The 72,089-nt window shown below is 40.5% G+C and overlaps 1 protein-coding gene across 2 annotated transcripts; it reads right to left on the bottom strand.

Annotated features, from left to right (window-relative positions):
* Positions 1 to 17,177: 17,177 nt before the first annotated feature.
* Positions 17,178 to 48,777, bottom strand: LOC131239934 (protein CHLOROPLAST IMPORT APPARATUS 2-like). 2 transcript variants are annotated; one of them, XM_058237874.1, is made up of 3 exons: positions 48,065 to 48,777; positions 18,742 to 18,954; positions 17,178 to 17,457 (listed from the first exon to the last, which is right to left on the bottom strand). In XM_058237874.1, the coding sequence occupies exons 1-3, from the start codon at positions 48,731 to 48,733 to the stop codon at positions 17,425 to 17,427; spliced, it is 915 nt and encodes a 304-aa protein (XP_058093857.1). In that variant the 5' UTR covers positions 48,734 to 48,777; the 3' UTR covers positions 17,178 to 17,424. The 2 variants fall into 2 exon arrangements, with proteins under 2 accessions (XP_058093857.1, XP_058093858.1); XM_058237875.1 differs by lacking the exons at positions 17,178 to 17,457; positions 18,742 to 18,954 and adding an exon at positions 19,587 to 20,286.
* Between the last annotated feature and the right edge of the window lie 23,312 nt (positions 48,778 to 72,089).

The raw sequence follows: 72,089 nt of genomic DNA on the forward strand, positions 1-72,089 counted from the left end.
GACTTCCCTATCAAGCGATTCGCCATGTTGTTAAATGCAAACTCTGCTTGAGACAAGGCCAAATCTCACTGCTTCAGTTTTTCACCTAAAATACATCGAAGGAGGTTTCTTAACGTGTGATTCACAACTTCAATTTACCCATTAGTTTGTGAGTGATATGTGCTGTTGAACTAAAGTCATGTATCAAATTGATTCCACAAATTTTGCCAAAAGTGGCTAATGAATTTCATGTCACAGTCATAAGTAATGGTCTTGGGAACCTCGTGTAGCCGCACGACCACTTTAAAGAATAGATTTGTTATGTGTGTCATGGTCATAAGTAATGGTCTTGGGAACCTCGTGTAGCCGTACGACCTCTTTAAAGAATAGATTTACTATGTGTGTTGCATTGAGAGTCTTCTTACATGGGATAAAGTGCACCATCTAAGAGAAATAATCTACCACCACAAACACTGAATACATGCCACGTTGTGTTCATGAGAGACCAACCATGAAGTCCATAGATAAATCCTCCCAAGGGCCGTCAGGCACATGTAATGGGGTGTAGACGACTATATTCAAAGATTGCCCCTTGGAGGTCTGATAAACATGACAACGTTGTACTACTTTTCCCACATCACATACCCATTGTGGCCAGTAATACCGCTCCTCCATAAGAGCTCGCGTCTTGTCTCACCCAAGGTGTCTACCAAGGTCACCTCCATGTAGCTCTTGAATAATTTGCTCCCTCAGAGAACATTGAGGGGATGCACAATTAATTCCTTTTGAAGAGGAAAATATCTTGTATATGTAGGTCATTGGGTTAACCTTCTTGGTACTTTATCCAAGAATCTTTGAAGTCCTCATCCTCGGCATCAACTCCTTGAGACAGTTGAAACTGACCACGTCATTATTCATTGTAACAAGTAGTGATGAGCGACGTTTAAGTGCATCAGCCACCTTGTTCTACTACCTTGATGTGTGCTTCAGAATGAGCGTGAATTCCTACAAAAATGTAACTCAATTAACATGCACACGATTCACGTTAGTCTAACTATTAATAAATTTTAATGTTTGATGATAAGTGTATAGAACAAACTCTCTTTAAATCAAATAATGTCACTAATGTTGCAGCACCTAAACAACTGCGTATGGCTTAAGCACATATGTTGACCACTTCTTTTGGCCTTCGCTGAGCTTCTCGTTATAGAAGGCTACTAGCCTGCCTTTGATAATACTCCTCCAATTCTGACATACGAAGTGTCACATTCAACCTTAAAAAGCATGTCAAAATTAGAAAGAACCAAGACCGATGTTGTGGACAACCAATGCTTGATCTCATGAAAGCTCTTGTCAGTTTCATTGGTCCACTGAAACGGTCCCTTTTTCATGCAATCTATAATGGGTGCGACTATTGTGCTAAAATTCCATATGAATCGATGATGGAAGGTCTCCAACCTGTGGAAACTCCTCACTTCATGAATGCTTGTCAGGATCGACCATTCACAAATGGCTCACACACTTTCATCATCCACACGGATGCTTGTAGACATTACAACAAATCCTAGGAACAATAGGTTATCCTTTAAAAAACTACACTTCTTTAAGTTAAGGTATAACTTGTTAACTTCTAGGACATACAGCACCTACATGAGATGTTCACTATGCTCTGTCTTATCCTGGCTATATATCAGGATATCATCAAAATATACTACCACAAATCAGCCAGTAATGATTTTAGCACTTGATTCATCAAGTGCATAAAAATGCTTGGTGTGTTCGATAGATCGAAGGGCATGACTAGCCACTCATATAACCCTTCATTGGTCTTGAATGTTGTTTTTCACCCATCACTGGGTCAGATACAAATCTGATAGTACCCGCTCCTCAGATCTAGCTTACAGAACACCTTGGCCCCTTCTAGCATATCAAGCATGTCGTCCAACCGCCGTATTGGGAACTGATATTTAATGGTAATTTTATTAATTGCCTAACTATCGATACACATACACCAGCTCCTATCTTTTTTTGACGTTAACAATGCTGGCATGAGACATGGGCTCATGTTATCTCTCAAAAGACCCTTACAAATCAATTCCTCCACCTTCCCCTGAAGTATCTCTCACTCTTTCGGACTCATCTGATAGTGAGGACGGTTGGGCAAGCTAGCTCTAAGAACGAGGTCTATGTGATGTTAGATGTCCCTCATGGGGGGTAATCCATCTGGTAAATCTTTTAGCCAAACTTCTTTGAATTAATTTATTAATAGCCTTAAACTTGGAGGAATGTTTGAAGGCTCCGATTCCTCACTCTTCACCACTATGGCATATACCTCGTCAGTTTCCTTAGATTCCTCCATGAAATCCAGAATGGTCAGGAGGAGACTCTTGTCCACTTTAAAACTTCAGGGCAGTTCTCTGGTGCCGTAGAGGCAAAGATTATCTTTCAACCATACTTGATGAAGATGTAACAATTGTCTCGTCCCCGGTGGGTCGCATCACGGTTCAACTATCATGGTCAACTGAGTAACATATGGCATGCTTCCATGTTGACCATGTCACAAAGTGTTTGATCTTTATAAGTTTTACTAAATAAAAATGAGACAGTGCATTGTTTAGTTACCTTTGTCTCATTCACCTTTTTTATTGAGCCAATTGAGTATGGGGAATGATGTTTTGTCATTGGTAGTTATAACTTATCCACCATTACTTTTGAGATGATGTTTTCGCTAGTACCAGTGTCTATGATTACATCACAAACCCTTCCATTGACAGTGCTCCGTGTACGGAATATATTATGTCATTATGGAACCTTCCATAGGTGTACAGTAATCGCTTCACGACTAGAGATTCACCACAATCATCGCTCGTCTATTCTTCGTCATCTGCTCTTTCCTAAGTGGCTCGTTCATTTTTATCAAAATGAGGGTTTTCTTCTGCGACCTCACCTTCAGTGCTCCCTTCATTTATGTTCAAGGGGGTTGCAGGGTGTTGAGGACATGTGTTTGATAAGTGGCCTAGTTGGCCATAGCGATAACAATTGTTCAGCCTTGGCCAAACATAAGGATTTGAAATCCTACTCGAGCTCACTGTTGTGGGTGCTACACATTGAGGCTTAGATGAGCCGCTTCCCATATCACGGTTTTCGATTGCGGGGAGGTTGAAGATGTCCTCCTACTAGTTCTTTTCCTCGTGCCAACACTAGATCTTGCATGGGACCCGTCATGAGGGCTCGAGTTGAAGGATAAGGCCGAGTAAGAATTCTTGCAAGTTGCATTTCTGCCCTACCTGTCAATTGAACCACTTCATCCATGGTCCTGATTAGGTGCATTTGAGCTCGATCATGGATCGTCGATCGTAACCCACCTATAAATCATGCTACCTTATGTGATTCGGTTTTGAAAAAATCATTTCACATTGCCAATCGCTGAAATTCTTCGGTGTAGTCTATGACGGTTTGATTCCCCTTTCAGCAGTTTTGGTATTGTTGGAACAATACCTGCTCTTAATCTCTAAGAAGGAAGGAATTATGATCGAAGAATGTGTCTTATCCGTGGCTGTGATGAATGGGTGCCTTATTTAGTCGGGCACATGAGAGTTATAATTGCTCCCACCATGCAGAAGCACCAAATTTTAATTTAAATGCTAATAATTTCACCTTTTTATGCTCTGGCATGTCCATGTAATCAAGATATCGTTCTGCTTCGGCTAACAAATGGAGAAAATCTTTTATGCATAATAAATCATTAAAACTAGGAAGTTTGACCTTACCTCGATAGTCTCTTTCAACATGATCTAGACGATCGCCTCCACAAGGGCCCCGTCATTAGAGTTTGAATCATCTAGTGTAGCCCTACGATTCACCATTGATAGTGCTCTACGGATGTCGAGGTTGTGCCGTACAACAACTATATGCGGTTAAGCATCGCCTAGGGATTGGAGTAAAAGTAACACACCGCAAGACGGTCGAGGGTTTCCTGCAGCCCTTGCATGGTCAACTGACTCTCCCAATGGAAAGCTTTCATTCTTTCCAAAAGATAACGAATCCCTGGATCACCGTCCATAGGATTTTGTTTCATACATTCGTTGTTTGCCATCAGCCCAAGAGAAGTCCTCGCTCTGATACCAATTGATGTAGGGATGAACATGATGAGCTCGATCATCGTCTTCCTTAAGGATAACTACTTCAAATCCACAAAGCTTCTCTAGACTCCTCACAAAGACTTCTCGAATCCACGAGGAAAAAGCAAGAAAATAGCAATAATATTCTAGAAAATTTGTAAATTGATTGATGAATGAATAAATGAGTTTACACCCCTTTAAATAGGGATACGAAGCCATGGAAGAAGTTTTGGAATTAAACTACAACTAAAATTCCTAGAAATTGCGACTTACTACAAGTAAACTTACTATTTATAGATGGTTGTGATTCTTACTAGTGCGCATGGTTTTCGGCCAAAAATAATAAGTGTCCTATTTGGCCAAACCATGATGTTCCCCTAACTATTCTAAGCAACTTTCATGTTGGGCGCAACTCCTAAAGCCCAATAGATGAAGAGTTATACTCGAGCTAAAACTTTTTATAAATAGTAAAAACAAAATTAAAATAAGATTTCAACAGTCGATCTTATGGTATTTCACAAATTCCACGTGGGGAACCCGACGTAGCAGGGTTTGGGTGGCTAAAGTAGCCTGTCCTACCCAAAAATCATATATGATACATCTAATAGCTCATTCCAGTTTGCGAGATACGTCTGTTTTAAGTTCTAACAGTCCGGATCACCTCCGCTTCCAATCAGGCCTTTTCCAATCCATCTTAGCCATGAAACTATCCACGACCTGCTCTACATTTTGTTTGTGTGTGTGTGTGTGTATGTATGTATGTATTAGATGTTGCTTGTACTATCTTATTTGTGTTGTGTATGAACAATGATGGGTTCACTCTCTAGCCTGGTCAGCTAACATTGTGTAATGACAACCATAAAGAGATGATCGAGACAGGAAACAAAAATCATATGCTAGATAATGAGGCCCGCTTGGCGGATGAATCCCATGATCAATGGCTCTATTTAATGGAAGATGAACAGTGAGGCCCGTATCCTAGTCTGTACCGTTCCTTAGACTCCCGCAGTCCTTTTAGTCGAATTCCGGCGACCCGCGACGCGTAGATAGCATTTGTTCATGACCCTGAGTCACATCCTATTGATCTGAGTCGACTCGACCCGAGACTTGTACCATTACGACCATGCCATCACCGAGGTTCCAACGCCGCTCTTACGTACCGATGCGATACCTATGCTAGGAGTTGTGGGCCCGTGTTCATCTCGAGGAAAACGCCGCGCGTTGCGAATTTTGAGAAAATCTCTATCTAACATCAAATCAATCAAGTCAAGTACATCCCATCACTCACCCATCCCTCTCTCACCCAAAAGTCAACAACACCCATACCTATCTCATTCCTTTCTTACCAACAAGTCAACAAGCACCATACCCTCCATGTCATCTATCCTTACAACACCACTCCTCTCTCTCTCTCTCATTTCTCACTCCATTCTAAGCTACCAAAGACAGGAAACGTCCAAGGGAGAGGAGAAGCTAGGTGTGGCCCACTCCCTACCACCCAATCTTCCCATCCAACCATCAAAACTTCATCATCAACCCTTAAAGAGAGAGCTTAGGGCCCAAGGATTCCAAGGAGCTAAAGGAGTGATATAGATGGGTGATCTTAAAATTTCCTCCATTGATTTCTATTTATGGGCCCACTTATGGTGGAACCCACTTGATGTATGCTTTGTATTGAGTATAGAGAGGACCCATAGTGGCGGGGCCCCTCTCCTTCACATGTCTCTCTATTTCTCTCTCTCTCTCTCTCTCTCTCTCTCTCTCTCTCTCTCTCTCTCTTTCTCTCTCTCTTTCTCTCTTCCCCCTATTGATGGCCTGCCTTGATGCTAGTATTTAATCCATGTTGTCCAAACCAGTGGACGCCCCTGCTATCCATCCAGTGGACACCCTTGCTATCCACCCAGTGGGGATACCCCTGCTATTCAGTAGGCCCAAATGAAGGGAGAAACACAAATATTAGCTTGATCCCAAGCTTAGTGGGCCACATGCGTGGACCCGACTTGGATGTATGGTTTAATCCATGGTGTCCAGCAACAGGGCCCACTGTGTTGCCCGGTGTGAGCTTGCATGACCCTGCTTTGCAGGGAAAACATAAATATCAGTTTGATTCAAATATGGTGGGCCACACTCACGTGGACCCCACCTTGATGTATGTTATATCTACACCATCAATCCATTTTACCAGCACATTTTAGGCATTGAGCTGAATAATGAAGCCCAACTGAATCTCTGGCAGGCCGCATTGTAGAAACAGTGGTTTTGGTGATATAGATTATTAGGGCCCTCTGTGATGTTTCTATACACCAAAAGGTATTATATATCAGGCTCATTGGACCCGTCACGAACCAGAGAACCCAGCAGGCGGACTAGATCGTCCTGATGTGGGCCCCACCTATGACAATCCATCAAAAAATAAAATAATAATAATAATAATAATAATAATAATAAACATATATGCAGATGTTACTGCTGCCAGCGTCCAGAGGACGCTGCAACAAGCAGCGTCCTGCTACTTGGAACGTAGGCAGGGACCGTGGGCCCCACCATAGGCCCACCATGATGTAAGTCGGTCATCTACACCATGCATTTTATGGGTCTCCTTTAGAAATGAGTCACCCCCAAAAATCAGCGGTATACAGAACTCAGGTTGTCCACATTATAAAGCAATAGGGGATTGAACATCTACCATTGAAACCCTTTTTGGGTCACAGAAGTTTTGGATCAAAATGGAATTTGTTTTTCCTCTTAATTTGAGGTCTTTGTGACCTTATGAACAGATGGGATGGAAAATAAACATTATGGTGGGCCCCGTGTGGGACCCACCAAGCTGGCAGATTTGCTGGTGTCCTTACACAGCTATATAGCTATTGTATTGACGTTAACAAGTTCTGCACATCTAATCATGAGATATGTTTTCTATCCAAGTCATCCGTGGGACCCACCCACACGTGCTGCACGTGCGGGGTGGGGCCCACCTTATGCATGTGTTGTATCCATATCGTCTAGCCATTTGTAAAGATCGTTTCACGACATTAAGAAGAGAATGAGATAGATCTAAATTTCTAGTGGGACTCGCCACGTATAAGTAGAAATCCCAGCCTAATATGAGTTTTATCCACCATCCATCGAGGTATGGGACCCACCTGTGTTGTATGTCTTTCATCCACACCATCCAGCATCTGGACGGTGGGCTCCCACCTGATACACACGTGTGGCATCCTCACCGTCCAATGCAAGGACAGTGGGATCCACTGTGATGTATATGTATTATGTCTGCACTGTCCATCTGAGGACGTGGGACACCTTGGTGTATGGGTTTCATCCTCACCGTCCATAGGACGTGGGACCCCCTGTGTTATAGTGTTCATCCATGTCGTCCAATCCATTGCTAGACGTGGACCACGCCATAATGTAAGTGTTGTATCCCCACCGTCCACGTGGGACTATGAGATCCACCGCAATGTGTATTGTGTGTCTAGGCCATCCAGATAAGGCCTATTGTGCAGGGCTATTTTGATGTACGTGCATTGTTGTCCATCTAGTTTGGTTGGACCATGGGCTGCCTCATGAGGCCCATTTGGAGGTGAAGGCCCACCTGCTATATGTGTAGGGCCACCTTAATGTATATTCATGCTACCCATCTGTTTTGTTAGGCCATAGGTTGCCCCATCAGGCTCACTATAAATATAATAAGGCCCATCTAATGAGGCCCTATGTAATGTATTTATAGCCCATGTGTCGAGGCCCATTGTGATGTACATGCGGCCCATTGTGATATGTAAGGCCCATGTGATGCGGCCCATTGTGATGTATATGAGGCCCATGCGATGCGGCCAACTTGATGTATATGAGGCCCATGTAATGCGGTCCACTTGATGTAATGTGGCCCGCGTATGAGGCCCATTGTGATGTATTTGTGGCCTTGGATGAGACTTGATGTGATGAATGAGAGGCCCATATGATGAGGCGGATGCGATGTATACGTGGCCCATGTGTGAGGCCCGATGTGGGATGTATGAGGCCTATATGATAAGGCCCGATGTGATGTATATGTGGCCCTTGAGTGAGGCCCATGGTGATGTATATTAGGCCCTTGTGTGAGGTCATGGACCCGCTATACGTTAGGCTCTATGTGGGCCAATTCTTAAGACCAATGTTGGTTAAATGTCCACATTGTGACCTTCCCTTAGGCCTTGGTAGGCCCATTCTCATCATTCTCTAAGTGGGTTAACCCAAAGCATTGGGCCCCATTAATGTTGCATGGTCCATCATCGCCGTAGACGGATGGCTCCATACTACCAGATTTGACATATCTACGGCCGAGGGTCGATCTTAATATTATGGTTTAGATCGGTTGTTCATCTATGGACCCCGCCTGACATTTAGGCTGATTATCAATGTTGATTATCGATACCTATTATGATTATGTGACATCATAGCATCATGATACATGCTCATATACATCATCTACATGTTTGTTGTGAGATGTGATTGACCATTGCATATGCCATAAGGCAGGTTGTTTATGAGACTCCCTGATAGGCGACATCGTCCCACATGAGCGCACGGTACGTGCAGGATTGATGCATGACTGGATGGTATGACTCATGTGTCTCGCATTTTGTGACATGATCATTTAGTGTCCTAGTGACATCAAGGCTACGACCTCCACAGGCATATCATGGATGAGCAGATGAGACACTGAAAATGTTTGGTTTGAGTATATGGGCACTTTGGATGTCTGTGGGTGAAAGTCCCTAAACTCCCATAGCTAAGGGATGCTCCAACCTCTAGACCGAGTTGAAGACATGAGTGCCGAGTGCCAAATACCAGGAGGTTGCGCTTCCCACTATGTCGTGGTCAGTTGGAAGGGGGTGTGGCTTTATCCGCCTAAGTGAGGGGCCGTAAACTAGGTTGAGTTTGACCAGCTCGCAAATGAGTCCACTATTGACGAGCCGGGTAGGCATTGGTATACTGCTGGCAGGCGCATAGTGTGGTCTCTTTCACTCGCTGGGCTGTGTGGCTAGGGAGGCGGCAGTTAGTGTGGAGTTTACTAGACCCCGATGATCATCTTAGAGACGTATTGTACTGATATGTGGACTTATTGAGCAGGAGTTGCATACTTAGCATTTTACTCATTCATTCATTCATTCATTCATTCACTATCCACTCGAGCTGGTGATGTGCAACTAATTGTTATGTACCTTCACAATGGCCAGGATTTCGGTTGTGGCACGTGACCAACTTGAGATCAGGAGTCTACCACATTGAGTCTGGCTATCTAAATTTAGGTATGAGACTAGTTTGGATAGAAGTTCCTTGTGATGGACCCCATAGTCTGCAATACTACATACTATCATCCCGACTTCACACTTCAGCTTGGTCATTTCATTCACACAGTATATTGTATTACATCCGTGGCATATGGCATTTTGAGTTGCTATATTTTTGCTTTTATATGGCCTAGATGAGGCTGACGGTATTCGTGGACTCATCAAGACTTGCATATTGCATTGCATCCTCGATATCTAATATTTGGCTTACTATATCTCTGCATTGCATAGCTGATCTACATTACTTCCTCAGTATATGATATTGACTTATTATGTTTTTGCATCACATAGCCTGGATAAGGCTGATGGTATTTATGGACTTACCAACATGTTTCTGCATTGCTCTGATATTGCATACTTGACACTTACTTTGATCACACACTTACACCACCCTCTAAGCTTTCTATAAGCTTATGTATGATAGATGCGTGTAGGTGGCATTAGGTCGCAATAGCGTTGAGCTTAGAACATACAACTGCCTTCTGGAGCTTTAATTTTTTATATATGTATTTCTCTTTTAGCACTGTATTCGACTGTTTATATTAGTGGATATGTGATGATGATGTTGCATTTGTGATTTGGGTAAACTTGTGGTTATGCTTCTTACGAGATAAATGTATGTTGAAAAATCCTCCTTGTAGGATCCCAAGATCAAAATTTGGCGAATGCGCGCCGAGAGTCGAGAACGAGGTACTACAGAGGCTGTCGACATCGAATTCGATGATTAGAAATTTTGTGAGCCCGGTTTCCAAGTTTAGGGCGAGATAGAAGTTGGTATCAGAGCATAACTTGGGAATACCTAAGGATAACATCACATATCTACTGATAATTACCCTTCACTCTATGATTGTTAAGAACTTAGAATGATTAGATTCCTGAGTTCGATTAACTTAGAAACTTTCTGATATAGCTCCCTACCGTTGAGATTGTGAGGCTGTATAATATTCTAGTTTTGATCGTTTCTGACCGGGATCAAAGGATCAGTGGGGTCATCATAATATAGATGGGGCGTCTTGGGAGCAAGAGCCTAAGATTCGCAAGCATTATTTGATTGTATTTTATTTTCGATACGTATATAATGTTACGTTTCATCTTTCCTTATAAGTTATGTCTAGTTACGCAATAGTGTAAATTTCGAGAATGAAATTTTTATTAGGAGGGAAGAGCTGTGAGGCTCGTATCCTATTCCGTACCTTTCCTTAGACTCTCACGATCTTCTCGGTCGAATTTCGGTGACCCACGATGCATAAATAGCATTTGCGCATGACTCTAAGTCGCATCCTGTTGATCTAAGTTGACTCGACCTAAGACTGGTACCATTGCGACCGCGCCATCGTTGTGGTTCCAACGCCGTGTCTTGCCACTGATGCGATTCCTAGGCCAGGAGTTATAGGCCCGCGTTCATCTCGAGGAAAATGCCGCGCGTTGCAAATTCTGAGGGAATCTCTACCCAACATCAAATCAATCAAGTCAAGTACATTCCATCACAACCCATCATTCGCCCATCCCTCTCTCATCCAAAAGTCAACAACAACCATACCTATCCCATTCCTTTCTTACCAACAAGTCAACAAGCATCATACCCTCCATGTCATCTCTCCTTAGAACACCACTCCTCTCTCTCTCATTTCTCACTCCATTCCAAGCTACCAAAGAGAGGAAACGTCCAAGGGAGAGGAGAAGCTAGGTGTGGCCCACTCCCTACCACTCAATCTTCTCATCCAATCATCAAAACTTCATCATCAACCCTTAAAGAGAGAGTTTAGGGGCCAAGGATTCCAAGGAGCTAAAGAAGGAGTGATATAGGTGGGTGATCTTAAAATTTCCTCCATTGATTTTTATTTGTGGGCCCACTTATGGTGGGACCCACTTGATGTATGCTTTGTATTGAGTGTAGAGAGGGCCCATAGTGGCGGGGTCCCTCCCCTTCATACGTCTCTCTCTCTCTCTCTCTCTCTCTCTCTCTCTCTCTCTCTCTCTCTCTCTCTCTCTCTCTTCCCCCTATTGATGGCATGCCTTGATGCTAGTATTTAATCCACGCTTTCCAAACCAGCAGACCCCCTGCTATCCATCTGATGGACACCCTTGCTGTACACCCAGTGGGGATGCCCATGCGGTCCAGCAGGCTCAAATGAAGGAAGAAACACAAATATTAGCTTATCCCAAGCTTAGTGGGCCACATGCGTGGACCCCACTTGGATGTATACGTTTAATCCATGGCGTCCAGCAACAAGGCCCACTGTGTTGCACGGTGTGGGCCTACATGACGGATCGATCATACAGGCCTGCTTTACAAGGAAAACATAAATATCAATTTGATTCAAATATGGTGGGCCACACTCACGTGGATCCCACCTTGATGTATGTTATATCTACACCATCCATCCATTTTTCGAGCTCATTTTAGGCGTTGAGCCGAAGAATGAAGCCTAACCGAATCTCTGGCGGGCGACATTGCAGAAAACAACGGTTTTGGTGATATATACTATTAAGGCCTGCTGTGATATTTCTATACACCAAAAGGTATTGTATATCGGGCTCATTAGACCCGTCACGAATTGGAGAACCCAGCAGGTGGACTGGATCGTCTTGATATGGGCCCCACCTATGAAAATCCATCGAAAAAAATAATAAATAAATAAACATATATGCAGACACTGCTGCTACAAGCATCCAGGGGACGCTGTAGCAAGCAGCGTCCTCCTGCTTGGAATGTAGGCAGGGATCATGGGCCCCATCATAGGCCCCACCATGATGTAAGTCGGTCATCTACACCGTGTATTTGATGGGTCCCCTTTAGAAATGGGTCACCCCCAAAAATCAGCGATACACGGAACTCATGTGGTCCACATTACAAAGCAGCAGGGGATTGAACGTCTACCATTGAAACCCTTTTTAGGTTATAGAAGTTTTAGATCAAAATGGAATTTGTTTTTCCTCTTAATATGAGGTCTTTGTGACCTTATGAACAGATGGGATGGAAAATAAACATTATGGTGGGCCCCACGTGGGACCCACCATGTTGGCAAATTGGCTAGTGTCCTTACATAGCTATATAGATGTTGTATTGACGTTAGCAAGTTCTGCATGTCTAATCATGAGATATGTTTTATATCCAAGCCGTACGTGGCTGGATGTGGGACCCACCCACATGTGTTGTACGTGTGGGGTGGGGCCCACCTTACGCATGTGTTATATCCATATCGTCCAGCCATTTATAGAGATTGTTTTACGGCATTAAGAAGAGAATGAGATAGATCTAAATTTCTAGTGGGACCCGCCACATGTACATAGAAATCCCAGCCTGATATGAGTTTTATCCACCGTCCATCTGGGTGTGGGACCCACCTGTGATGTATGTCTTTCATCCACACCGTCCAGCATCTGGACGGTGGGCTCCCACCTGATACACACGTGTGGCATCCTCACCGTCCAGTGCAAGGACGGTGGGATCCACCATGCTGTATATTTATTATGTCTGCACTGTCCATCTGAGGAGGTGGGACACCCTAGTGTATGGGTTTCATCCTCACCGTCCATAGGACGTGGGACCCCTTGTGTTATAGTGTTTCATCCATGTCGTCCAGTCCATTGCTGGACGTGGACCACACCATAATGTAAGTGTTGTATCCGCACCGTCCACGTAGGACTATGAGATCCACCACGATGTGTATTGTGTGTCCAGGCCATCCAGATAAGGCCCATTGTGCAGGGCCACTTTGATGTATGTGCATTGCTGCCCATCTAGTTTGGTTCAACCATGGGCTGCCTCATGAGGCCCATTTGGAGGTGCAGGCCCAAATGCTATATGTGTAGGGCCACCTTGATCTATATTCATGCTACCCATCTGTTTTGTTAGGCCATAGGCTGCCCCATCAGGCCCATTATAAATATGATGAGGCCCATCTAATGGGCCCTATGTGATGTATTTATGGCCCATGTGCCGAGGCCCATTTTGATGTACATGAGGCCCATTGCGATGTGTAAGGCCCATGTGATAGGGCCCATTGTGATGTATATGAGGCCCATGCGATGTGGCCCACTTAATGTATATGAGGCCCATGCAATGCGGTCCACTTGATGTAATGCAGCCCACGTATGAGGCCCATTGTGATGTATTTACAGCCTTGGATGAGACCCGATGTGATGAATGAGAGGCCCATATGATGAGGCTGATGCGATGTATACATGGCCCATGTGTGAGGCCCGATGTGATATATATGAGGCCCATATGATGAGGCCTGATGTGACGTATATGTGGCCCTTGAGTGAGGCCCATGGTGATATTTATTAGGCCCTTGTGTGAGGCCATGGGCCCACTATACGTTAGGCTCTATGTGGGCCACTTCTAGGGAGCAATGTTGGTTAAATGTCTACATTGATAGGCAATGATGGTTAAATGTCCACATTGTGACCTTCTCTTAGGTTTTGTTTAGCCCATTCTCATCATTCTCTAAGTGGGTTAACCCAAAGCATTAGGCCTTATTGATGATGCATGGTCCATCATCGCCGCAGATGGATGGCTCCGCGCTACCAGATTTAGCATATCCACGGCCGAGGGTCGATCTTTATATTATGGTTTAAATCAGTTGTTCATCTATAGACCCCGCCTTGCATCTAGGCCTATTATCGTGCCGATTATCGATACTGATTATGAGTATGTGACAGCATAGCATCATGACAGATGTCATACGCATCATCTGCATGTTTGTTATGAGATATGAATTACCATTGCATATGCCATAGGGCACGTTGTTTGTGAGACTCCCTAATAGGCGGAGTTGTCCCACATGAGCGCACGGTACACGAAGGTTTGATGCATGACTGGATGGTATGGCTCATGCGTTTCGCATTTTATGACATGATCATTTGGTGCCCTAGCAACGTTAGGGCTGCGACCTTCACAGGCATATCGTGGATGACCAGATGGGACATCGAAAATGTTTAGTTTCAGCATAAGGGAACTTTGGATGTCCGTGAATGAAAGTCTCTAAACTCCCATGGCCAGGGGATGCTCCAACGTCTAGACCGAGTGGAAAACATGAGCACCGAGTGCCGAATATCAGGAAGCCGTTCTTCCCACTGTGTCATGGTCAGTTGGAAGGGGGTGTGGCCTTATCCGCCCGAGTGAGAGGGATATAAGCTAGACTGAGTTTGACCTGTTTGCAAATGGATCCACTATCGACGAGCCGGGTAGGCATTGGTATACTGTTGGTAGGCAGATAGTGTGGTCTTTTCCACTCGCTGGGCTATGCGGCTAGGGAGGAGGCAGTCAGTGTAGAGTGTACTAGACCCTCGTGATGATCCCAGAGATATACGTTACTGATATGTGGACTTATTGAGCAGGAGTTGCATACTCAGCATTTTTCTCATTCATTCACTATTCACTTGGGTTGGTGGTGGGCAAATAATTGTTGTGTACATTCGCAATGGCCAAGATTTCGGTTCGAGCGCGTGACTAACCTGAGATCAAGAGTCTACCATATTGAGTCTAGTTATTTAAATTTAGGTATGTGACTGGTTTGGATAGAAGTCTCTTGTGATGGACCCTATAGTTTACGATACCACGTGCTATCATCCCGACTTCACACTCCAGCTTGGTCATTTCATTCGTACCGCATATTACATTATATCCACGGCATATGACATTTTAAGTTGCTATGTTTCTACCTTTATATGGCCTAGATGAGACTGACGGTATTCGTGGACTCGTCAGGACTTATTACATTGCATCCTTAGTATCTAATATTTGGCTTATTATGTTTCTGCATTGCATAGCTAATCTACATTGCTTCTTCAGTATATGATATTGACTTATTATATTTTTGCATCACATAGCTTGGATAAGGCTGATGGTATTTATGGACTTACCAGCATGTTTTCGTATTGCTCTGATATTGCATAATTAACACTTACTTTGAGCACACACTTACACCACCCTCTAAGCTTTCTATAAGCTTATACACGATAGATGCGTGTAGGTGGCGTTAGGTCCCAGCAGCATTAAGCTTGGAACGTGTAGCTATCTTTTGGAGCTTTGATTTTCGATATATGTATTTCCCTTTCAACACTATATTCAACTGTTTATATTATTGGATATGTGATGATGATGTTGCCTTTGTGATTTGGATAAATTTATGGTTATGCTTCTTACGAGATAAATGTACATTGAAAAATCCTCCTTGTAGGATCCCAGGATTGAAATTTGGCATATAGGTGCCTGGAGCTGAGAACGGGGTACTACGGAGGTTGTCGGCATTGGATTTGGTGATCAGGAATTTTGTGAGCCCAGTTTCCGAGTTTGAGGTGTGATATGAACTAGTTGCACTGAACTGATGAATTATTTATATGAATTAATGTTTAGGAGATTTGATTTTGTCATTGTGACTATTAATAGTTAGTCTTGATTCAATACTTGTTTTATAACCATTTTTATGGATGATATGTCATTGTGACTATTAATAGTTAGTCTTGATTCAATACTTGTTTTATAACCATTTTTATGGATGATATTGAATAGTGTGGTCGAATAAAGTTCCAAGTGAGTGAACTCAGTTAATTTCAGACCTGATAATGTGATTTGAATGAGATAGTGGTAGTAATGATAAGTTCCATATTTTGTGGCATGTGTGGATGTATGAATGACAATTTTTTATGTGAACTTAAGATACATTTAAACTACGCTTCTTAGCAAACACATGATTGGATGATTTATGTACATGGTGTGTAAATCATGGACCCTAATTCGGGGATGAAGGTGCACACTGTCTCCAAATTGCAATGTCGGTCATATGAGACGGTGGTATGCCGCAAAGAAGTTACATGGTTATTTGAAGTCTATACCACTTATGACATGATACGCATCATTTACTGGTATCCTAATCCCCAGCTGCTTTACAGATATCTAAATGGCAATGGCTATCATTGGTTTTCATAGCTTCATCATCTGAACACTCAAAAGATGAATGACCTTTGATTTGGACTCTTATGCATCACTTGCAGTATGCTATTTTGCAGACTATTCTTCCTTGTTTTTATCTTTTTTAATTAGGAGTATTTCTCTAAGGAATATAATTAAAGAACCATGCCATGCCAAAGCTTAAAATCTATTTTGCTTCCCATAAATAAAAGCCTCTGAAGAGAGCATGTTTAGGTGCATATTGTTGAAATGGGGTTCATAACCAATTTCATACAAATCTTATCAATCAATAGACAATTGTAATTCATTAGCCACGCATTGGCAGACTTAGTGGATGGATGTCATGGGTTAGGATAGTGTGGTATATGGACGAAGTTCCATGGGCGGAACAGTGCAACAACAGTACTATGCAAGTGCTGGTAGTTGGAACACATTTTCCAATTCCAGCAACCATGTGAGCAATCTGTCACATGTGACAAATGAAGGTTGTTGTAAGAGCTAAGATGCAGTCACTGAGGCTGACACACTTGTGATGTAAGGAGCTTAGATAGTTGGCAGCATAGTAACTGGTTGTAACTACTTTTTATCATATTTATCTCTTTAAAATGACCCTCTTCCCTTGCCATTGGAGAGGAGCCATTGGATGAGTCTACTAACGTATGTAGCATTTCTTTAGTAAAAACAGTCAAGGTTTGTTTGGTGCCAATAAAATACAAAATTCCTGCGTGTGGTGTGATTGATGTTACTTTTATCTCCTTAACCGCTGCGAACCTTAGGCTACACTGCTTGGCTATCATTCTCAGATTTCCCACCTGACACTAACAATGGTTACACGAGGAAGCTAACAGATTTCATTCCCTATATTTCCATTTCCAATTATATGGCAAGCCCTTTCAATAAATAATTAACATTATTTCTCACAAGGGGAAGTTCTTTTTTTTTTTTTTTTTTTTAACCTCCTCCTCCTCCTCCCTCTTCTTCTTAAGTAAAATAAAAATAAATAAAAAAAAAAAAAAAAAAAAAAAACAAAAACAAGTGAAACCCTGCTATTATTATCATCACGAGAGTAATTCTATACTTCAGCTTTCCTCTTCACAAATCGACCCTGCCACAATGAACAGATATAATTTAATTAATTAAAAATCTTAACCAATACTAACACGCCCATATAATATCAGAACAGCCCAAGCACACACTTGGCTGTACAGACAATTGATCAAGACCGTTCATCTTGTTGTGATCGAGAGACAGACTCTGGCCTTCTGATCGGTGGTCTTTCCAAGGAGAACCAATTGGAACTATTTATTGGTCATGTGCCTTGTCTGGTTATAGAACTATGCGGCACACAGACACAGCACAGTCAGTACAAAAGGGGTACATTTTTTACGTGATTCAGGCAGTAGTTGATCTGATGAACCCTCCTTAGGATGGGAAACAACCCAAAGTCTACCTGATGGGACAATCCTACCCTACCACTGGTGGCCTGTAGGTAGTCAGCTCAGGGGAAAAGTAGACAGTCTCCACATCGGCAAAGAGGGTAAATAATCGATGGGCAGGATCTTTCAACGAGGTTTCTTTGGGGACCCACAAACAATGGTCTAGAACTCGAAACAATGGTCCCTACTTGGAAAGATTGCTTCCAAAGGCTCAACAAACGGATAGGATAGTTCCCACCGTCTTGGAATTTGTGGGAGCTCATCAAACTCAAATCTGGCACTCATGTACGACTGCTAATGGACTATCCAAAGTGTGCGATACAGTAGTATATATGTCTTAAATCAAATTGATCAAATAACCCTAACCATACATCCTAATATTGATGGCTGCCAAATGCATGATTACATACAACAGTTAGTGGTTCAAAATTTCCAGGGAAAATTTGAATTGCTATGCAAGCATAGCAACATCTACGCCATATCTGCTAGGATGGATGATTAGTCAAATGGTCTGATTCAACTGTCGTATGTTCTGAGACTCACCAAATGAATGGTCTGATTCAACAGTCGTATGGCCATGTGAAACGAAACCACACCCACAGACATCCACATGCATTTAATGGGCTTTGACCATGCACAATACACCATTTTAATGGTGGTTACGTCTACCAACAAAGTGCATGCCCAAGCAGGGAAATCCAAAATAGTAATAAGGGATGTCGTGGATATAGCATGACAAGCTGATCAGACAACCTAACATCTATTTCGGCCCATCCAATGAATGGATAGTTAGAAATTTACAAAAAAAAAAAAAAAAAAATGGTTTGGCCACTATCATTTCACAAAATGAAGGTGGCCAAAAATTTAGAAAGTCAGGCCCACCAAACATGGACGCCAGTATCTGTACAAATGAGTGACCAATATTTCTAATGGTGGCGAATTGGTGATCATACCTTCATACGGGGGCGCTTCTCTGCATTCAGCTTTCTAACTTGGTATCTAATCCGCTTAGAGAAGAGCCTGCTTTGCCTTTTCTCCTTATATCTTAAGACCTTAGCTTCTCTCCGGCCCATCTTCCCTTCCCCTCCATCCTCAATTATGTTGCTTCCACCTTCTGGCACATTCCACAGCCTCACATTGGCCATGCACCCCACATCGGTGTAACCCTGCACATGCCTCCTCAAAAATCAGTACTAACTAAAGTTCAGATCAGGAGTCAAACCACTGGAGCAAAAGTTCAGTATTATGAAACCGTATCACCACGTGGTTTAGAACGGATGGTGATAGAACATTGGTCCAATTACTCCTCGATAATAAAATGTCAATGCTAGTAGGACCCACTTATCATCACCTTCACCTTATCAACCACACTAGGTGACCGTTTGGGCATTGTCTTTAAACAGTTATTTCCAGTGGAGAAAAAAAAAATGTGCATGTCGTATATCATTGGTACACTCAGTTCAGTTGATCATGACTCGCCCTACTAAAAAACAGAGGAGAAAAAGTCCAACATCATGGTCTCGCATGGTGCCTCCTAGGTATTACGTGATGGTATCAAGGCAGCTTGTAAGCTGACATAACACATGGTTCATACTTCATATGGCTAATATAGTCCTGTAATGGACCCAAAAAAAAAAAAAAAAAAGAAAGAGAAAAAATCTCAAATTTTATGGTAAAATTATTTTTTTAAAAAATTGTGAAGATCCCAATTATACACACACACACACACTACATGTTTCGGATGTTGGCTTGGGCCCTAATCAAACACAAATGAAGCATGATTTTTGTGGGGAGTAGGGCCTGTTGCAAAAAATACAACAAATAGAGGATGAAAAAAAAAAATTATGCTTCACCCCTCATGATATTTCCCAAGATGGTTCCCTTTGCTTCGATTCATCACATTATATAGGTTTTGATACTCTAAATAGGTGTAGAACTGGTTTTAAAATAGCTTTTAAGCTTCCTTGATGATTCAAGTCATATCGGTCCTGTAATGCTGTAGATACAGGTGGCGTATTAGCCCCCCAGTGGATAAGAGCTGATACATCATACATTTTTTTCTTCATGAAGGATCTATTCACACCCATGTCACATAAAGCAGGCAATTGTTTCCTTTACATATCAGCCAATACCCGTTGCTAGACGTAGTGGGGTGATCGATTCCCTCAATGTCGTGGCTGCCTCGCTGACTCTAAGAGTTGTTCAGAATCCACCCAATCGTTTGCAGGTAAAAATGTATCTAACTTGTCAATCCAGGTAATCGTTTGCAGGTAACAATGCATCTAACTTGTCAATTAGTACATATGCTATTGGAAAAAAGTTTAAAATAAATTATTTGAATAACGAAAAATAAATTAGAAAATTATTTTGAATCAAGCTGAAACACGTATTTAATACGTTGTCCTTAAAATGTGATAAGCCCCCTCTCCTCTTATATTAGAGATCACTGGCGAGTTGCTGGCCAATTGCTTCCAAAATACGACAAACCTTATTTGGTCCTGCATGCAGCAATCACGAATAGATCACCTAAGGAACTCAACTAACCTAGTCACAATCTCTGGCAAACTCGGTGAATAATTTGACCAAGAACTCGGTGAGTTCGAGTACTCGATGTGTTACTAACTTATTAAAACAAAATGAGAGAGATCTTACGTTCTTATAGAGAATCGATTGGATTTTCTTTTGATGCTCTGGACCTGGAGAGGCCCGGTTTATATAGATGGAGCGAGTACCCATTGCACCTAAGGCCATCAAGGATCAAAACGTTGTAAAAATATTTCTGACCGTTGGGCTCATTACTCCACATGTTTCAGATCGTTTAATCATTAATCCAGACCTTTCAGACCATTGAATTAAAGATCTGATCGTTTGAATCATTGAATGGTTGGCCATTTTTGGACCGTTGGTATTAACCAACATCAGTTTCTAACTGTTCTCTGCAACGAATGGATCTGATTGTTTTACAGAAGCTATATAAGTTGGACCTCTTTCACACTTTGCACCACAATCGCACCATCTTACGAAGGAGCGACTATTTGCGACACGATGTATACGTGCGAAGTGTAAAGTGCACCACTAGCGCTTCTACAACCACTCAACCACACTACCCATGCCCTCGCCCACTCCCTCGTCATTGCCAACACTCATGCGTTCCAGTGCTCCACACTGCAATATGCAACCCCAAACACTCTCTCCCTCTTTTTTCAAGTAAGTTAAACTCGAGAAGGTTTATAAACCACAAAAAGATCCCATCTCTAACCGATATGGGACTAAGCAAAAATCTTCTTTTTTCGCACTTTTTTTCCAAAATGATTTGAAGGGAAAAATGAATTTTGATCTTTTTTTAAATTCAAAATTGCATTTATTATTTCATTTAACAAATATGAATTCTTAACAATCCCCCACTTGGTTAAATCAAATAAAAGAAAATTTTCGCCAGAAATTAGATATTAGGTCTTATGCATAAAGAAAAATATCTTTTGATTTGAATATTTTCTTAGTATAAGTATTTCAAAGTTCTATCGAAATTCCTAGCCACATCCTTGAACCAACTATTCCTTAATGGTAGAATCGGAGATACCACACACATAATTACATTTATATTATATAAGTTCCCTTATATTACTCGCTCAACACATTTAATGCCCATGTATTTATCTTATTTCATGAACGATCCCAAGTAAAACTCACTCATGAGAGGGGCACCACTTCTACGTTTACATAGGTAAAATCTTTTTAGTGTCCCCGTTACTATTAAAACATTTATCATTTAGATTGTATTTCATTAAGAATTCTAAGACTTGACCCTCTATCTATAACGGCCAACACTATTCATCCTGGATGAAATTATCTTATTATTTTTAATGTTAAAACTTTCTACTTATCAATGACTTGTTCTTACTTATTAATCCCAAACTTAGAGATTTTCTAATGTTGGGTTGGGTTTCCATCATTGGTGGAACTTTGAGTGAAGAGTTTTAATCCAATCTCTCTAGATGATGTCTTTATTACCTCTCTTGTTTGAAATTTAGTAAAAAGATCAGCCAAGTTATTGACTTCACATATGAGATCGTAATGATTCCCATCTCGAATCAACTACCTTACATGGTCATGTCTCAAGCTTATGTGTCTAAACTTTCCATTATATATGTCATTGTAAGCTATTGTTAGAGTGCCTTCATTATCACAATGAAGTGAAATAGCCGGTATATGCTTCGCACAGAATGAGATTTCTATTAAAAGAACCCTTAGCCATTCAACCTCTTTGTCTGTTAAAGACAAAGGTAGGAACTCATATTCCATCATCGAGTGTGGTATAAATGTCTATTTCTTGGATCCCTAAGAGACAGTTGCACCTCCTAGGGTGAAACCCACCATGTTATGGACTTATTGTCCCTTACACTCAATATCAAACTTGTGTCGGTATATCCTTCCAACACGGTCAAAAATTTTGAGTAGAATATCCCTAGTTCTTTGGTTGATTTGAGGTAACTAAGAACCCTACTAATTGTTTTCTAGTGTTCAACATTGAGATTACTAGTAAACCTGCTTAGTTTACTCACAACGTATGCTATATCTGGTCTTGTACACTACATAACATACATAAGACTGGCTATAGCACTAGCATACTCAAGCTTTGCAACTGTTCTTCCATCGTTTTCTTTTAATGTGACACTTGGATAAAATTGGGTATTTGCCTCTTTGATTTTTAAGTGGTTAAACTTCATTTAGTATATTCTCAATGTAATGAGATTGACATAGTGCATAACCTCCACGATTTTTCAACTTTGATGCCTATTATGGTATCCACTTACCCAATATCCTTCATTTTGAAACGAATGAGAAAAACATCTTCGTTTCGGTTACACATTTTATTGTATTACTAATAATTAGCATGTCATCAACATATAGACGTAATAATAATGCAACTACGTATCTTAAAGTAAATACATTTATCAACTACATTATGTATGAAACCATAAGATGACACCTTAGAATCGAAGTTTTTATGCCACTGTTTAGGCGCTTGCTTTAATCCATACAATGACTTTCTTCTTGCTTTTTGATAGAACAAACCCTTCTAGTTGCTCCATGAATACCTCCTCATTGAGGTTACCATTCAGGAATGTTGTCTTCACATCCATTTGGTAGATGTGAAGTTAATGATGGATGCTAATGAGTATAAAATTATAATTGATGTTATTCTATCCATAGGAAATGTGTGTTAAAGTAATCAATTCCTTCTTTTCGATAGAATTCTTTTGCTACTAGTCGAGTCTTGAAGGTCTGGATAGTACCATCAGTGTGGTATTTCCTCCTGAATACCCACTTGTACCCTATAGGTTTGGAAACTAGAGGTCGATCTACCAGTTACCATGTTTGGTTTGACACAATTGAGTCCATTTCATTATTAATGGACTCCTTCCAAAAAGTGGAGTCTCTCGAAGACATTGCCTCATTAAAGGTTTTAAAGTCTTCTTCTACAGTTAAAATTATAGGTATCTTTCTAATAACATTTTCTCTATCACACTCAACAAGATAAAATGAGATATGATGAGAGTCTATCTTATTAGGATCAGGGCTCTTTTCTACCCTAGCCCTCTGACTTCCATGAGGTTCATTAGGACTTTTAATCTCTTATTAAGTTTCCCTATAGGATCACTACCAGGAATTTGGATCTCAATATCCTTAGTCTCCATAAAGAGTATGTTCTCGAAGAACTCTAGATCTCTAGATTCTATGATCAAATTAGATTCTAAGTCTAAAAGTCTATTGTTTTGAACATAACCCATAAAGGTGCACTTAACAGCTCTACAGCCTATCTTGGTTCTTTTAGGATCAGGTGTTCTGCAATATGCATGACACTGCCACACTCTAAGATATCCCTGTAAGTGATATGTTGTATGTCTAGCACCCTGTATTGTCAAATTTTGTGGCGACAAACCACTTAGATATGATGGACTTCTTCAAGTGATGGAAAGTTCACTTTCAAGTCCTACATCAACTTCAAGTGCTTCGTCAAGCTCAAAGGTCAAGTTAAAGTTCATATTCAAGTTCAAGATCAAGTTCAAGTACACTTCATGGTCAAGAAAATGTTCAAGTTTCAAGTATACAAGATCAAGCTTCAAGTACTTCAAGAAGAAGAACTACCGGATCTACCAAAGCGATAAGTTCAATGTTCAACATTTGAGATATAAATGACCCTAGAAAGACCTTAGGATTAGGTCATTCATATTGCATATTTCAAATGGGTCATTGTACTTTCTATAGGCTTTGCTTCGACTAGTTCTAGTCGATGTTCAACTAGTCCAGGCACTGGCTCGACCAGTCTAGGATTTTTCTTGACCAGTCTAGGTTTAAATTCAAATTTTTGGATTTTTCTGGTGGGTCCTTGACCAGTCGAGGGTCAGTTTTATCCGGTCGTGCTAGAATTTTTGAAATTTAGTTGCTCTCAGGACCAGTTGACGCTAACCTTAGACTAGTCGAGGGAACCGTTTTTCAACCTATAAATAGAAGACTTTTCTCAGCTTTTTTTTTTTCAATCTTTCCAAGCCAATTCAAGCCACCACTCTGAGAGATAAGTCCCCGTGATTGTTAAGCTATTATACGGTAATTTAAGATTTTTTTTATAGCCTTTTGATTTCTAATTTCTTGATCTCTTGCTACTTCATTTTGATTTGATAAAAGGGAATTCTGTTCTACCCTTTTTAAGATCCAAGAAATTGAATCAAAGTAGCCCAAGGTTGATTTAATTTAAAAATCATTTAGACCTAGAACCCTTCCATTTGAGTGATTGAACATTGGACATCTTCATCATTAAGAAGCGGTTCCTCCAGGCTACATTCAAAGAGAATCTACAGATAAGTATTTTCAATTACAGCTTTTGGTTTTTGAGATTTCTAGAAAATCTCTATTGTGGTTTTGACTGAGATAGCCAAAAAATCTCAAGGTGGGGTTTTTAATTGTGGTAGCCCATTGAAAATGCAATTGTAAAGGTTTTAAGGTGAACCTTGGAAAACCTTTTTTCATAGTGAAAGCCAATATCACGTGAGTTGTGATTATTGGGAGTGGAGTAGGTATAGCTGTTTTAGAACAGTTGGTGTACACACCGAACCACTATAATTCTTAAAGTTTGGATGGTGATGATGTATGTGGTTTGTATGTAGTGAATGCTTATATTTAATTAATGTATTTGTGGTGAATGTTGTAATAGCTAGATTTGTTTCTATTACTCATTGCATTGGTTTGAGTTTTTGATCCTTACTGTGTTCAAGAAATCAAGTTGTCCTACCATAAACCTTGGTTTTTAGTGTAAGGTTATCCTTTGAACAACGTTTGTATCAACCTCTCAATACTATTGCATTTGAGGTTGCTATTTGTTTCAGCTATCTGCATTTATTTTTTATTTGGCATAGTCCTATTCAACCCCCTCCCCCTCATCTAGGACTGAGAGCTCGCCCTTTTCAATCCCAAGTTTGGTTTTCTTCCTTTACATATCTTATATGGAGCGGTTTTGGTCTTCTTAGATGGAATTTTATTTAGGACATGGCATGCAACGAGCAATGCTTCTCCCAATAAACTAAATGATAACTTTACTTATAGTAGTATTGAGTTGACCATTTCTACTAAAGTTCTGTTTTTCCTCTCGAACACACCATTTTGTTGTTGTGTGTAAGGTATTGTGCATTGGTGAACTATGTCATGTTCTACATAATACCTAGAAAATTCACTGTGGAAGTATTATCGTCCTCTGTCACTACGGAGAATCTTTATCTTCTTATCTAATTGATTTTCTACTTTAAATTTGTAGATCTTAAACGCATTAAATGCATCATATTTAGATTTCAACATGTAGATACAAATATCTAGAGCAGTCGTCTATGAATGTTATGAAGTACCTTTTGTCTCATTGGGTGAGAATGTCATTTAACTCATATATGTCAGTGTGATCTAGGTCCAACATTTTAGATGATCTCTCAATATTAGGGAACGATTTCTTAGTCATCTTCAACCGTATGCACACTTCACATTTATTGTTCTCACTTTCGTTATACGAGATTAAGTCATTCTTAGACATAAGCCTTATGATACTATAACTTACATGTGTTAATTTATCAAGCCACAAGGATACATACTCAACCATATAAGCAGAAGAATTATTTTCATTTGGTGAGAAATTAATCATCCCGTTATAAGCATACGCTTTCCCAACAAAATTTTCATTCCTTGACGAGATTAACTTGTCAAATTCATATACAACCATAATCCTGGGTTTGCCCAAAAGATCCCATGAAACTAAGTTTCTTCTCATGTCTGAGACATGCAACACATTGGTCAGGATTACCTTACCTTCCTTCCAGAGGTAAACACAAGTTCCACAATTCCTTTATCAATGACCTTCATTCCCCATTTGGACCTCTTGACCATTGGTTACTTCTTCATAGGTTTTGAAGGCAATATGTCGTAACATACATGGACTTTGTCAGCTTTATTGTAACACCAACCAAGAACTTTCCCCTGAACTTGTTCACTTCAGTGATTATTGTGACTACGCCATCTTCCACTGCACTAGCACCTTTCTTAGGCCTCATGCATTCCTTGCAAAGTCGAGTGAAATGCTCGATCTTTCAGCAGATATAGCAAGACCCTTTGGTTTTTTTGTTCTTCTTTTGAGATTTTTTGAATTTTTCATTTTCTTTATTAGGTTTTAAGGATTCGTTATTCTCAGGGTCATTGTTGTTATGCGATGGCTTTTCTACTGCATTCACCTTGGTTGAGGACACTATTTGCATCATCATTCTTGTCTCGGTTGCAAGATTCTTCCTCAATTTGGGATGTTTTTTAATCTATTCTAAGGTGAATTCGTTAGATTTGTGCAGTAGTTTTTTCCAATAATATTTCCAGCTTGGATGCAATTTGGCTATTATGGCTCCAACTTGGAAGGATTTAGAGAGGTCGATTTTTAAGGTATTTATTTTATTAATGATCAATTACAATTTTTGAATTTGTGCCAGTAGAGGCTTATTTTACCATTGTAAAGTTAAAATACCTAGCAATTAGAAACTTATTTGTTCCTTCTTATTCTGCCTTATACTTGAATTCCAACTCATTCCAGATTTCTTTGGTCAAGGTGGTTCCTATATACAAGTCATATAGACGGTCGGATAGGGTGTTCAAGATTTGACCATGACATAACAACTCATTTTCTTATCGCTTGGATCTTACAACTATTTGTTCTGCAGAGTCGTTATCAGTTGCTTCTGGAAGTGGTGGCTGATTCGGATCCAGAATGATCTTTAGAACGATGAGAAGGAACTTCAGCTTATCTTGCCACCTAGTGAAGTTGGTGTTATCGAAGTAGCTAAGCCTAATTAAGTCCTAGTTCATCATATTGATTGATGCAACGCTTTCGGTATCCATGTTAGACTCACACTTTATGATTATTGGGGGAAAAATCTAAAATAAATAATTTGGATACTGAAAAATAAATTAGAAAATTGTTTCGAACCAAGTTGAAGCATATATTAGATATGTTGTCCTTAAAGCATGATTCGGCCCCTCTTCTCTCATATTAGAGATCACTAGCGGGTTGCTGTCGAATTGCTTTCAGGATACGACAAACCTTGTTTGCTCCTACGTGCAGCAATCACAAATGGACCACCTTAGGAACTCGGCTAACGCAGTCACAGTATCTGGCAAACTCAATGAGTAATCTGACTCAAAACTCAGTGATTTTGAGTATTCAGTGTGTTACTAACTTGTTAAAAGAAAATGAGGGAGATCTTATGTTCTTGTAGAGAATTGATAAGATTTTCTTCTAATGCTCTGGATCTGGAGAGGTCCAGTTTATATAGATGGAGCGAGTGGACCATTGTACCTGAGGCCATCAAAGATCAGAACGTTGTAAGAAAATGTTTTTGACGATTGGCTCATTAATTTAGACGTTTCAAACCGTTGGATTGAAGTCATTCTATGCAACGAACGAATTTAAACATTTTATAGAAAATATATAAGTTGACCTTCTTTTACACTTTACACCTCTCGCATTGTGATCGCACCGTCTCGCAACAGTTCGCGTAAGGTCATGAAGGAGCAACTACTCACGACTCGATGCATACAAGTGAATTACACCACTAATGCCTATATAGCAACATCATCCACACCCTCACCGACGCGAGCACGAATGCATGTGTGCACCCCCAAACTCTCCCTCTCTCTCCCTCTTTTCCAAGTAAGCATGCAAGGTAAACTAAAAAATGTTTATAAACCACAAAAAGATCCCACCTGTAACTATTGTGGGACTAAACAAAAATTCTCTTTTTCACACTTTTTTCAAAATGATTCAGAGGGAAAAGAAATTTTAAATTCTTTTTTTTTAATTTAAAAATATATTTATGTTTTCGATTAACCAATATGAATTCTCAACATGTGCACCCTATTCGAGAGAGGATCTGCTGATATTCTACCTTTAGTCCGGTATGAACTGATGGAGTTTTGTCTTCAACTAGCTAAAATTAAGATTAGGACTAGCAATGTGCCTCCAGATTGATGGCTCATACTTGGATTTTGGGGTTATGTGTTAGGCGTGGGTAGGGACGTAAGCAGGTCAATTTAAGACTTGGATTAAATTTATGAAAAAACAAATAAATAAAAATAGGAAGGTCAGGTTGGGCTTGGATTGAATTTATAAAACAAAACCAGACTTGAATAACCTGTGATCACAAAATGGGATAAGAAGATTAGCCCAGATCTAAACCGCAAACCTCATTACCCAACCCCCAAACCAAATCCAGTGGAAATTCTCTTATGCCAAAGCCCCGCGCAATCCAGTCCATTGAATTGCAATTGTGTCAGACTGGACGGACTTGAATTGACCCATTCGGCATAGGCTATGCCAGCCTGCCTTGACTCAACAATGTATGCATGTCTAGAGAGAGAGAAGTATGCTTACACGGTAGTTGTATATTCAACTAGTTGGCATATGGGCCCACCTAGTTTTTCTATGACATGTTGACCATCTAGCAAGGTTGTCCTTCTACGGCAATTAAATGAGATGCCCAAAAATCAGATCAATCCAACCATGAAAATGGGACGCCCCACTTGAAATCAATCCAGCCATGAAAATGGGACTCCCCACTTGAATATGGAGTTTTTTCTAAATTTGGGATTAGGCATCCAATGGCCAAAGTGGATTTGGCATACACATTATTGTAGGCCCCACTAAAAATAAGTTCAGGTTTCCATCCACAATTGGAGAAAGAGATTATTATTATTATTATTATTATTATTATTATTATTTTAAGGATTTGCATTGGATAGTCCCTTGATTTTAATGAGCTCAACAAGACATTTATGTAAAATCCACTCATACCATTAGATATTTAGTCCTATATTATGCCCAGAGACAAAAATCAGATTGACACGTGATTGTGATTCTGGTGGGTCACACTAAAGGAAATAGTTGGGAGAGCAACGTCTATCCTCGATTTTTATAGGGGCCGCCATGATAATTATATAAAATTTGATCCAATCATTAGATTCCACAGAAAAATTTAATCTTGTGGCCCAAAAATTTATACCCATTCGTGATTCACGGTGGCACAGTTTGGAGGGCGAGCGTTTCCCTATACACCTTTTTTTAATCATGTAGTTCACATGAATCACATATAGAGCTGATTTATGAGTCATTGTCCTAATATGGTATGACACACCTAATGGTTGAAGGCGCGGATTTTACATAAACAACCTTGGAGCCCACCTAAGCCACCCACCCATTTTCTCGCATGGGTGTCATAACAGGAATAATAATTATATCGATTACTAAGGTAAATTTTTAAAAACCTTTTTAAAAAAGGTAGGCAAATGTAAATATTTAATATGTAGTTTTCATAAAATTCCCTGTATAATACCTCCTATATAATTGTTTATAGGCACAACCACATATATACATACACACGTAGGGTTTTGCTAACATCCCCCATGTTCCAAACCTTTTTAACAACTTGTGTGATGCTGTGCAAAAATCATACTAATAGAGTATCCTAAACAATCAATAGTATAGAAAATGGAAAATTGAGACCGAGTGGATAAACAAATTAGGCCCAACCATCATATGGAACCATCTATCCAATAGATTCTACCTTGCATCGCTTATGATTCCAAAGTAGCACTTAAGTTAGATGATTTTAACTATACAATCTGTGGCTCATAAGAAGGGAAAGGCTATAACACTTTGGCCTTGTTAAAGGGTTATGAACATATGATCAATGTGAATCTTGTAACATGGGTTGTTCCCTATAGTTCTATAGAATGGACTGTTTAGATGGAGGGTTCGGGCGTCCCATGCATGATTGAAAAGCTTTGTAGACATTGTTAATGTCCCGTGAAGGTTGGCAAGTTCACAAAACCCATAGATACATACATGAGGAAGAGAGATGGTCTCCTTCAACCTTGAGTGTGAAAAAATGGGGGCACTCTGGTGGGCCCCACAATGATGTGTATGTGAAATCTACTTCGATCATTAGGTGCATCACCATGGTTCTGAATGACATTACTGGCTATCGAATCGGTCCTACAAAAAAATGATATGATATGGCGTTGTGTATCGGAATCGGAGTTTTGTCAGCCTAAATCGTTCAAAATAAAAAATATATATGTAAAAATAAAAATTTTAAAAAAAAAAATCAAAAGAAAAAAAAAACAAAAAAAAAGAAGCGATAGTCACGAATCTATCTTCTTCTTTTTTTTTTCTTTTTTTTTATTGTGTTTTAACCATGTATTAAATGATGTATCAGACCATTTTTTTGATGAAAATGTTGTCTATCAATTTGACTTGTTGAAGGTCAACTAAATGGGCTCTAATTGAACATAAATTAAACATAATTTGCTGAACAATGGCCCATTGCATTGGAAATACAACAAAAGGAAGATGAAAATATAAAAAAGAAAGTGAAGGTTAACCCTTCTTTCCAATTTTTCTATAATGGTCTATTGTACTTTGATTTATCAGATCTCATTCAAATCATTTGCTTTGATGGTAAAATAGGTCTAGATCTAGCCTAAAATGAGTTTTTAAGATTCTTCCATGGTTTAAATAAAAAGAAGAAGAGACATGAGTGAATTTTTGAAAAAAAAAAAATCAAATTTGCGGTTTTATGGGCGTATCGGCCCTATATTGGGGCCAATACAGGCTGATACAGACCGATACGGTCCAACCGGTTCCGATACGGCTGATATAGCCCTGTATCGTATATCATATCGAGCTGATACGAACACGATATGCCCACATTCGCTAATACGATACCGATTTTTAAAACCATGTGCATAAACCTATGGTAGATCCAGGACTCAAATCAGGCTAGTACGTGATTGATGTGGGCCACATGTGGGCCGTTAAGGAAAATAATTGGTAGATGATGCCCACACTTGATTTTTATAAGGCCGACTGCAATGTGTATGCGAAATCCACTCTGACCATCAGATGTGTCATATCGCACGTTAGGCCTAGCACCAAACAATCAAGCTTACCTTGTTTCAGGTGGGCCACACTAAGGGAACCATTTGGGAGAGGGACGTCCATGCTTCACTTTTTATAAATGACACCATGATGTGTATGTGAAATCCACTAAAATCATCATGTGTCATCACATGTTTGCCTTGGGCCAAAAAATCAAGCCAATTCATGGTTCGGGTGTGCCACACTGAGGGAAATAGTTTGGAGGGCATGGGTGTTCCTTGTACACTATGCTTGATCATGTAGCGCACTTGGATGATGGATATGCTTGATTTTTGGACCCTAGGCCTAACTTTGGATGACACATGATGATCGGCATGGATGTCACATACACATCACAATGGGACTCACATAAGGCCTGCCCAGTTTTGCATGCACATATTTCCCCTATGACACAGCTCACAAGGAATCGGACCACACACTCACATGTATTTTGCTAACATCCCCACCTTTATGGAACATTAACCACATATATAAAACTTTTAAATGGCACACAAGGTGACATTTTATTGATCCAAACTGTAGATTTATTCATACAACAACATGCAAGCAATGGTGCTAAAATCATGCCAATTGAGTGATCCTAAGTTTTCGATCAATAGCATGGAAATGGATAGTCAATATTGACCGAAGAAACAAAATAGGTCCAATCATCATCATGAAAACATCTTGATAGATCCGATTTGGTATTTCTTATGATTCTAAAGTAACACTTTGATTTGATGATTCTAACAATGTGATTAATGGCTTGTAAACAACAAATAATTGTAACTCCTTGGCCCCATTCAAAGGGTTAGGATCATGAGAACTATGTGATTCTTGCACCCTAGCTTGCTCCTAGTTGTATAATGAATGATTCATATCAGTGATAGGTCATCCCATGTGCCCTTCAAAACAGTTCAGGATGTTGCTAACCTCCCCATAAAAGTGGAGGCATTGCTAACATCTTCATCTATCTATCCATCTATCTATCTACGTGCCTGTGTGTGTGCAGTATTTAGAGTATCTATATTGTTACTTGTATCAATGACTGGGGACAGAAACATGTATCAGTATTTCCGATATTATCGCCAATACTTAGGAAATATCACTATCCGAGGGAAGCATTAAACAAATGTTGGGAAAATGTAAAATTTGCAGTGAAACTTCACAAGATGTTAAAAGGCATGAGCTTACATGTATAAATCAAAATATTGTAAATAACAACTATACATAATAAGTTTTCATTTATAGGGGCCTAATCATGAGTTGCCAAAAAAGTTAGTATAAAATAAATACATAAAACTGCTAGCCACTTAACTTCTCTAAAAAATAAAATTTATAGCAAATCAACTTCTTAAAATAATAATAATAATAATAATAATAATAATAATAATAATTAAAAATGTCATCAATCAATAGATTGGCCAACATTCACTAATATATAAAATTCCACACTAATTAACAATGAAGAACACATTTCCCAATATAAAAGCATAGAAAAAATAGGATTTTTCCAATTTCCCCCATTTCGACTTAAACATTAATTTTTCGCCACAAATCCATGTTTATGCATAAGAATTATGCATAAACAAGTATTTCCATTGCAGTCCATGCTCACATTTGAATAAAAGAAGAAGAAGAAAAACAAAAACAAAAAAAAAAAAAAAACAGAAAAAGAGTTCCTATGAATTTTTCGTCACCATTGAGTTCCATCCCATCTTTTGTTTTGAGTTGAGATTTCTTTCTAAGTCTAAACTTTTAAAATCAAGAATGGTAGAAATCACCTAATGAACAAAATTCCAAAACAAATTGTGATATCCTAGAAATTTTTTATTTTTTATTTTCAAAACCTACCATATATAACACTTGCTAAACCCTTCTAATTTTGGATCAACCACTTCCTATAGAGACGATCCATTCCATTTTTATTTTTATTTTTATCAACTTAGACAATCCACTGTTGGATCACTAGTTTTTTTTTTTTTGGATCAACCACTTCCGATAGAGACGATCCATTCCATTTTTATTTTTATTTTTATCAACTTAGACAATCCACCGTTGGATCACTATTTTTTTTTTTTTTTTTTTTTTTTTTTTTTTTTTTTTTTAAAACGCACTCTCACAACCACACACACCACAAATGGATACTCAAACCCATGACCTTAGTGTTGAAACTCTCATGAGTCAACCACTAAGATATGAGTAGGGACCCCATCAGATCACTAGGTCGGCTCTATTTTACTTGAAGAAAAGTACATGATGCCTATTTTATTTATTTATTTTCACATAATTGGAATCACATGTTTCCTCATACATACGTTATCATGGGAACAAGTGATTACGACCTTGAGAATAGTGTGAGTATTGAAAATTCCCTAACACACTTCTCTTTTCAACAAGTCCTTTGGATAGTCTTAAATAAGTGTATAAAATTTCCATTCCTTGTCATGAAAGCATGTTTCGTCACATGGTATGAAGGATTGAACTATATATGTGTGAATTATATTTTTCCAAAAATTTTTGCCTAAAAAAGTTTTCACCTTTCTTGAATACCCGGAATTCAATTAGTTGCTTAGGTTGGGTGAAAAATCAACACAATATATCAAGAATAGTATAATTACACCTCACGTTAGATCCTCTTTAGGACTTAAATAAGAAGCTCACGCTCCTATGGGAAGGGCTGGACGTGAAGAGAGGAAGAAGAGAGAGAGAGAGAGACAGACAGAGAGAGAGAGAGAGAGAGAGAGAGAGAGAGAAGAGAGGTGGCGTGTGTGTGTGTGTGTATATATATATATATATATGTATATTCATCTCTCCTTTGTTTTTATTTTTACGTATAATAGTGGCCATTTGATAATCAAGTGCCAGGCCATCCCAATAGAGGGTCCACTTTGAGACTTGCTACAAAACCAAGCCATAAACGTAATGGCCGGACACTCGAACTTTATCTTGTTCACAAGTGAATCTAACCCATCTCTAGGCCATCCTAAAAAGAAAAACATTATCTAATGAAAAACATTATCTAAATGATTCATATCCTAGAAAAATCACAAATTTTTAGAGTAATCTGGACCATATGATGATCCAGAAAAAGACTGCCCAAGAAGGACCGTTGGACGTACGGCCAGATTTGGATTGTCCAAACAGGCCTTAAAAGAGGGAAAATCCGGACCGTTGATGATTTTTTTTATTTTTTATTTTTTTTAATGGATGGTGATCTAGGTTAGATCAGATTCAGACCTTTAAGAACTGCCATAAAAACATTTGTTATGAACTTCTAGCAAGTCTCTACGATCTGCTTCACCGCGAACCTTATTGAACGTGTAAACCTTCCATACTGCTAGACTTATCACATTGATCAGATCTGACCATTATAACTTCATTAGACCTTAATCAAAGGTTTTGAAACCCTTAAAAAAGGATCCATCTCCGGACCTTAGATCGGCCACAAATCAAAAGGATCAATGGGCGATCAAATCAGGTCATATGAAGTGTTGCAATGGCCATGAGTTGGGTCAGATCTGACCACCTAAGTAGCCACGTTATGACTTAATTTTCAGACTTAAAAGGGTCCTTTTAAAGCCTGATTATAGAGTAAAGTTTTGATTAAGCTCAAACCTGGACCGTTGGATTATCTAGATATAGTTCCATGAACACATGACTTGAGGTAGAATGGTTTTTGTTTCGCCTACTTTGCTAACGTGTTGGGGAAGGCATAAAAATCAGCTTGATCCAAAATTTCAATGACCCCCAAGCAATTATCAATGATAAGTGTTCAATTCCCGCTTCTTAATGCGGTGTGATACACTTGAGCTTTAGATTTGTCTCATTTTTGGGCTCATGCCCTAAAATGAGATGGCAGAATGGATGGACAACATAGATATGACCTATACATCAATGTGGGCTCTACAGTTTTTACATCTAAAATATATTCCCACCTCTTATTTTCACCAAAACATTTTTACAGTCAAGGTCAATCTCAATCTAAGAAAGGGAAATACAAGAAGGAATGATGACTAATTTACAATGCATTTGCATTGTAATTTGGAAATCAAACAAGCCCTAAATGAACTCAGAAAAATGCCTTATTTAAATAAAATAATTAAGGTGTAAAAGCTAATTTGAAGGATCACATGTGAACAGTATGATTAAATTAAGCCCGTAGGGATTTTGTGCTTCTTTGAGCAAAAAGCATATTAATGGCCCAAGTCATTAACCTAGGACCCAAGTGTGTAACTTGTGACTATTTTTGAATTGGATTACTCGTGTAAAATTAGTGAGGAGGACTGGATCCATGGAAGTAGATTTGGACCTCAAATTCTATAACTAAACTAGGTGAACCTATGTCATGAACTGTCCATGTGTAACTAAATTGAAACATAAATTACGATATATGACCTTTGGGGTCATAGTAATGAACTGTTGATGTAATTAAGTGAGTCTAGGCTAGGTTAGGGGACTTATTAGGAGAACCCGAGAACATTGTTTGTGTGGTGGTTACAAGGTATTCCAAAACGGTAACAGTGGCAATAATGGCCACCACTGTTACCGTTATGATATGGGTTGTAACGGCCATTACGGCCCCCGTAGTGGCCGTTACGATCCTTTTTTATTTTTTGAAAAAATTGTTACAAGATTATTATGGGGCCATTACAGGACCTTTACGACCGATTATGACCGTTATCATTACGTAACAACCATTATAGTCGTTACGTAACCGATTTTGAATATCTTTAGTGGTTATTTAGGATAAAATCCTAATTTGAAAGGTTTGTTTATAATAAGCTTCCTAAAGTAGTATGAAAAGTCAAGATGGAGTTATTAAGAACTCTAAGCCATCTAATAAGAAAAATGAGCCCAAAATGGAAACTAAACAAGAGGTGTACGCAGAGGACCCCAATAGGGGCACCCTATGTAATTGTAGGAGTATTCGGAAGAGTGGTTCTAAATCCAAGATTTATATTTTTCTTATTTAAAATTGGAAAGTTATTATGAAATGTGTTATTTTTTAAAAGTTTCTATATTTGGAAAGTTAATGTGAAATGTACTATTTTTGAAAAGTGTTTGTTTGGAAGGTTATAGTAAAATATTCTACATTTGGAAAGTTTTAAGAAAATGAGTTACTTCTAGAAAATTGCTTTCATTGATGGCTACAATACCAAAGAGAGGAAATCATCCAAGTGAAGGTGAGGATTATTCATGAGTGGACGTAAGGGTATTTTAAGAGTGACTTTCAAGAGTGATGGTGATGCTATGTTTACGAGTAATGGTGAGGTTATGAGTGACTTCCATAAGTGATGGTGAGTTTTGATATATGAGTGACTTATTTGATTGACGGTAAGGTATGTTTATAAGTGAATGAATTATGAGTATAAGGACTGTGTCAATCAGGATTGAATCCCTATGAGTGAATGACTCTTTTGTGGAATTCAGCGTGGCCAAGAATATAGGCACCTGTCTGTCCAATTGGAGATGAGTGAATATGAGTTTTGACTAATGCTGAGTGATGGGTGATGCTAAGTGATGTGAGTTGTTGTGGGAAAAACCAAACTGGCCTGATATACGAGAAATACAACCAATCATAGAAGGGACACCTTAAAGATAGGCCAATTAGAATACCAGGGCGAACTTCCCTAGTTAATGAGGTACCAATAGTGAGACGACCCTTGGGCTAACCCTGAGCTGACCTGCTTAAGGGCGGAGATCAGCAACATGACTGATGGGGACATCACGCGCACGCACACCGCTCTCTACGCACATATATACGAAGGAGGACCCCACCATCGATCTGGCTCGATGACGACGTCCAAAGAGGGCCTCCTAGTTAGAAGAGGGAGTTTTAATTCAAAGAATGGGCCCGATAGTCAAGAAAAGCCCATCATGGGATCTCATGATCGTGGCCCAATAGTCGAATTGATTTCATATTTTAGGTTTTGCTTATTGTTATTATTTAGAACATCATGAACGCTTTAGATTTCTTTGATTGGTTTTTATTTAAGTTTACTTCATCGCGAAGTAATAGGTTGCGCGTATAGCGCGAGTTTTGGGGTATAGGGTTTTCCTATAAATAGGCACCCCTTGTAGTTCTTTTGATTAATTGAAGATTAATAAAAATTCTGCGTTTTCCTACTCTCTGAGTTGTGAAGCCTAATTGGGTACGAAACCCTCCCTTTATCGAAGGGTTAACTACCGTGGTGCGAAGCCACATCTATCCAGATTCACCCCCATCAATCGCCATCTCTACTACCAATCTTTTACCATCCCTTCTTTTCATCTCACCCCATCGTCTACACTTCGAATCAATCATCTATTGCAGCAATTCTCCTCCCTATAATAAAATTTCAAAATCTGGCCCTATGGGAGGACTGAAACTTCAGCGGAGCACCACACACAAACCGTACATCGAATCGAGCTGGGATTTGGGGTTTTGAAGTCCATCCCTAACTCACCAGGGCCAAGGTGGCCTTTTTCTGAATAGTGGGCCCCACACACGTGTGGCCGGGATTACACTCACGTGCGTCTGGGCCATTATTGTTGTCCATGTGTGCGGTACTTCTCTGGTTCGTCTCTCCTCTTTTTCACTCCGCTTTCACCCAAAATCCCTAAACCTAACCCTACATTATTTAAATCTCCAATTTTATGCCCCTTTTCTTACCCTAGGGTTCCCCGAATTGGAATTTCTGAATCTCTTGGATTAGGGATTGATTATTATGCATATGCGGATGATTATTTCTTATCTTTAAGTATCGTTTAGTTCATAATTTTTATTGATCCAGCCCTATCATGTGTAGGCTTGGACCCGCATATATTCTCCTTAATTGAATGTTTGGACTTTTATGTGGGATATGGAATTTGTGTAATTGTTTCTAAACTAACGTGATCTTAACCTAAAATCTCGCATATCATATTTAATTTTCATGTCCTACATCAAGGACCCACCTCTTAAGCTGACCAGAACAATTCCGACCTAAGAGGCAGAATATTTGGAGAGAATTCTACCTCAAACCAAGAAAAGAAAGATTTGGTGCAATAATCGAAGAGCATGCCAACTGAAGTGAGTTTGGCGATACTTTCAAAAGTAGATCCCCATTCAAATAAGGACCCTCCAGTGAATCCAACTTATCCCACCAAGATAAGCAAGTCTAGAAGCTGTCTAAGCATCTTATATATATGCTCACTGCCATTAAAGAAATGTAAGTACCAAAAATCCTAAATTAAGTTTCACTTCTACTTTCTGACTGCCCACCTGACTTAGGCATCGGTGGGTCCCCAGCCAGAACTGGCACCCTCACTGTCCTTTACATACCATAGATATAAGAATACGTATGTCTACAGGTTTGACACTCGTCTAGATTCAAGCAACAACAGTTTGATGCCATTTGTGGGAACAACATCAAAGCCATTAAGTTCCCCTCAACATCAACGTGGCTCGCCATTCTTCCCCTCTTCTCCCTCAATGGCTAAAAAGAATGGAAGGGAACTGACCGCAACTAAGTCTGTGCATGAGGAGCAGCCTAAGAACCCCCAGGCTTCACGGTCAGCTCCCAGGTCTCAACCACCATCATCGATAATCATGTAAAGATCCCAAAATCAAGGAAGCCGGCTTATTTCCCTCGAAAACCAGGTAAGAGCTTTGACCGTCAACATCAACCGCATCATGAGATTGCTAGAAAGGCAACACGCGCTCTCCGCTGATCAATGCATAGAATTGGAAGCAACAACTGAACAATCTCACTCAGTACCTTTCCACCCTAAGCCACACGCCGCCAAGGCCCGACCAAGAGGAAATATGCATGTCCCAACATAAACCCTGAGAACCACCAAGCTTGTCAAGTCGAATTTGCGACGTACACTAGAAAAAAGAAGGCGAGAGTCTCGGAGATCACAACTACAAATGAGTTTCCCTTGGGGGGGCAGAAATAAAAGAAATTCGGGATCAGTACGGTGATATTCAACTAGCTTGCCAGGCAAAAGACCCGACCTTTGTTAATGCCATACTCAAACAAACGAGCCTGCCAGGCAAAAGACCCGACCTCCGTTGATGCCCTACTCAAACAGACGGAACCACCGTTTACGGATGACATCATGCAAGCCCAATTATTGTCCAGATTCTGAATGTCATATTCAGTTTTGGGGATCTGATCGAACATTTGGAATCCTTCAGAGCATAGATGAAGCTTCATGGTGCCTCCGAATTTGTGATGTGTAAGCCATTCTCCCTAATGCCGACTGGGATTGCTCGAAAGTGGTACAGACATTTGAAACCAAAATCCATTGGTTCGTTTGCCCAGCTCAGAAGGGCGTTTGCTACCCAATTCATTGGTGGAAAAGACATAAGGAAACCCTCGACCCACCTCCTCACAATAACACAAAGAGAGGACGAACTCTTGAAAGATTGTATCATTCAATTTAATGCTGAGGTTGTCTAGGTAAACGGCTATTCTGATCAAGTCACTCTCATAGCCATGATGGTCGGTCTCAAGCAAGGGAAGTTCCTATTTTCGATTAGGAAGAAGCCCCCAACAACTCTCGTCGACCTCCTCAACCGAGCTCAAAAGTATTCTAACGCAGAGGAGTTATTCAACGTGTGTAGAACTACTAAAGGTGAGAGTAGCTCAACAAGAGATGGGAAAGGAAAAGAAGGGAAAGAGGAACCCAGAACGAGCTCCAAAAGGAGGAAGGATGACAACCAGAGCAATGTCCCTAAATCTAGCTAGCCTCCAGAAAGCTGGTTTCGCAGATATACCCCATTGAATATCACAACAGAATAAGTACTCATGAAAGTCAAAAACAAGAGGATTCTAAGGTATCTAAATAAGATGAGGACTGACTCGAAAAGCGGGACAAGAAGAAGTATTGCTATTTTCATTGGGAACAAAATCATAATACGATTGAATGTTTTGACCTCAATGAGGAGATCGAATCCATCATCCGGAAGGGGTATTTACACGAGTTTGTCGACAAAGGCAAAGAGGATCAACTAGCTAGGCAGTAAGAATCATGCGATAAGTAGGCTGACAACAAAGTAATAGGCGAAATACACACCATCTTTAGGGAACCCCCCAGGGGTGGAGACTCAAACCGTGCACGCCGAGCCCATGCGCGGAATGCAAACGGTATTGGAAAAGAGCATCAGGTAAAACTCACCGGGTGACCTAAGAAGGAACACTAAATGGATTCATGCAATGTCACCTTCATTGAAGAAGATGCATGAGGGATTCAGGATCCCCAAGACGACACACTAGTGGTTGCCACGATCATTGCTAACCACAAAGTGCATCGGATATTGGTCGACTCCAGGAGCTCGGCATACATTCTATTCATGGCCACGTTCGATAAAATGGGAGTCGGGAGGTCAAGATTACGACATATGCAAACCCCTCTGCTCGGCTTTGTAAGGTAAAAGGTGACCTCAGAAGAAAGTGTTCTTCTGCCAATAATAGTCGGAAAGGGTACCAATAAAGTCACCACCATGGTCGACTTTATTGTGGTAGACTGCCCATCGGTGTATAATATGATCTTAGGCAGGCCGTCCTTAAACGCCATACAAGATGTAGTCTCCACTCGGGCCTTTAGATCAAGTGCGAACTGACAAATGGTAAGAACCCCTAGTGCGCCCTGTACAAATAAATGAGAAAGGGTCAGGACAACATCCATATATATATATATATATATATATATATATATATATATATATATATATATATATATATATATATATATATATAAAGTAAGAGATGTTTAGCCTCATGTGTATTTTCCACTACAACAACCAGCACCCACCTTAATATGTGAGGCCGCCATGCTTGAGAGGAGGAGGTCAGGGTGCAAGGATAGCAGCACGTTCACTTCCTCCTCGAAAACATATCCTCACCCCCAGTTGGCCAACATGGCCATATGTCTCGGGAGGGAGGAAGATGACGCCCCCGCTGTCGCTGCCCCCTTAGGAGCTGAGCTCTAGTGCTCAGACGCACCCTCTGGAGCTCTAGAAGCCTCATCCCGGGTCTCCTCAGCGTGGGCTGGAGATGTATCCAAGTCAACTACCTCCCTCGAAGGCATGCTCGGGGAGGGGGAGGGGGAGCCTGACACAGTTGGCATCGGAGCTGCCGCCTAGCACTCTGCAACTACGACTGCAACCTCAGCTTCTACCTGGGCAGATAGTGGAGGATCTTCGGGAGCAACCACAACTGTCGTCCTCTCTGTCGCATGTGCGACATACCTACCCGTGGAGGGCCCCGCCGCAGGATGCTGAGCAGGGGATGGTGGGGCTATCCTCCTAGCAGCGGCTTTTAGCCGCTCCATCACGTCCGCGGATGGCAACTTCCTTTTCTTCGACTGCAGACGATCCGACATCTCTTCAGAAAGCAAAAAATCAAAATCAATTAGCGCTGCAATATTCGTAGAGAATGGAAGAAATCATATTTACATGTTGAAGCCGCCATAGAGAGGCCAACCTATTATAGGATTTGAGAAGTGCTCAACCTCCTACAATCTTTCCGGGTTATAGGTCACTCTTTGGCCATCCTGATTTGGTGAAGCAGGAAAGCAGGGAGGCTAGGCTGAGACTTACGAAAAGCTTCAAAAGAAGAAATAATGAGACAAGTCAGACAACTACAAAATACAATTAAGTAAAAACTAAGTATGGCAGCACAACATAGATTCCGATCTGGGAGGGCGAATGAGGTAGGAATTCGAGCTCACAATCCACCCAGCTCCGCCGCAGGGGCCTCCCACTCTCCTGTACCCAAAACCGCATGTCCTTCCAGCCCTTATTGGAGGACGGATTATTGGTGATAATGGCTTTACCCTTACCCGGCCAAGAAGAAAAATAATACCAACCTCGAGAGCCCGGGCTGCTCTTGGCCTGGTATAAGTAAAGGAGCTCATCCATGGAGAGCTCAAAATTGCCGACCTGCTACTAAAGTAAATAGTAGACGAAGACAACCCTCCATACATTAGGATTGAGCTGTCCAGGGGTGACCCTAAGATGGTGGAGCATCTTTCTTACTGCTAGATGAAAGCATGGCCGCAAGCCGCATGAAAAGAAAATTGTGTATAAGGCCACCTCCCTCGTAGGAGGCTGGCCTGGAAGCTCTCTCGCCCGTAGAGGCTGAAGCCCCACTAAGCTCGGGATTGAGTGTTCTGATCGGAGGGAATGTAAGCCCCCCGTCCTTAACCTAGAGATAAAGATGTTGGTCGTAAGAGCCACATCCTTGGAAGATGAGAGGCCCACTCCTCTTAGGGCAAAGAGGTCTCCCCTATTCAAGGTGTCATCTCTAGCGATAATTCCATAGGAGGAAGAGTGGGCCCTTGAGACCCAGAGCCTGGAGCTGGGGCAGATTAGGAGTCTACTATTATTCACATACTCCCCCTGAAAGGCCCCGGAGATGGAGGGGCCCCAGAATTCTCCCTGGAAGACATAAAGAAAATTGGAAAGGATGTTAAAAGGAAATGATAGAAGAGAATAAAAGAAAAAGAAGAACGGGTGTATCGAATAATACCGGTATCTCCAACTGATATACTGAAGGGGACCCGCTAACTGAAGGCAAGGAAGAATGACTAGGTCGGCAGAGCTTGGCTTCACAAAGCAAGTTGATAAACAAAAATGGGGAAAGCCTATACTTATAAAGTCTCCGTGACATCGCATTTAATGTTGACTAAAGCCATGTAGGCTCGAGAAGACTCTTCGACTAATATGCCCCTCTACATGTCAACGCCAGGTTAGCCCGGGAAAGACCATGATGACTCGAGCGACAATTGTCCGTTGGTGAATTGCGTAGAGGTCGAACGACGCTTGACAATTAATGAGCATCCCCCGTACCACGCAATTGCCATTATACTTTATCGAATTCCACGACGAGCGCCACCTTTTCTGTTCCCGCCCTCATTATTAGACGATAAATTTGAGGTAAAAAGAGCAAGCTACTTACATTTTAAAATTTAGTTCCGCGCTTCTAGACCAGTTCATGCTCTTACTTCCCAAGCTCGCGCGACTAGAGCCGGGCAGGATCCGATTCGAACCGACGGATCCGACCCGCCGAACCAAAGGCCAGGATTGGGTCACATCGAGTAGGCCCACTCAGATCCAACCGCACAACGAGTCGAGTTCGAATCAATACCCAATCCGAACCAATCCGATCTGATCCGATCTGCACAACGTTTATTCAACACTGTTTCCTGTAATGTTGTCCACTTAAGATTGGGATATACTTCATTTTTGGTTTAATACCATAAAATGATCTAAAAAAATAGATGGACAGCATGGATGAAATTAATACATCATGGCGGGGTCCACAGAGCACCGACCACCAGCCATTGGCTGATGGCAGGAGTAGCCAATCCATCCTCTCAAGTCTCAGCTCATGGCTCAAGGTGCATCAAGCACCGAGCTCTGACCTTTGACACAAGAAAAGGGAAGCGGATTGCGTAGTGAGTAACTCATTACGCTTAACGTACTAAGTAAACCCCGTGAGGTCCACCATGATATATGTATTTTATTTGTTCCGTCCATCTATTTTATTAGATAATTTTATGGCTTAAGCCCAAAAATGAAGCATATCCAATGTTCAAATGGACCACACCACAAGAAACAGTTGAATTCAATTTCAACCATTAAAAATTTCTTAGGGGCCACAAAAGTTTTGGATCAAGCTTATATTTGTGTTTTCCACTCATCAATGTCTGTATGATCTTATGCACAGGTTGGATGACAAATAAACATCACTGTTGGGCCTAGCATGGTTTCAACAGTGGAAATCATTATCCCCACTATTTCCTATGGTATGATCCACCATCTTTGGATATGCTTTAATTTTGGGTTGAACCCCTTAAATTAGATGGAAAAATGGATGGACGAAGTGGATAGACCACATACATTAAAGGTGGGCCCAACTAAGTTTACTCAGTACGATAAGAGCATACTGAGTGACTCAATATGCAATTCGATTTCCAAGGAAAGAATGAAGATAAAGAAGCGGATTGGCAGGTGTACCACGCAATAGGCCAGCTAGTGCATTAACGTCAGCAAGTTCTATGGGTCCCATCATGAGGTATGTGTTATATCCAAACCGTCCATCCATGTGGAGGGCTCGTCTTAAGGCTTGAGCCGAAAAATAAGAGAGGTCTAAAGATCAAGTGGACCACACTGCAAAAAGCAATAGGGGGTTGAACGTCTACCATTGAAATTCTTTTAAGGGTCACAGAAATTTCGGATAAATATGAAATTTTTTTTTCCTCGTCATCCATGTAGTTGTGACCTTAGTAACAAATTGGATGGAAAATAAACGTTATGGTGGGCCCTACGAATTTTTTAATGGTGAAAATCATATTTTTTAAAAAAAATTCAAAAAAATAAAAATAAAACAGAAGACTCGATCCGAACCGTACCCAACCTGACCAAGTAGGACTCAGTTCGGGTCAGGCTCAGATGACCTGGACTCGGTCCCGGATCGGATCGAGTTCAAGTCAGTTCATTAAAAATGTCGGACCGAGTCGAGTTAGACCCAATCCTGTCCGACTTGACTCGATGCCCTTCTCTACGCGCGACAAGCTCAGCAGTAGGGGAGCAATTGTTGTGAGGAAAACCGAACTAGCCTGCTATATGAGAAATGCAACCAATCATAATAGGGGCACCTTAAAGCTGGGCCGATTAAAATACCAAGGCAAACTTCCTGAGGTAGTGAGGTACCAACAATGAGACGACCCCTGGGCCGATCCTGAGCTGAGCTGCTTAAGGGCGAAGCTCAATAATAGTACCCATCTCATGAGCTCACCAAATCGATCTCGATCTGAGAGGCGGAATATTCGGAGAGAATTCCGCCTCAAACTAAGAAAAGAAACATTTTGCATGATTCTAACCGAAGATCACGTCGACCGAGGCAAGCTGGATGATATGTCCGGAAGTAGATCTCCATCCAAATAATGATCCTCTAGCGATCCAACATATCTCACTAAGATACGCAAGTCTAAAAACCGCCTAAGCATCCTATAAATACACCCACTACCATTAGAGAAAGGTCAGCACCAAAAACCATAACTCAAGTTTCACTTCTATTTTCATACTGCCTACCTGACTTAGGCATCGAAGGGTCCCCAACCAAAACTAGCACCCCTGTTGTCCTTTACATGCCGTGGGTACAAGAATACATACGTTTACAGGCATGACACCCGTCCAGATTCAAGAAACAACATGGGTAATGAGTGAGATTAGACCAATTAAAAAGGAATTAGTTATGGTAATAACTGATAAACCGTACCTTAAGTTGTGATACACCATGCATATTCCTTTTATTATTTTAAGTGTTTTCCTTAAATTTCTATATTTGTAAAAAAAAACTTGTGCTATATCTTGTATTCAAAATCATTTACTGGACAATTTGGCTAATACTCCTCATTGATGAAAAAAAAACACAGACTAAGGAATATGTGGAGATGCTTCAAAGTTGATCGAACAAGTATTATAACATTGATCATTTGTTTTAGTAAGCTTGGAGTGTCAAGATGCTTTTTGATTAGTTTATATTTATTCCTTGTCATGAGATACGCTGGGATATTTGATGGATGATTTATGTTACTATGATTAAAACTTGCATAAAATTCATTAATTTGTCTTTTTATTTGTGTGGTTGGATATGGATTGTACGATGAATGTTTACTTATACCTTAACCCAAATCACGACCCTAAACTCAAGGTTACTATTAGCCTTAACCCTGGTTTTGGATTTAAAGGCATGACACAAATCCTCGAAAGATGGATTTTTTATTATTTATTTATTTATTTATTTATTTATTTTTTGAGATTTTGAAAATTTTCTCAAATTTTTGTTAATTTTTGTTTATTTACGAATGTTTCCTTGATATCATAGATATTATCCCTAGCATTAGGGATATTATCGATGGTATTGCTAATACCAGGGACCTTTAATAGGAGTTTCTTATCAAAGCATCACTGGTGTTGATAATATCAACAAGTATTGCCAATATTATCAAAAATATCAACAATATTAGATAACAGTTTCAGTATCGCTGACCTAATGATACTAATAATATAGGCGATATCTGGAACGTGTATATTGCCCAATCCATATGAGTAAACTATACATAGATCACTAGATTAGTCTGCCTAAAAATACCCATGGCCAAGTATCACATTGGTTAGAACAAATCTCAACTGGGGACATTTTGGAGCAGTCCTAGATCATCCATTTTGGTACCAACTTGTCGATGGCTTGGATTCCTAAACCATGGTCCTCACTCGTTCAAATGAATAGTCTCCTAGTATTTACCCAAATGTAGAAAATCGATTAAGCATTTTGAAAGTAGTTGCAACACTTATCGTCATACAGGTGGCAAGTGTTACAACCTATATAGAGGGGTACAGGATTCAGAAATCCATAATACTTTGTTCAAGTTGAATTGGGTTTCCTGGCCTAGCCCAATCAAAACCTATGTAGATGGCCTTCAACCTAACCGTTACACGTTTAATTAAATGGGCCCGTCTCTACCTACCACAACGATTTGGCTGGGGCAGCATCTTACATAAAACGCCAGAGCTAGTTAACCCGACCTGAATCACTGCCACGCCTATGAATGAGTATGTTCCTAATATAGTAAAAAGAATAAAAATGAAAACACCCCTAGATTCGATGTCCAACAAGTTGGATTGACACATGATTCATTATTTTCTAATTAAATTAATAATATTTATAAATGTTAAAATAATTGAATAATAAGTAAAAACAGAGTGGCAGCGTGTTGTTCAGACACAAGCTGCCAAGCGCGTGTAGCATTTATATGACCGAGTCATGGAGTAAACTCAATTAGTCACACAGTGGAGACAAAGCCTCTCTCACGTTAGAGGAGTTGTTTGAGTAAGTGAATGGAAAAGTACGGTGGTTTCCCCGGTCGGTAGCTCTAAACTCCAGAAACAAAAGCTAAAGTAGGGTAGGCGGGATAAATAAATAGGCCTGTCCATCCATAGGATAAATAAATAAAGGAGAAGAGAGTGATTAACGGTACTACGAGGCCATATGTAGGAGGGGAATGGTACCATGAGGTCCGTCTGTGTGTGGAAATGGTACCACCAGGTCGACCCACCACCGCTATGTGTGTCAAACATCTTCCCCATTGGGTCACGGGCTTAAATTATCAAGTCAACCCATGACTTGGGTGGGCACACCACGTACAAAAGTTGAGAGGGGTTACCCTCCCTTCAAAACATTCATAATCATTTGCTGAGCAGCCCAAGGGATGTGGTTCACAAATCCAGCCTATCTATTATGTGTATCTCACTTGGATGAGGGGTCAAATCAAGTTTTAGACGCATCTAAATTTCGGGTGAGCCTAACCAACTGCTTTTATATGTTTTAGGCATGTTTTCACATGATTTTAGATGGTATGGCCCACCTGTATTCCCTATACGGCTGATTTTTGGGATATCCCATAATTTAAATGGGACCCATCAAATTCACAGTGTTGATGTTCGACACAAATCACTGTGGGCCCCACACAGCTCGATCTCATGGGAACTTCCCATGAGGTCGGCCTCATAAAACCATTTATATTTGAAAGCTCTCAGATCTGGCACGCTAGCTAGTGCTCAGCAAAAGCTGCCATCGCCATCATCTTTAAGGCATGGACTGACTATCACAGTTTTATTTTTAGGACGACGATTATATGCATAAGCAATCCATGATCAGGGACGTGTCACCCATGCAACAGAAGTGGTACAAGTAATAATTAAAAAACTGAAAAGAAAAAAGTAATGTATCAAATTCACTCACGTTGGTGGTACTAGTATCATCATCTTGGGGTTGATCGGGAACTGTCTGAGGGCACTCCTCCTCTTTATCTTCTCCTATATAAAGAGAACCCTTGTCGGACCAAGCATTTAATATCTCTTGGTAATCTAGCTTCAGAGACAAACCAAACTCCTGCTGCCTATTGTAGCTGTAGCTGCTAATCTCCTCTTCCTTGTTTTCTTCAACCACATCCGAATACAGCACCCACTTCTCCTCGCTCACGTCCCGCTCCTTTTTTTGCCTCAGCGCCGCCTGTGCCAGCGTGCTCGCCCCTTCACTATCCTTATCCTGGCCCCCGTAAGCGTACGTTAGCAGCGACGGCGAGAGAGATTGGGAATCCTCGGAGGTGCCAGTGCCGCCAAGGAGGCCGTTGAGCGTGGCCCCTCCTCCACCTTCCTGCTCTAACAAGTAGGCGACGTTGTTGTCGTTCGACTCTTTCTCTTCGAAGAGGTTTTCCGGGTGTAAAGGGAAAAGGGTCAGCTGAGGGTTTGTCATTTGGGTCGTTTCTGGGGATAGCTGTTGCTCAAGGCTCATGCTCAGGCTCAGGCTCAGGAACTTGGGCTTCCTGGTTTTTGTCCTGGTTTTCCGGGCTGGTTTTGGTTTTGAAGTGGGTTTCGTGGTTTTCATAGGGTGGTTCTGTGTGTGGCACATGGTACCCTTCCTTCGTAAAGAAAAAAAAAAAAAAGGGCAAAAAAGGTCACACTGCACTTTTTTGGCAGGAGCCTTGAGATGACCCGTCAACTCTATGTGATCAGATTAGACGTACATTTCTTCATCTGGGTTTCTGACATGTGGCGTTTGCATATTGGGCAATTTTTGTGGATTATGTTGTTATCCGGATTTCCCCGCGAGCGGGTTGCCTGTGACCCCGGTCACAGAGATATATATACCAGTGCCTGGGTTGAGTGGGGTCCACCAAATTGTCCGTCGTAAATCCACTCTGTCAATCTGTTTTTACGCATAACAATACAACATGATTCAAAAAATCAGACATACGAAATTCAGGTGGGCCAGACAAAATGAAACAGTGGGAACTGAAACCACTGAAACCTGAAACCTTCCTCTTGGGCTGACCAGGACATTTACATACAAACTAAATTGTTAATAGGTTTGCCATGCGGCTCCGGGGCAGGGCTTTACTGCTGTGTTTTGACTCGTGTTTTGTGGTTAGTACCCCGCTGACAGACAAGCCTGGGCTCCTTGGGGTGCAACCTTATACATGTGCTTGCTTGAATGACGATACCTTGCATTAACAACAAGTGACATACTCTCCTCGCAAATCATTATGGCCTAGAAGACCTCTATTTAGCGTTCAATCCCTATTAAGTCCTTCTATAAGTCTTACATGAGTTTGGAGATGAAAAGCAAATAAAAATCTTAAGTCATATGCAGGCCTGGGGACCTAATTCTGTTTATATAGCTTAGAGGGTTGATGAGTTTGAAACCCTTTGAAACTTCTCTCCGTAAAGCTCCACACAAATTTGTCAATCCCAGTCTAATTATAACACTGTACGCATGATGACATAGTTGTAACGTACCACCTCTTATACGATTTTAGATGAATCACAATTAAGTGGAGTCTACTAGTACTCCCGATCACACTATCCAACCATCGTTGCAATCCAGACTGTTGATAAATAAGGCCCACCTTATAGAATTCTTACATTCTCCCACTTGGGCCATATTAATTAATATCAATAATTAATTTTTGAAAACATATAATAATTTTAAAGAAAACATCAAAATAGTTAACTAATATAATTGTTGGATAATACGGGCAATGCTATTACAATGTGGTCCATCAAGACCATTAATATCGGATCATGGTAGCCATCACAACATTTTATCTTGGCAAAGTAAGAATAAGTGTGGCCATAAATACTACTAGTTTTAATAACATAAATAAGGAACTATGAGGTGTGATATAAGGATTACACACAATGTGATGATATATGTTTATCCTTAAGAGGTCCTGGAGCTTTCAAATGTCTCCAACGAAACATGACTTTAGTTCTGCTTGCACAAAACAAATTGCACATATATAGAGAGAATTAGAAATTAACTTTATATCAGAATCATTAAGACTTTATCAATAAGATCTCTTCAATGTCTATGAAAATAAAAGGTGCTCAATTCCCACTAACTAAATACATTTATGGGATTAATGACTATCATATATGTTACATGCTCCTGAAATAGCATGATATGGAGACTATTAGTGAGCGGATCCGCAATCATCTGTTTAGTGTTGATGAACTCCACAGACACTAGATGATTTTAAATTCTTTCCTTCATAACAAGATACTTGATGTCGATATGCTTTAACCTAAATGAATTCTTGTTGTTGCTAGAGAAGGAAATCACACTTGAGTTATTACAAAGGATTCTTAATGGTTTTGGGATATGATCCAATACTCGCAAACGTGAGAAGAAACGATGTAACTACAATGCCTGATTTAACGTTTCATGATAGTTAATAAACTTAGCTCCATGGTGGATGAGGTTGTGGTTAACTGTTTCATGCTTTTCCAAGATAAAGCCCCACCAAACATTATAAAGATGTAGCCTAAGGTGGACTTCTTTTTATCAATGCAACCAACATAATCTGTGTCTGAGTATCCAACTAATTCTAAATGATCAGACCTTTTGTATGTGAGTCCAAAGTCATCTGTTCTTTGCAAGTAATACAATACCTTTTTTACAGCTATCTAATGTTACATTCCTGAATTGGATAAATTCATGCCCAATATTCCAACTACAAATGTAATATCTGGTCGCATGGAGACTTGATCATAGATGATGCTCCCCACTACTGACGCGTACGAAAAATCCTTCATTCGATTCTTTTCCAAATCAACCTTTAAAGGATCTTCGATGTCATCGATGTTGAGTGTGAAATATTACATATTTCCCCTATTTATTCCTTAGTTTTATGAACATGATAATGCTTAATCGATATATTTTATGCATGTTTGTCTTGCAATGTAAATTTAAGAGTTTAGATTGAAAAGAATGCTAAAAGCATAGGAATATATGCTTAAAGTTCACTAAGGCAATGATGAATATTTGGAGACCAAAATTGAAGATTTCAAGGGCCCAAGATCTAAGAAAACCAAGTGAGAAAGGAAGAAAGGAGACTGGCATAACTTCAAAGTCCAAACAGTAGCAAATAGAGCTTTCAGCTCGACTCGGTCCGATCGAAAACACCTAAAACTGTCCAATGACTTGAAGAGTTAATTCAGTCTGACCAAAGCTCAAACTTCGGTGCAATCAAAGCCTAACTGGGTTCGACTGAAAGTGCCCAAAAACAGTCCAGCAACTTCAAGAGTTAATTTAGTATGACTAAAGATTAATTTGGTCCGACCGAAGTCCAAGTTTGGTTCGACCAAAATCGAATCAATGTGACTGAAGATAGTTGACTTGCGTAAATAGAGGCGGTTTCAAGGTCGATTCACTTCAAGCCTATAAATAGGGACACTATTAGGGTTTTTACAAACGGTTTTTGGAGAAGAAGAGAGATCGCAGCATGTTGAGGAGATTCAAGGAGGACTTCTTCCTCGTCAAATCCGTCGGTTAGAGTAGATTTTTGTGTTTTATTTGAGAGTTTTGAGTCAAATCATATATTTGGTTGGCTGAATCTCTTAGTTAGAGCTAAGAGGTGAAGCTCGTAGTTGTTTTATTGTTTATTTTACTTTGATTCAAATCACGAATGATTATATGTTAGACTATTCATGGATTTTGGTTTGAAAGAAGAAGTATTTTTAGTTTTATTTTGATTCGTCATCGACTCCGGGCACGGTTGAGGCTTAAGAACTCTCTGAATGCTTTCTTCTCTTTTATATGATTGTATGATTCGTATGATTCATTGATTTGTCATTGACTACGGGCATGGTGGACACTTTAAATTCATTACAAATCATTGCAGCAAGACGTTTATGTGAAAACCAATTTGATGAATGTTCATATTTTTGTTTGAATGATGATTGTGGTTTAATCGCTCCATTATCTGGCTGGATATATTAGGACTTCAATTCCAGCTGAGTTATCCTTAATTGAATCAAGTTAATATACATCGAAACTAGTTACAAGTGAATCCTTGGCGCTCTAACAACTTCAATCCATCATTTAATCTACAAACAACTTTTAGACTTAATTAAATCTCTAGCTCTAAACCTTACATAATTCAGAAGATTACACATATCTAGTACTTGTGGGTTCGATCTTGGTCTTACCGAGATTGTTACTACATCGTAACCCTGCACTTAGGGTACAAGTGAACAATCGATGGATTCCCGAAATTTGAAAAATCGTTGCTGGATAGTTTTTATGTTTCTACTTGATTCCTTGATGAGACCTTTGATGCCCTCGACTGATGTTCGATGGGTGGTTGATGCCATCAAAGACCCATCGATAGTGCATGCGACTATGTAATTCAAAGTTGGTTTGCATTTCTATGAGGCAGTGCATAAGATGGCTTGTAAATCTTATAAATATGAGTTTTTAGAATGTGTTTAAGGATGATTTAGGGTTTGGGAGAGAGAGCAAGGAATATCGGAGAGTATATGGAGCCATTCTTCTTCGCCAATCTTTCAGTTCTACCTTAGTTTCATATTTTTGTTTGAGTTTAGTTCAATCATGTCTATCGTTGGCTACATCTATTTGTAACGTCTTGGAAAAATCCGTACAAAGACCTGAGGACCACCTCAGGTAGAAATCATTAAGGACCAAATCCTTTAGAAATTAAACGAAGATTAATTAAGGGCTAAACAAAATCACCTGTCGAATTAGCCTGGACAGTTTTCAATACGAACTATAAGACCTAAAACCAGTAAAATCGCTAACGCTACATTGCCTAGAAATCTAGGATCCATCTCAAAACCCCGTTACTCTCAAGAGCATCACGAAACTCCATATTGGACCTGGACCACGCGTCAAAAGTCCGATTACCGTAAAACTATATGGTTATGACCACCATACTGGGCTTGACAACCATCTCGAAAATCAAGTCCTAATAATATCCAAAAATGCACAACTTGAGCCTGGAGTGGAGTGTGTGAGAAACGCGAATATCTTTAGAAAATGAACTCGAACTTAAGTGAATTGGGTCATTCACTTGCGAGCTAAATTTAAGGTTTCAGACCGTTAAATTCTGACCCAACTATACTCTTGGATCAGGGAAAATTTCCGACACAGGTCAGTGTACTTGTCGCCCTGATCGAGTAACGGTGACCATTGAACTGAAATTGATCCTCTACGGTTGATCCATGAACCTGATCGGACCGAAAACTTATCCTGGTGTAGATCCATCGTCAGGGGACTTACTCTAGACCGTATGCAGAAAAGGGGCCTCCAGATGTGCTCCATTAGACCGAAACGGCCGCTTTTTGGCTATAACTTAAGTATATCATGGCCCTGGGACCATTGAGACCAGTTTTGGGCCTATATAAGTGCCTTAACTCACTCCTCTCTCATTCCATACGAATTTCAAACCCTAGGAGAGAGAAGAGAGCAAAGAGAGAAGGAAAGAGAGAGAAAGTGAGAGAGAAAGTGGGAGATCGTTGTTGGCCTTCGATCTCACCACTCCACGTGCTGAACTAGCCTTCCCGTATCACTATTCCGATGATTCCGACTCCATTCTTGGGTAAGAAATCCTAACCATAATCCATTTTAGAGATTCAAAGAGAGAAAGTGATGAAATGCTAACCTATTTCATGCAATAGGTTGCCGTTGTGTCATAGACAAAGGCTTAGTGTTTAAACTGAGTTCGTTACGAGTCTACAGGCGAAATGTGCGGACTATAAACGTTTATGTTATGATTTTCAAGGCTTTTAAAGTCAGTTAATGATTTATGAATGACTCGATTGCTATCACATGTGCTTAGATACGATGTTTCCGCGTATTACACATATATATGGACTATGTTGAAAATAATGCATTTCATGTGTTTGTTTAAATGTTTGAATGAATATGGAATTATGATTTGTGCTTGTTATGATGGATGTTTGGGAATACCTGATTGTTGTACGTGTGACAACTCCTTGGTGAAAGGATTTGCTATAATATGTGTTTTAAGTAAGTCATTACATGTATGTAATATGTGTAGTCTAAGTGTTTGATAAAATGCCTGAATGAGAAAATGTTTGATGTAATGTACTTAATGTGGGTATTGAGATAGGATTCTCAATCCCCTTATACATAGTTACAGTTTCCTTTATGTAACCTATCTTACTACTATGTGATTTACAGATGAAATGCCTATGTATGATGACATGTGTAGTATGTGTTTGTTGAAATGCTTGAATGAGATTTATGTTTAGATTTGGTTGTCACATGCTGTCTTCGATTATCACATGTGAATGCTATTGGTTGGAGTGTAATTGGGGCTACGATGTAGTCCAGGCAATCGGTAATGGTTTACGATCGGTGGCCATACTAGTTAGCCACGACGGATACGTTTGAGGAATCCGAGTCGTACGCTGATTGTCGACAGTGGTTAGGCCATTCGGAGTGCTTATGCACTCCATGTTGATTAATTCAATGTACGCTCGTACCGGTCGAGCTTGTCAAGTAACCTGATTAGCCCAATATATGTTCACCATATATGGACATTACTGCTTGAATCAAAGGTACCAAACTCACCAATGAAAAGCCCGTTTAACCTTGGTACCTCGATCCGCTAAGGCTCATGAGCCGGGCATGGTGGTATGGGACACCGTGGTCGAGCTGTCAGCCTACGCTGAGGCGACGAACCTCCCCGTAGTGATCAGTGACCAACCTAAACTCTTGAGCCGAATACGGTAGTATGAGATACTGTATTCGAGCTGTCGGCCTACGCTAAGGTGACAAGCCTTTCCCGTAGTGACCTCGAGTATACCCTAGGACTACGCTAAGGTGACAAGCCTTTCCATAGTGTCCTTGAGTATAAACTAGGCCTATACTGAGGTGATGAGCTTCTCCGTAGTGACCTAGAACTTGCCTATCACATGTGATTAATTAGGATTGACGACCCTAGATGGATCATCGTTTGGGTAAATGATATAAAGGGAGGTACCTTAGCTTCCCGAATCTGCTATATGAATAAACCTAAATAAATTACTTGGCTAACACGACCATGCACTGCATTGCATGTGCTTTGATCGTGAGATGATGTCGCTGAGGGAGTGCAGGCGAGGGCATGCATCATTACAACATACCATTCTTGCATTAACAAGAGTACTTAGGATATGAGTGTTGTACTGCTTTATCATTACTACTTGACTGAATTGATAACATGTTAACCTTTGCCTTATAGCTCCATTGAGTTGATCACTCACTCTCACTTTGGGACAGTGTTTTAAAACACCAACCAGACTCTATTGTAATTGCAGGTGATGTCAAGGTTTACGAGATGGAGCCTGACTTTTATGATGATGAGGAGGAGTTCTCCTACATGCAACTCTCTGGTGGGTCTATGTAGACCTAGAGTTGCGCATTGGGGCTACAGGGAAATGGATAGACGATATCACATTTTATCATTTTTTTATTTTGGGAATTATACATGTAATTATTTGAGCTGGTGACATATTCATACTCTGGGGACTCACATCCATTTATATGTTTTATACAACTATCATAGTCTTCCACTTGCATAACTTAATTGTCTCTGGAGTATGATATGTTGTTTCGGTATGATCTCATTCATGTTTAATGCACTAATCCAGACAACATTTAATCATCATTATCTATGTTGTATAAGTGATGCATTGGAACTCGAGAGTTGGGCATCTGCACGACCCCCGATTTTCAGGGCATTATAAGTTGGTATTAAAACATGATTTGGATTAAACTAGGCATGGGTTATGGTAACAATATGCACATTTACGTACTTTGATCTAGGGGGAGTAATAAAACCTAGAAATGGTCGTAGGACTCCCAATTTCGCTGACAGGTGAAATTGACCATAGAGATCGGACCCGTGGGCACCTGTGATCATGCAAGATGATCCCAATCCTTCTCCAGGCTGTCGATCGGTGGGTTTGGACCATGATTCAAGCCTATTCCTCACTTAGGTAAACCAAAAAGCGTGAATACATGCAAAAAGGGGACTCGAAACGACTCAAACGATCAAGGGGGCTCAAACCTCGCAATCCGGTGGGACCCAGGGGGTCCCCTGTACACGTTTGGCACCTCGGGAGGGGGACGGTACCCCACTGACTAGGGCGGCACCCCGCCCAGTCCAGAGGACCATGGCGCACCCCGGTCTAGCTCGCCCGAGCCTGTCGGGCCTGCTATTGTGGAAGGCTGTGGGGCCCATGAAACACGTGTGGGACCCCTAATTCTTTCCCTTTTGCTCCCTTTTCCTCCCTTACACACCTCCAAGCTTTCCTATCTCTCAAAAAGTTCCATTTTCCCCTCTTAAATCACCCCTCCAATCTCATCTTTTTCCTTTTTCTTGCACCATCTACACCACACTCTCAAACCCATCTTCTACAACCACTTATTTCTCTAATCTCTCTTATTTGAGTGCACAATCCCCCCCCCCCCTTTGTGTCTCAAAAACCTTAAAGTTCAACAACCCCTTCAATCCTCCCATCTTATTTCGCTCAAATGGCTCTTTTCGAGCTTGTGGCTGTGATCTTCTCCATTTCTACACTTCTTTCTCTCATGGGGAAGAAGAGGGCTCCGACAAATGAAGTCGGGCCTAGCCGCCCTACCCGTCCAAGGAAGAAGGCGGACGCCGAAGCTAGCACAAGCGCCACCTAAGAGTGAAGGTCGAAGCGGGATCTTGATCCCAAAATTTCGGTCGAGAGAGTTTTACCGTTGAGCTTCGAACACGGTCGTTTTCGTGGCCGTAGGGTTGTATTTGAAGCTCAGTAGACAAAAGGCTATTTGGACTATATCAAGTAATGGACCTATTGGTATACTCCGGGTGGGGTCCCATATTTGAAGGTAAGTCTCATGCATGCGAAAACACTATTCGAGCCTTCTACGCCCACATTCGGAATCCACTACTGGAGCCCCTACAGTTCACTCTTCTCATAGGGAGGCGGGAAGCGACAGTTAATGTGGACGTGATGGCCCGAATCATGGGGATTTCACATGGAGAGGTGCACGCTAGCGATGAAAACTTCAAGACCCTCCAAGAAAGAGATCGCCGCACGCGGTTTCTTTGCGGCCGACTGGTTCATTAGAAGGAAGGCAAATGCCTCCCATCGATGAAATTGACAAACGACTTCCGCCTGCTCTATTGCATTTTCACATATAACGTGTATCCTAGGTGGGGCAACCATACCGAATGCACTCGTCTGATGGTAGACTTCCTGTATAGAGCTAAATAGGGTGACAAGCTGTGTTTGCCTACGTTCGCCCTACTACAGATAGTCCAGACTACGCGACCTGTTAGGAATGATGTCTCACTTTCATTCGGCCGACTTGAATGCAAGATTGCTCGTGAGTTCGGCTACAGACTTAACATGGATGACCTTGCGCCGATCCATTTCATTAATGACACTACGCTCAATAACATGAGGATTGGCCCTCGACAATGTTAAGCCCGACTTAACCAGTATGGGGATGAGGCAGAAAGTGAAGAAGAAGAAAGCAATGAGATAGAAGAAGAAAATGAGTCAGAGGAAGGAAGTGAAGAAGGAGAGAGTGAGGAAGAAGAAAAGGAGGCCCAAGGCACTGATGAGGGCTCTCCTCCCACTGCGTAGGGGCGCGATAGTGATCGGGCTGCTGTAGAAGCTCGCTTGGCTTTACTTAAGGAGGGTCAGGTTGCCCTGCAACAAGAGGTCAATGAGAAGGAAGAAAATCGAGTTTACAAAGTGCAGAATTCAGGAGCTGCTAAATTTGACTTTTGATGGCATCGAAGTGTGACATCGAACACACTTCGTTGTCATTAAAGTAAGTGTTCGATGCCATCGAAGGAGGCTCAATCACATCGAAATTTTAGAGGAAAATCAAGTTTGGTCGCTAGAAAATTAGGAGCTATTTTCGATCTCATTGACGACCCTTGGCATCAATATTTTCAGGAATTTTGAGCTCAACTCATTGGACTATTTCAGACTATTCTCGATTCCATCGAGGACTTCTTCAATGACATCGAAGGACGGTCGATCACATCAAAGGTATATAGAATACACGCAGGATTGTTTATGAATTTGAATCTAACTAGGCTACGATCTGGTGATGACATCGAAGTCTTATTGAAGGTGCATAAAGTTACGTAAATTTAAGGCGCTTTGGAAAGTCGAACGAACAAAGCCTATCTAAAGGGATTTTCTAAGGCATTCTAGGCACGAATTAAGGTTGAAAGAGTAGAGCAAAGGGTAGTGCTACTTCCAAGGAGTTCTTCTTCCTTTTCAAGTTAGCTTTTTTGTTTATTTGAGAGTTTTAGCTTAATCATGTCTATGGTTGGTTAATCTCTTAGCTAGAGCTAAGAGATGAAGCTTGTAGTTTATTTTGATGTTTATATTACTTTAATTCAAGTTTATGTTGAATTTCCATTAATTCTTAATTTGAATAAAGTAATATTTTCAGTTTTCTATGATTATTATGATTGCAATTACAATAGCTGATGGGGAAGCTTTTAATATCTTCTTACCTATTTTTACAATTGTGTGGTCTGTAAAATTTGTGATCAACCATCGTTTATAGGCATGGTAGATGCATGAATTCCCTACGATTATTGCATTGGTGCTTCATGAGGGAACTAAACTAATAAAAGTTCATAATATTATTTTAACTGCTCCATCATCCAATTGGATAGGAAAGGACTCTGATTCTAGTTGTGTGGAATCAAGTAAGGTAGCATCATAATAGCTACAAGTGGATCCTTGGTGTTATAGTTTTCCCATTCTTATTAATAGTTTATTCATCATTAATCTCTCAAATTTCAATATTTTAGAATAACTTAGATTCCAGTTCTAGTTCTAGTTTATTTCAAAATACGTACAAAATAAGTCCCTGTGGATTCGACCTCGATCTCATCGAGTTATTACTACAATGCAGCCCTACACTTGGGGTTGTGAACAAGTTTTTGGTGCTTTTGCTGGGGTTTTCGGCTGTATTTTTCTGAGATTGATTAGTATTAAAACTAGTTAGGATTAGGATCACTTCTTTGCTGTATTTCTTTGTATAGTTTTTTGAATTTATTTTTAGAAACTAATATTGTTTTCTGTTTTGTAGAAATTTAACATAGAAACTCTAATCAGGTAACTTCTTTCCAACCTTCTCTCATTTCAGAATTTTTAATTTTTTGTAGTTTTCTCCTTCTCATTAGTTTAAGTTTTAGAACTTAACGGTTGAGAGTGTTTCATGCCCAAGTGGGTTTGTGATAACACTCTACATCTTATAAGTGAAGGAGGATTACTCGAAGGATTGCCTATCCATCACCAGCTTAGACATCACTTGAGATTCTTTAAGTTAACACAAGCTATGGCTGCAAATAAACCAAACCTCCATTAGAGGAGCATGTGGATAAGAATGAAGTGCACAATGCTCTTGTACTAAGAACACTGTGAGATTATCTTTAACCAGTAAAGGCAAGTACACCTTCCTACATAGTGTTTGCACACAATGTAGGAAACGTAGACTTTAAACTGGGAGTGATCCAGCTACTTCTAAAGTTTCATGGACTTGATTATGAAAGTCCATATCTACATATCAAAGAGTTCAATGAGATTGTAACGACCTTTCACTTCCCAAATGTGTCTGATGACACTGTGAGGCTTAAATTGTTTCCTTTCTCCTTGAAGGAAAAGGTCAAGTCATGGCTTCATGCCTTACGGTCGAGATCGATAAGGACATGGTCCGAGATGACTTGGGAGTTGCTTAAAAACTTCTTCATAGTTCACGAGACCAATACTTTGACGAGAGCAATAATGGATTTCTCCCAAAAAGTGGAAGAGACCTTCCAATGTTAGGAAATATTCAAGGATCTTTTAAACTCTTGCTCGCATCATTAATATGAAATATGGCGGGTTATAAGCTTTTTTTTTACGATGGACTGACTTCACCCATGTGCCAATTCATATAGATGATGTGCAACAAGGAATTTATGAACAAAGAGGTCGATGACACATGGGATTATTTTGATCTGCTCATTGAGAATGCGCAGCATGGGACACCTCCTCAAAAGCCTCGACTTCTAGGCCCAATTAATCAAGATGAAAGGGAGGATTGTACGTATTATAGGAAGAAGACGAATGAGTGTAAGGGTAGCACGCGTACAAGAAAAATCAAGGCCATGGAACTACAGAAGGTAGAAACAGTCAAACCTGAGGAGACTATTGAAGTTGCATGTGCTATTTGTACCAGTAACATACTATTGACGTAGGAATCTCCTACCATTTCTGCATTTCAAGAGTTGTTACATGAGCAATCGAATGCGATGAACAACTATCAAAGGCCGTTTAGCACCCCCATCTCAAACACATACAACTCTAGTTGGAAGAACCATCCCAACTTTAGTTGGAGGAATGGTCAAATGGCTAATACAAACAGAAATCCTCAAGGGACTTTTTCACAATTTTCAAATCAGCAAAGACCCTAAGAGGATCCAATTCTCAAACACATTTAAAACCAAGACCTCTTCAATCAAAACATTTTACAAGTATTATAGGACCTTAGTAAGTCCATTCAAAGGATTGAGTCACACGTAGCGATTAAAGAGAAATGCACTTTTCCAGCCCAACCTCTCCTTAATTTGAAACTGCAATGTGAAATAAGTGACCCGAGCTCTTCGAACCAACATGTGGAACACACTAAATCCATCACCACTCTTAAAATTGGAAAGACAATCAACAAAATTATCCTGACGAGAGATGAGAAACCTAAGTACTCAGAAGAATCTAAGAAAGATGATGGAATTAGTGACATCTCACGTGAGAGAGAACCGAATAAACATTATAAACTAGTCTCATTGTTCCCACAATGGTTGATTTCACCTTAGCTTCTAGCTAACACTCAGGACATCTTAGAGGTGCTTAAACAAGTGAAAGTCAATATTCCTCTTTTGGATACCATTAAGCAAATTCCCTCATATGCCAAGTTCTCGAAAGATCTATGCACTACCAAAAGACAGTAAAATATACAAAAGAAAATCTTTTTGACAGAAAAAGTGAGTTTCATCCTCAAGCAAGATGTCCTACAAAAATATAAGGATCCCAGTAGCCCAACCATCACATGTGTGATTGGGAATTATCGGATTGAGCACACAATTCTTGACTTGGGGGCAAGAGTAAATCTGATCCCTTACTTGATCTACGAACAACTAGGTCTAGGTGAATTAAAACCTACTCGGATCACACTTCAACTTGTTGACCATTTAGTTCATGTACCAAGAGGGATGATTGAGGATGTGCTAGTCCAGGTCGATAAATTCTACCATCCAGTGGATTTTATCATTTTGGATACTCAGCCCGTCATGAATGTGAGCACTTAGATTCCCATCATTATTAGCCGCTCATTCTTAGCTACATCAAATGCTATTATCAATCGTAGGAATGGAATTATGAAATTATCTTTTGGGAAAATGATAGTAGAACTGAACATTTTTTACAATATGAGCAAACAACAATAGGATGTTGATGATACCCACGATGTTAACACGATCGATTAATTCGTGGAAGATAGAGCACTTTTGACTCTATACTCCTACACTTTGGAAACGTTCTTGGCCCGTCCCTAATTTAGATGATGACATGATTAAGGAGATAGATACCTTGCTTGATGCAATGTCAGTGCTTGAAATTAACCGGTGGAGGCCAAAATTTGAGACTTTGCCCCAAACCGAAACACTGTCTCTACCATGTAGTCTTAAGACACTGAAGCTTCACTTAAAACCTTTGCTCGCTAATCTTAAATATGTCAACTTAGGTGAAGACGAGACATACCCGGTGGTGATTTTATCCCACCTTGATGAAAAATAAGAGAATATGTTCATTTCTACTCTTAAATAACATAAGGGCCCAAAAACGATGAGATACCAATATCCAATGGGCCACTTAATAGGAAACAGTGGGATTAATCTCCTACCATTTAAACTGATTAGGTCCATCTTAGAGAACATGTTGAGCTTTAGATCCATCATTTTTTAGTTCATGTCATAAAATGAGTTAGAGAAATAGATCAATTAGGTGGATTTGTCATAAACATCAAGATGGGCTTCACTTGTGGTCGGGGTTAGGTTAGCACGTGATCGTGTATCGAAGAGGGGAGATTACAAGTGCGACAATGGGAGGGCAGTTCCGTTAATACAAAAATATAAAAATTTATTCGTATAGATAACTAACAACGTGTGATGCAATACCTAATGGTGAAAACTATGGGAATATTTCGAGAAATAGTTTAAAATCAGGAGGTTTTAGGTCTATATCCCAAAATTCAAGTGTACATATGGAAAAATCCCTTGTTTTCTTGAAAAGGATATTTTTTATTTTTTTTATTTGATTGTCCTGGTGCATTTAATTCTAATCATAACCTCACGCAATTCAAAGAGAAAGTCAGGAAATTCCATGCATAAAAAATATCTAGAAACAAAACAGGGGAGTTAATCACTTAATTGATACTTTAGCAAAGCTTGATTATTAATACTCAGGCAGTCAAAAGTTGTACACCCTTCCTTTAAGATCAAGAATTCGATTTCTTTCTTTCTTTCTTTCTTTATTGAATTCTTTTATATCCATCGCAGGTGGATACAAAAAACATAACCAAATGCATATTTGATGTAGAGTGGGTCGCAGACAATTTCACAGCTAAGATGGACCAGAGAAGGCCCGATCGAAAGTGGAAGTGATCCGGACCGTTGGATTCTTAAAACAAGCATATCTCGCAAACTGGAATGAGTTATTCGACTTACCATATATGATTTTGGGGTAGGAGAAGATACTTTAGCCATCTAACCCTACTATGACAGGTTTCCCATGCCAAATTTGTGATATTACATCAGATTGACAGTAAAAAATCCATTTTATTTTTGTTTTTACTATTTGTAGTAAGTTTTAGTTTGATTATAACTCTTCATCCTTTGAGCTTTAAGAGTTGTGTCCAACATGAAAAGTTCTTAGAAAAATTAGGAGAATAACATGTTAAAGCCAAATAGGACACTTACTATTTTTGGCTGAAAACCATGAACTCTAATAGGAATCATGATTGTCTATAAATAGTAAGTCACGATTTTAGGGAATTTAAGTTGTAGTTTGATTATGAAACTTCTTCCTAGGGTTCATATCATTATTTAAGGGATTTTAAACTCGTTTTTATTTATTTATTTATCATTAATCAATTTTTTTTCAAACTTTTAGAATTTATTTCTATTTTTTTTAATTTTCCTCGTGGATTTGAGGTATCTCTATGAGGAGTCTAGAGAAGTTCCATGGATTCGAGGTAGTTATCCCCTTGAGGAAGGTGGTGATCAACCTCATCACGTCCTTCCTTGTGTCAATGTCTCCCACTGGAAGCATATGTAGCTGGAAGCGCAAACACACACAAACACATATATAGTAACCAGATGAAGAGTCTTATGCTCATAATCGATCAATAGATCCTGTAGAGATAAAGAAAGTCTATGGCTAAAGCACTAGTAGCAGATCTGACTGCTATGGATCCTAAAGAAGTAATTTTGATAGCACCCCCACCCTCACCCATAGTAAGGTATACAGGCTTATTTCCTTCTTGCCACGATTAATGACACTTATGGATCAATAGAATGACATACTAATTCTTATGGATATGGGTCAGATGATTGATACTTGAGCACTTAAAAGTTGTACATGTCATACAAATTGTGGGACTATTGTGGATAGGTCATAACTCCAAAAATTAGATTGTTCAAATAGTCCTAACCTCTTATTTGTAGACCCTGGTTATTTTTAATTTTTAACTATCCAATAAATGTCCACCAATATGCTAGTTTGATAGTCAAATCAGTGTAATATTTTGTTAATGATCCATCTAAATTCAGCCTTAAAATTTGGATGGTTAAATTTGAGTTATGTATAAACCATCATGTGCTTATGGCCTATTTGGATAGAATATAAACTAAGGAACGGAACCAAATGACATAGACAAGATTTGCACCTGTATAATGACCCGAAAAATTTTGTGCCAAGACCCGAGTACTACCTCTATTTTCCTTAGAAGCTTTGTGGGGTAATTAGCGCTAAACTCGATTGCTTGTGAAATTTGCATCAATCACTTTAAATTTGGTCTGCATGACTCAAAACTTGTAGAATAGCTAGCGCTATATTACTCTTAAATCTGGGATTCATCGCTAAATCCAGTTGCTCTTGGGAATTTTTAGAAGTTTTGGATTGGACCTGGACCGCGCGAAGTCCGATAGCGATGATCTTAGGCAGTTATGGTCACCATGTTGGACTTGGCCATCACCTCAAAAGTCAAGGCCAGATGATGTTCTGGGTCGATTTGATTGAGTCCGGAGTGAAGAGTGTGAGAACGGTGAGAAATTAAATGTGATTTTATGAAATCTGAGTCGTGTCGCTTGCGCGATGATTTTAAGCAATCTGACCGTTGGATTCTGACCCAATTTCACCCTCGAATCAGGGAAGATGGCCCAGGCAGGTCATAGTGCTTGTAGTCCTGATCGAGTTTTGGTGACCGTTGAATTGAGTGTGGTCCGCCACGGCTGATCTGTAGATCCGATCGGTACGAAAACTCAGCCTGACCTAGATCCATGGTCAGTGAGCTTAAGTCCGACCGCACGTGGAAAAAGGCCCACCAGAAGTGTTCCGTTGGATCGAGAGAGTCCTATTTTGGTTATAACCTAAGTATACCTTGGCCCTGGGGCTATTTTCATCAATGTTAAGCCCATATATAGACCTTAAAACCCTAACTCTCTTTTCCATATGAATTTTCTAACCCTAGTTAAGAAAGAGAGAGGAAAAGAGAGAAAGTGAGAGAGAAGTTGGTGAATCATCTTAGATTCTTTCCTATTCTTCTTCATCCTTAAACCATCACTTTTGAATCGTTCTTCCGGCGATTCTGAGTTCATCCTTGGGTAAGTTAACCTAACCATAATCTGTTGTAGAGCTTTGAAGAGTCTATGTGTTGTTGTATCTCATTTCTATTCTTGCCTTAGGTTGTCTAGTCGCCGTTGACGAAGACATATCGTCTGAATCAGTTCGGTGTTCTATTTCTGGTTTAAGGTGCGGACTTTAATTGTATAGGTTATGGTTTTCAAGGCTTTCAATGTCAGTGAATGGTTTATTCTTGCTATGGATGAGATTTCACATGCCAAATGCTATGTTTATTTTACGTTCCTGATATGCATGTGTTATATTGAGATTTGTGTATTCTATGTATATGTAGGAAGTACCGTATACGTATAAAATATGAGCATGTGCTTGCCATGATTAATTGTCGTGTACTTGTGCTAATTGTATGTGCGACAACTCCTTGGTAAAAGGAATTGTCCAAATGCGTGTATTTCAACATACGTCATGTATGTTGTGCTATGTATTCTAAGTGTTTATAGTAATGTCTGAATGGTTTAAAGTGCAACATATTAACCCAATTGCGGGCGTTGAGAAGCGATTCTCAACACTCCTATTAATGTGTATGATTTACCACATGCTAGACATATTCCTTTGTTATTTAATTTCCAGTATTACTTATGTGTAAATCCATGTTAAGTTGATATTCTTCAAATGCTTACATACTACATGATTTGAGTTGTTATTCCAGTACTATTCTAAATTGTTGGTATGAATATCTGTTGTAGTGGAATGTGTTTGGGACTATGGAATAGTCCAGGAAATCGGTAATCGGCCTTGAGTTGGTGGCTGAGGTTGCTTTCGCCACGAAGGACGCGAACCCGAGTCATATTAGAGTTGTCGGCAGTGGTTTGGCCACACGGAGTGTTTGCACACTCTATGTCGTTCAACCCAACGTGCGCTCGTGCTAGTCGAGTTCGTCAAGTAACCCGATTGTCCGATGTATGTTCATCATGTATGGACGCTATTGTTTGAATCTAGGGTACCAAACTTACCGATGAAATCCTGTTAACCATTGTACCTTGATTCGCTAAGACTCATGAGCTGGACATAGTGGTATGGGACACCGTGGTCGAGCTATCGGCCTACGCTGGGGTGACGAGCCTCCCCGTAGTGACCAGTGAGCAACAAGACTTGTGAGTCGATTATGGTGGTATGGGACACTATATTCATGCTGTCGGCCTACATTGATTGGTGATGAGCCCTTTGTAGTGCCCTCGAGCATACCTGGATACCGCATTGAGGTGACGAGCCTTATTGTAGTAACGAAGGTATGATAGGCGTGCATTGATTGGTGATGAGCCCTTTGCAACGACCTAAAATCATATGATCGTATGACATTGTCTAGGACTGACGACCCTAGAATGGATCACTGTTTGGGAATTGATATGAGGAAGGTACCTTAGCTTCCCAATCCTGCTGTATGAAAAGGACTAATAACAACTTGATAATCATGTTCATGCCCCGCTTTGCATGTGCATGGAAGAGGTGGAGCACTTGAGGTGATGTCATGCGTAACGTAAGATGAAGACGCTGAAGGTGTACAGGCGAGGTGCACGCATCATTTTATAAAGACACTGAGGGTGTACAGGTGAGGTGCACGCATCATTTTACATACATCTTTGCACTAACAAGAGTACTTAGGACATGTTTGATTGTTCTGCTTTATCATTACTGCTTGACTGAATTGATAACATGTTAACCTTTGCTATATTGTTCCACTGAGTTGATCACTCACTCCCACGTTCTGGGGCGGTGTTAAACACCCACTAGACTCTGTCTTAGTTGCAGATGTTGATGCGACCCCTGAGGCAGAGCAGGAGTTCGAGGATGATGAGGCTGCATTTTCTTTCATGCAGTTTTCAGGCAGGTTCTAGTGAGCCTTGTTCTGATGCGTGGGATTCTGGAATTTCTTTTTGGGAATAGATGATGTCATTTAATACTTGTAATATTTTAATAGTAACACTTATAAGTATGACCTGGTATGTATATGTATTTTAGGGATTTGCACATGTACACATATATTTCTTTAAGTCTTTCGCTTACGTTTCTCACTCATCCCTGAATTATATTTGCAATTTGGCTTAATCTATTCCATATTTTATGTATTCATATAGACAACATACATCCATCATTAAATATGTTTCATAAGTGATGTTTTGAAACTCGGGAGCTGAGTTATGCTCGACCCCCGAATTTCAGGGCGTTACAAGTTGGTATCAAAGCATGAATTAGATTAAACCGGACCTGGGTTATGGTCATACACCACACACTGTCGCCACCTTAGTGTATTTGGGTGCGAGTTTATCGTAGAATTTGTGTTTGTGTCCCGTTGCTTCTATCGGTGAAAGTTAACTAAAAACGATCACCGAGATCGAGTCTGTCTGCACTCCTGATCACACACAGTGACCCAAAATATCTTCTAGACCATCTATTAATGAGTCTAGATGGTTTATCATCCCATCTTAACCCTCCAATTGTCAAGAAAGCTCACTTTGTATCAGATTTTAACCCGAATGGCCCGGTAAGCGTCGAATCGGACAAAGGGGCCGATCGGGGCATTTTCAGGGGGACCCAGGGGGGACCCACATCATTTTAGAGCTTAGGGGCTAGGAGGACCTCGCCCAAATGGCGAGCCATCGCTGGACGGTCCAGAGATCGGGGATGACCTCACCGGTTCGACGAGCCCTCGCTGCCCAGCGGGCCGGCTCGGGCCGACGACTTTGGGGCCTAGTGTGGCCCACCCCTCCACGGTTGGCTAATTAAATCACTTCCTAAACCCTACTTCCTTCACAAAACACCCTCCCAAGCTCTCCTTTTCTTCAAGTTTCCCTCAAAACTCCACCAAATCCCTCCCCAATCTCCTTCTTCTATTTTTCGTGCACACCCAACCAACCCATCTCAAAGCCTCACCCCCATTGCTGATTTCACCCTCTTTTCTTCTCATTTGAGCTCCCAAATCCTTCTTTGGGATCTCAAGTGTGTGGAAGCTTCACCATTCTTCCTATTTCTCTCTTTCTCTCATTTTTCATGGCCCTCTTTGAGTTTATCACGGCCATATTTTCCATCTCTACCCTTTTTTCTTTGATGGGGAAGAAGAGAGCACCCGTGGATGAAGCCGGGCCTAGCCGCCCAACCCGTACACGGAGGTTGAGAGGTGCCGCCGCGAGCACGACCGCCGTGAGTGAATTTCAGACCAAGCGGGACCTTGATCCTCAAGCTCCCATTGGAAGAACCCTATTGGCAGAGTTATCTCATGGAGTCTATAAAGGCCGTAGGGTCCTTTTTGAGGCTCATGTAGATCCGCAGCTATTTGACGAGTTTCTATTGTTGGAGTGCCTGAAAGGGGCCGGTTGGTGTCCCTTGTTTGAGGGCATGTATCACGCCAATGCAAGCACTGTTTGAGCTTTTTATGACAGCATTCGTGATCCTTCGCTGGATCCTCTACAGTTCAAGATTCCTTGTGGTAGTGGTCGGGAGGCCACGGTCAACGTCGCTTTGATATCCCGACTCCTGAATGTGCCACTTGGTGAGGTGCATGCTAGTGAGAAGAATTTGAACAGTATGCCTGAGAGGGATCGTCGCACCCGGCTCTTGTGTGGTCGTCTGGTCGAATGGCAGCCTAATAGAAGTCTTCTAGCTACCAACATGACGAACGACTTTCGCTTGCTTCACCACATGTGTACGTTCAATGTATATCTAAGGTGGAGCAACCGCAACGAGTGTACGCGCCTGATGGTAGATTTTCTGTATCAGGTGGGGCAAGGAGTGAAGTTATGTGTGTCGATGTACATCTTGCGTCAGATTATCCTTATCGCTCGTTCGACTAGGAGGACCGAATCGCTCCCATTTGGCTGACTCATTTGTAAGCTTACACATGAGTTTGGCTATAGGCTTGGGGCAGAAAAGCTGGTTCCTGTTCGCCACATTAATCTGATGACCCTTAAGTAGATGAAAATTGGTCCTCGTCGACAAGCCTCGGAGAGTGAGGATAAGTCAGAGAGTGATGAGGAAGAGAGTTATGCTGAGGGTGGAGCTGAGATTGAAGAAGAAACAGTGCAGGACGAGGAAGAGGTTGAGGCACAGGATACGAGTGAGAGCTCTCCTCCTGTGGCACCAGAGCAGAGCGCAGATCAAGTTGCCAGGGATGCCCGTATCGCTCGGCTTGAGGAAGGGCAGGCTGTTCTACGCTAGGATATCATGGATCTTCGAGGCCTTGTGAAGCATAAGTTCAAGAAGGTGACTCGAACTCTGAAGTCTATCCTGTGTTGTTTGCAGGATAAGGGTGCCCCGCCTCCATCTCCTGATTTCGACAAGTAGTTGTCGTTGTAGTCGTCCTTTGCTTTGTTTTGTTATTTCTTTCTGTGTGTTGCCGTTGTTGGCTTTGTAGTTGGAAGTTGTTTGTTGGTTGAAGTTTTAGATGTTTAGTTCACATGCTTTCCCTGTCGTGATTCAAGTAATGCTGCACTGCTTGTATTGCGATAAATTTTGTTAAATGGAATGCATGTTGTTTATCTTTGAAGTTGTGCTGTGATTGCTGTGTGGGTGAAATATGTGGACGTAGAATCTTATAGGTTACATCCTCTGTTGAATGTAGGGTATGCCTCCTAAGGGTTCGAAGACTTCGACCCGTCTCTCCTTGGTTGAGTCACTTGTCGGGGTTCCTCCCCTGAGCGATAGCCAGATGGATCTACAGTCGGGCTTGTTTCATGCTGGTGTTGGGTTGACACCTATGATTCCACCTATGGCTCCTCCAGTCCCACCTTCGGTTCCTGAGCCGAACCGTGCATCTTCGTCTGCTCCACCTTCTGATAGGTTTGAGCGGATGATGCTGTTGATGCAGCAGCAGCACCAGCAGCAGCAACACCACCACCACTAGCAGCAACAACTGTTTCTGTCTTCCATGGCTGACATCTTTGCTCAGTCAATGGGGGCGACTCCACCTGCTTTACCTATGCCCCCATCTGGGAGTGCCAGTGCGAGCGACACATTTGAGCGATTCTAGCACTTACGACCTCTCACATTTGCGGGTTCTCATAGACCCGAGGAGGCCGAGTACTGGATTGATCGCATCTCTAAGATGCTGAGACCACTGTACTGCTCTGAGGTTGAGCAGGTCGAGCTTGCCTCCTTCATGTTTGAGAAGGAGGCCAGTTTATGGTGGGACAGTGTTTTTCACACTGTTGAAGAAGGATATGAGTGGTCATGGCAGGCGTTTGAGGCACGCTTCTGTAAGTGCTATAGTTTTTATCCCTGTCTGTTGTCAAATTTGTTATGCCAAAATCATTGTTATGTTATATATAACTTGCATAAGTGAAGCTCTCTCAAGGATCAACATTCATGATCAAGCTAAGCTCACAAGACAAGACTCAAGCTGAAGAGTACAAGGCAGTTGGTAAAGAACTCAAGACCCTTTCAAGATTGAGCTACATTAAGATTTCAAGATTGATCTACATCAAGACTTCAAGGCTCATACTTCAAGGTCAGTTGTTCCTAATGTTTCAATGTCCATACTTCATGATTGAGGTTTGACTGACCATAGGTTGACCTTAGAAGTAGGTCATTTCGGATACATAAACCGAATGTTTATTTTACATGTGATTGGTCTGTTCTTCGACTAGTCCTAGGCCTTCTTCGACTAGTCCTAGAGTTGCTTCGACCAGTCTAAGAAATTCCTCGATCAGTCGTGAGTTTGTTACAAATTCTGGATGAAATCTGTTAGGCTTCGACTAGTCCAGGAATCTATTCGACCAGTCGTAGGAACAGTGTCGACTGCATCTACGACCAGTCGAACATCTTCGACTTGAATTCCAGCGAAGCTTTTTAGGACCTATGACCAGTCGAAGGAGAGCTACGACCAGTCGTAGGTGACCTACGACCAGTCGTAGGAGACCTTCGACTAGTCGTAGAAGGGTCAGAGCATATCCCGCCGGATTTTTCAAATATCTGTTGTTGCTTCGACTAGTCGAAGAGCACTCTAGACCAGTCGAAGACCCGATCTTCTCACCTATAAATAGTGCACGAATCTCAGAAGAAATCATCGAATTACTTAATCCATTCAAGCCAATCTTCGTCGAACTTCTGAGAGATAATTCTGTGCTCCATCTAAGCTAAGTGTGCTTATTTAATATTCTCTTTCCTTAGCTTTATTTTAATTGATTTTGTATCTGCTATTCCAATCTGATTTGATAAAGAGAAATTATTATTGCCTTTCTTTGGAATCAAAATCAATTAAGGCAAGCCCTATTTAGTTTAATTTAAAATCTATTAGAATTAGAACCATTGTAATCGAGTACTGGACATTGAACTTGGACATTCAATCATCTACTTTGATTTGGTTCTACCGGGTTGCTACATCGAAGGAGATAATCAGGTATTTTACATTTAATTGTAAATCCCTTTCTATTTTGGTTTCTTTCAAGATTTGCTAGAAAAATCTTATTGTATTGGTTTTCTGAGGAGAGCCAGGGAAACTCAGAAGTGGGGTTTTTTTAATTGTGTAAGCCCACAGACAAAGACACAATTGTAAAGGTTTTGGGTGAACCTGGGAAAACCTATTTTTAGTGAACGCTAATATCCCCTGTGTGAGGATATTAGGAATGGAGTAGCATTTTGTGTGGCTGTTGTATAACAGTTGGTGAACACACAGGCGAACCACTATAAACCCTTGTGTTGTGGTTGATTGATTTATTGTTCTAATCTTTAATTAATTTTTATGGGATGTATGTATGGTGGTGAATGTTGTAATTATTTAATTCAAGCTTTGTGAGAATGTTGTAATAGCTTAGAATTTATTTTCTGCTATTCCTTTATCAGCTTGATTTTTAATTTCTTTTAAAAGTTGTTCTAGCAAGGTTGCCCTGCCATTTTTATGGTGTATGGCTGTCCCTAGAACAATACATTTTTAATTACAATTTATTCAGTTTGTATTTAATTCTGTATTCCTCTTCGATTTGAGATTTGATACAAAGATCTTTCTAGAAATAAGGTTGTCCTACCATAAACTCTGGTTTTTA

Source organism: Magnolia sinica, chromosome 3 (genome assembly GCF_029962835.1).
Source record: "Magnolia sinica isolate HGM2019 chromosome 3, MsV1, whole genome shotgun sequence".
Taxonomy (NCBI): domain Eukaryota; kingdom Viridiplantae; phylum Streptophyta; class Magnoliopsida; order Magnoliales; family Magnoliaceae; genus Magnolia; species Magnolia sinica.

Bases quoted from the DNA above. Each gene is read 5' to 3' on its own strand.
- LOC131239934 (XM_058237874.1), bottom strand. From the start codon at position 48,733: ATGTGCCACACACAGAACCACCCTATGAAAACCACGAAACCCACTTCA. The intron at 18,955-48,064 runs GTGAGTGAATTT...AGGCATGTGCAG, and splicing joins ATGATACTAGTACCACCAAC to GGTTACACCGATGTGGGGTG. The intron at 17,458-18,741 runs GTATGATCACCA...TCATTGTGGCAG, and splicing joins AGAAGCGCCCCCGTATGAAG to GGTCGATTTGTGAAGAGGAA.